A 72089-nucleotide genomic window follows, 5' to 3' on the forward strand; every position below is an offset into this window, starting at 1 on the left:
CCTCCATCCGCTCCTCCCATTCTGTCCTTCTCTCCCACTGCACTCCCTCCCTCCCACGCCGTCTTCTCTCTCTCGTGGACTCCCACCGTGACCTCCCTCTGCTCCAGAGTTGGCAGCCCCCGCCCAGTCCCGTCCTGTCCCAGAGCAGCAGCCCCAACTGTCCCATCGCTCACTCTCTCACCAGCCACCAGCCGCCTCCGACAGGCAAAGATGGCTCCCATTCCCTCAGCCACACCTTCACCATATCCTAAGCAGCCGAAGCCCTGATAGCTTACTAGATAACTAACTGACTGACTAACTGACTAACTAACAGGGAAGGTTATCCTTGCAGTGGGAGAGGCTGAAGCTCCAGCCCTGGTGTCTCCCCCATGCACACTCACAGCTCACCCTCACAACCTCATCGGCATTCGCGCACACATGTGTAGCCACTGGAGTGTACACGTGCGCACCTCCGCAATTAAATGTGCGGCCAACGACATGTTCATGTATTGCCACTGACTTGTCCGAGTGACTGCTCACACGCCTCCCCACCTGGGAGCATGTGGTGCACACACGCTGTTGAGCATTCGCGCTGATGTCACCGTTGTGGTTTTGCGCAGCAAAGGGATAAAGGAAGAGACATTTACAGTAAACGCTGCTGCAACATCAGCGGAATAATTCGTGCATTTGATATACCGCCTCGTCCTTTCTTAGAGTCGTCGGAAAGCTCTTCACACAATAGATTGAAGAGTAAATTAACTGCACTTTTTTAAGCGAATTATTGTTGCAAGACATTTGCTCTATGTTCCTCATCATGCAATCCCTTTTTTAAATGTCTATGACTTGTTACAGAAGAGTCTGTCGCTGGGTTCCTTACGATTGCTTTCAAAGATTGTAGAAAATGTTTTGCTTTTCGCCCTGCTTGGCGCAGATGACATACAGTCACTACACTTTACTATATAATCTGTGAAGCGCATTGAGACGATTGATGATGCTTCACAGCAATGTATCAAACGTTAGGATTATTACTAATGAAATTACCATCATTGAAATCTAACCATCTGATAAAACACAGTTAAAGTTAAGAATACTTCCATTTATTACAGCGCTTGATCACGTCTTCGAGACGTCTCAAACGCTTCCCAGAATATACAGGGAAGTGAACTGACTGTATATTTTGTGGAAGAACTGCAACATCCAATTGCTCTCAGCTGTAACTCCCCACAAACAGTTGTGCATTGAGCGATCATGGATTGTTTTAATAGATAATTATCAACATAAAGTGATCCGCCAAGCGACTGACAACGGGATTCGTACTCAGTGCTCGGCATCTAGTGGAGTAAGGAAACATGCCTTAGGTATTGACCTGCTGGGAGTGAAAGCCGGGTCCTCTTGTTTTGCTTGCAAAGGTGAGCATTCCAACATTGCACTACGGGACTGATATGATCTCAGCCATCTCACATCTTTGTGGAGCCTGTGGGCGACAGGGAGGCGGATGGAGCCAGTCGAGCGGAGGCAGTGTGCAGTAATGTAGGGAGAGAGCAGATTACAGGGGTACAGGGCATGAAGGCATTTAACTAGAAGTTTGAGGACCTTTAAATTGATCCGCTCTGTGACAGGGAGCCGATCGAGTTTAACAAGGACTGGGATAATGGGGTTTTAGAGTTTTTTGCTCCCGCCTTAAAGTCACACTATGCCCACAACTATGACTTTCGCCGTAATTTGTTCCAGTGATTAAACCCCCTCTCTGTTGTCTGGCCTAAAATTGCCGTTCACATCCCCCAATCTCCTCCTGTGCTGCTCTCGGTGCAATGACACCATTCTCTTTACACGTGTTCGATGCGTTTAACAAACGATAAGACACCAGGAAAAGGATCCTCTGAGCTGCTTTTTGTCTCAAATCTCTGGACCAATTGTCGCTCAGTTTGTTCCTCTAACGCTTGTCATTCTCCTCTGTTCAAGTCGCTCATATATGTCATGGCAACCAGAACCGAGACAGAAAGCATGTCTCCAAAACACAGCCCTTCCCTTCCCAGAGCTCATGCATCGGCACAGATAATCATTGAAGGAGAAACAGAGAGATAGAGACACTCACTTCTCTTGGAATAGCGCCAGGAGATTTTTACAGTCCTCTCGAGCAGGCAGACCGGACCTCGGTTTTAGGTCTCATCCGAAGCACCACACTTTGAACCATACAGCACCAGCCCCAGCAGTGCATCGGAGGATCAGCTCAGACTGTGTGATTGCGAGGCCATTGGCAATGAGACTGGGCTGTGGACAGATGTGTGATTCTGGCTGTGGGCCTCTCCTCTCTGCGCTTTCAGTCGGATTTTTTTCTGATACAATAATAATGTCATCGCAAACCTGAGGAACCGGTTTGGGAGGCAACTGAGCCTTTGCCACGTCCACATATAGTCTGAGAAGCCAAACAGGTTAGTGTTTGGGCTGAACATGGCTTCGGGACTCCAGGCTGAGAGCTGGACCGAGGAGCTAAACTGTGCCATTTGTTTGGATTTCTTCACTGATCCTGTTAGTCTGGGCTGTGGCCACAACTTCTGTCGCTCCTGCATCACCCGGAGCTGGGAAAAGCAGGAGAACAGATCATGTCCGGAATGTCGCCAAGTTACTGCTGAGAGGAAACTCCAGGTTAATTGGGCTCTGGCCAAAATGGTGGCGAAAGCTCGTGAATTCACGCTGGACCCGACACGGACGGCAGTTAAACGTCAGTGTGAGAAACACCGGGAGGACCTGAAGCTGTTCTGTGAAACTGACAAGAAATTGCTGTGTTTGATTTGCAGAGATGCGAAAGAACACAGAGGCCACAGCTTCCTTCCCATTGACGAAGCTGCTGAAATCTACAAGGTACCGATAAACTCACGAGGGATTCATTCTGTTTCCACGTCATGTTTTCAGGTCAAACACTTTTATTTTGTGCGTTTATTGCAGGATCAAGTGAAATCCTCCTTAGCTTCTCTCACACAGAGGAAGGAAAAGGCTCTACAAGCTGAAGCCAAACAGAGAGAAAAGATTTCACAAGTTAAGGTAATTTGTGTCGGGGCTGATGTCTGGGCTATCAGTTTGTCTCTGGTTACTGTGTGTACACCCTGTGATGTCTCAGTGTCTCTGGTTACTGTGTGTACACTTGTGATATCTCAGTGTCTTTGGTTACGGTGTGTAATGGTTGGATGTCTGACATTTGCAGGAACAAGTGAAAAGTATGCAGACCCACGTCACGGATGAGTTTGCTAAAATGCACCAGAATCTGACTGACAGAGAACAGCAAGTGATGCGAGATCTCAGACAACGAGAGGAGGAGATTTTAAATCAAATGGAGAGAAAGCTGCGAAAGGTTCAGTGTAAATTAAATTCTGTTGAACAAGAACTCTCTGAGTTACAGACACAGATGGGAAAAGATTCCCTCACCTTCCTTCAGGTAAAGAGATAACATTATAATGTATTTCAGTCACATTTACACACAATCTGGAGCACACAATCTAATTCTGATTGACTAAGACATCAGAGATTGAATTGGGATGTGAGAGACTCTGTACACATGTAATTTGTTGTTGTTGGTGATGCTTCAGTGTGAGATGACGTCTTCCTGTGTTTGATTTCATTAGGAAGAAGCTGCTGGCAACAGAAGGTATGCAGTGATCTTCATATTCCAGAATTAAACCCACAAATCAAACACAAGGTGCAGTTTCGCTATATAATGAGATCGTTTATTATTTCAGAGTCAATAACGTGGGGTTTGATCTGTCAGTGTGTGAGGCTGAGCTGCCGGTGGGGATATACAAAGGGCCTATACAGTACACAGCCTGGAGACAGATGATACACGGCATCAGCCCAGGTAAATGTCTCCCATTCTCACCCTGAAGCCCTGTCAATTGCATTATATTCGCTGACACATTCCCCCACACTCTCCCTCAGACACACACACCCCCAGTACACACACACACACACACCCTCACGCTCACACACAGCACTCAATCACACACAACGGTCTCACAAACACAACTGACACACACACAACCCGAATACACAACACCCTCAGTCACGCAACTCACACACTTCCAACCCTCACACATGTCACAGACACAACCCTCACACACTCGCCTCGTTCACAACTCACAAACGCACACACACAACATACCTCAGACACATAGGTCACACACACCACTCACAAACACCAAACACACTAAGCTTCACACAGACACCTCTCACACACATACACCCCTCAAACTCTCACACCCCTCAAGGACTCATCTCTTACACAGAACTGACTCACACTCATCACACACATATCAACCAGGCACAGAACTCGTACAGAGCCCTCACACACACAAATCGCAAAAACTTCTCAAACAATATTAATAATAATAATTGCTTTTGATTTTGCGTTTTTCACATTTTCTCGGCGTCTCAAAGCGCTTTACAGAATAAACTGTTCAGTGAATTGACAGTATATTTTGTGGGTGAAACTCCGCAGCCAATTGCGCAGAGCAGCGTCCCAGAAACAAACCCACAAACAATCTTGGATTGAAGTTAGCAAATTTTTATTGTTTTAACAAGACCATTTGTACTTGGCCACAGGCAGCTCAGCCTCACACAATGACAGATGAAACCCCATAACGATACCTCACACGCACCACTCAAGTAAACACCTCTCACATACACACTGCGTACATTACACACTTCTTTCACACACCTCTTGCACACGCATCACTCACACACACCTCGTACAGACGGCCCTCACACACGCACCTCTCACATGCACCAATTATACACATAACCCCCAAACACACCTCACATGCACCTTTCTCACACAAACATCTCACTCACACTGTCCTCCCACACACACATCACACAGATAACTCACACAAACACCCGTCAAACACACACCACATGCACTTATTACATACACATCTATCACATGCAGACTCTCAAACACACGTTGCACACAAGCTCCGAACACATACCACTCACACACACCAGACAGGCACAAACATCTCACAAACACACATCTCACACACACTTTTCAGACACGCACCACACACACACATCACACGCACACCTCTCACACACATCGCACACACCCCACAAAATCACGCCTCACATACACACTCCTCTCAAACACACCTCTCACTCACGACTCACATACTCTCCTCACACAAATACTCTTAAACAGACAACACTCACAACATCCTTCGCACACTGGTCACATACATGCCCCACCAACAAACACTTCACACACACCTGATACACACAACCCTTACACACACCCCTCACGCACTCCGCTGACACACAGGCTCCTCACACACATACTCCCCTCACCCACATACATTCAGACGTGAATCTCCCCCGCCCACCCCACCACACACACACACACTAGCACAGACAGTGACCCACTGTGCTGGTTGTGTTCCCAGATGTAGAGGTGTTCATATACATTATGAGCTCCGCAACGTCCCCTCATTCCACTCAGTGATATTTCTCTCTCTCAGCTCCGGCCTCTCTGACACTGGATCCTGACACAGCCCATCGTAAGCTCATCCTGTCTGAGGACCTGACCAGCGTGAGACACGGAGACACACGTCAGCAGCTCTCTGACTCCCCGAAGAGGTTTGATCCCTGTGTCTGTATCCTGGGGTCTGAGGGCTTCACATCAGGGAGACATTACTGGGAGGTGCAGGTGGCCAACAAGTCACAGTGGGATGTGGGATTGGCCCGAGAGTCTGTCAACAGGAAAATAATAAACACACTGTCACCAGAGAACGGATTCTGGGCTGTGATACTGAGAAACGGGGATGAATATGAAGCTTGTACCTCACCTGCCACCCGCCTGCCCCTCAGAGAGAGACCCGGGAAGCTGGGAGTGTTCCTGGACTATGAGGGAGGACATGTGACATTTTACAACGCTGATAACATGTCTCACCTCCACACTTTCACCCAGACTTTCAATGAGAAACTTTATCCTTACTTCAGTCCTTGTTTGAACTACGGCGGCCAAAATTCTGAGCCTCTGAGGATCTGCCGGGTGACAGATTAATGAGGAGGAAACCCTTAGCCATGACCTGGTGTCTCTCTCTTTCTTTCTCTCTCTCTCTCTCTCTCTCTCACTGAGAAACTTTATCCTTTCTTCTGTCCCTGATTAAATGACAGTGGCAAAAACTGTGATCCTCTGAGGATCTGACGGTGACAGATTCTTGAGGAGGAATCCCTCAGCCATGACCTGTGTTTGGCTGTGATGGCCACAAGGCTGAACCTTTTATAATCTGTGTCCTTATACAATGAAGCTTATAGTTTATGTTACACCTTTCACATTGGGACCGCGGCTCAATCCTTTCTCGGAATCGACTGTGAAGCGCCTGTTGTGTTTGTGAGCGAATAAAGAGCTAACTTGCACAGAGAAAATTCTAAAGTAAGTCACATGTGACACAATGAACATCAGCCTGGAGCTTTCAGATCCTGATCTCGACAATAATAATCCACACATTGTGCACAGCTCCTCATCACTTCTGCCAGACGTCTCAAAGCCTATCCCAGGCTTTCTAAATCTGCGTTAATCCCAACGATACTCATGGGGTTTATCATTGACTTTCTGGTTAAATAATAACGCGCTCTCTTTGTACAACACGGGAAACGGTTTTAAAAGCCCCCATTTCCGCGGTGTTTCAAGTGCAATAGTTCAATAAATCCCGATATTTGCGTTAATCACAATGATATAAATATGGTTTTGCGTTAACTTTGGGTTTTGATTTTAATCCCACAGCCGGGGATTAACACGGGAAACGGGTGTAAATTCCCCTCAGATCATCGGGGTTTAAAGTGCATCAGTGCAAAATATTCCTAATTCTGCATTAATCCCAAACCGCTTTTTGCATTAACTCTCTCCCTCTCTCTCACACTAACTCTCACTTTCTCTCTCTCTCTCTGTCAATCAGCCGCTGGAGGCTTTGCTACAAACAGGAGACAAATAGGGGCGGGGCCAGGGTTAGGGGCGTGGCCTGAGCTGGGGGCGTGGCCGGAGCTGGGGCGGGGCCGGAGCTGGGGGCGGGGCCGGAGCTGGGGGCGGGGCTGGGTTCGGTCACGGGGCCAGAGCAGGATTTTGATCTGTTGACCATATTTGGGTTTTAAAGGGAGGCCGTCACTGTCTTAAAGGGGAGACGAGGTTTAATGGGGTTATAGCCCTTTTTATAATAATAATAGTAATCCTTGTATTTGACCCGAGAATCATCACGTCTTCGGAACGTCTCAAAGCGCTTCACAGTATATACCGTATACTATCTCTGTAACAGGTCCTGTAGTTTAGGGATTAGAGCCCTCGCCTCGCAAGCCAGCGACAGGGGGTCAATCCCCAATTGGGGGCGAAACCTTGTGCAAGTTTCCTCTCCACGCACAGACACACCAAGACACGCGCACACGGGCACACACAAAGATACACCACGATACACATACCGTCATAGACACTCATACACAGACGCACAAACACACAGACACATAGACACAGAGGGACACACAGACATGCACAGACACACAAACACACACACACACACACATACACAGCCCGGGACGGGCAGAGATCGCATTGTCGACCCGAGTGTCCATCAAACAAGATTGACTTGATTCCCACATTGTTTGCCAAGCTCCAGATCAGCTCGAGAGAGACCCTGTTCACTCCCGTAACGGAGTAGAAGGGATTGTTTTTACTAAACAGGCGCTTTGAGGCGCCTGTGAGACTCTCACAGCGCAATATCGAATGACAAGATTATTACTGTTATTATTATGTTTGATGAGAATACTGTGGGTAGTTACAAAGCGCAGCACTGCCCTCTGGTGGCAGTGAAGTTGTGCTGCAGGGTTTTTCGAGGGGCAGGAAGAGGATTTCACTCTGTAACAATAATAATGATAAAAATAATAATAATTCTTGCATTTCATCCAGTGCCTTTTCACATCTTCTAGACGTCTCAAAGCGCTTTACAGAATATGCTGTCAAGTGATTTGACTGTACATATGTGGATGAAGCGCGGCAGCCAATTGCGTACAGCAGCGACCCACTATATGGATTGAGTGATCAAATTCTCTTTTTTTTCTTGATGGATCATTATTTAGCATTTATACACCCAACCGCTCCCATTGTCTCTCCTGTATACACACAGCCACTCCCAATGTCTCTCCTTTATACACACAGCCACTCCCAGTGTCTCTCCTGTATACACACAGCCACTCCCAATGTCTCTCCTGTATGCACACAGACTCTCTGTGGGCCTTTTCTGTATAAACATCCTCTTCCATTGCCTCCGGTTGTATACACACAACCTCTCCCAGGGTCTCTCCTGTGGACACCCGACCTCTCCCAGTGTTCCTCCTTCATACACAGCCTCTTCCAGTGTTTCCCAATGTATACACCAGCCTCTCCCAGTGTTACTCCTGCATAAACGCAGCAACTCCCAGCGTTTCTCCTTTACACACAACGTGATAGAGAAACTTTACACCTTCACACCTACCTCTCCCGCTGTCTCTGTTGTATACACACAGCCTCTCCCAGTGTTTCTCTTGTACACGTCGCCTCTTCCCGTGTCTTCCACTGTATAAACCAACCTCTTCCACTGACTCCCCTGTATATACACAGCCACTGCCAGTATCCTGCCTGTATACACACAGCTCTCCCAATCTTTCTCCTGTACAAACAGCCTCTTCCAATATCTCCCACACACACACAGCCTGTCCGGTATCTCTCCTGTACACACACAGTATAAAAATATAAGCAACTCACTATTTCACTAACTGACTATCTCACTCACTAACTCACTCACTCACAGACTCACACGCTTAAAGGAAAGCGAAATAATTCAGCAAAGTCTTTTGCAAACTGAATCAACCGTAAGTTGTGACTAACACATTGAATCAGCCTTAGACAGGTATTACCTGATTTCTATCACATGTGTTGTAGAAAATCTCTTATTTCCAAGGGAAGAAAAGACGGATTTGGAATCAAACAAACTTATATTGCCAATAATTTCATTTCTATTTGCAGAATAAAAATATTCATCATTAGAATATGAATCACTATCAAAAAACTGCATAAAAAATTATATAAAACTGCAGACAGTATTTTGATTTAAAGCGAGTCCGTCCTCTTCTTAAAGGGGAGACGTGTTTTTTGGGCGATTAAAAAGTCTTATTGTAACAACAACAATAATATTTGTCTTTGTCCCAGCGCCTTATCACGACTTTGAGACTTCTCAATGCGCTTCACAGGACAGTGTAGTGACTGAGATTTTGCAGGATTCAATGCAAAGTTGTCTTTGTAAAGTGTCATGTAGCTCAGGGGGTTAGATACACAACCACACACAGTCACACACGTATACACACAGAGAGAGAGAGACACGCACACACACACACACAGGCACAAACATACACACACAGACAGCGATACACACGAGCATCAACGCAGACAGATACAGAGACAGACAGATGACAGACACAGGCACAGGCACACAGACACAGAAACGCAGACACAAACACACACAGAAACAAACAGACACACACAGAAACACACGACACACACACAAACACTGTCACAGTAATACACACACTGACACACACACACACACAGGCACAGAAAGACACACACAGACAGGCACACGCACGCACACACACACACACACACACACACACAAACACACGCACACACACAGCCCGGGACAGGCAGAGATCACAGTGTCCACCCGAGTGACTATCACTCAGGAATGGTTCCATTCCACATTTGTTGCCGAGCTCCAGATCAGCTCCAGGAAGACACTGGTCACCTCCCCTCAAGGAGGAGAAGGGAGTTGACTAAACAAGCGCTTTGAGGCGTCTGCAAGACGTGAACAGCGCAATATCAAATGCCGAATTATTATAAATAGTTTAATTACTCAGAACATTGTGAGCAGTTACACACTACAACACCACCCTCTTTATTTGTAATTTGAACCCAGACTAAATCACAGCAAATGATTATTTCCCTCAAATCCACAACAGCCACCAGGAGAGATGCAGAAGCAATGAATTGCTGTCTGTGTCTGACCGCTCTCTGGCGTTAGATGGTGATAACCAGACCCAGGGACTGAGCAACACAATTAATGTCATGGGATTCAGTGCGAAACTGTTTATTGACATAAGCACACGAAAATGATTGAAAATGGATTCGTCAATTATAAGCCAACACTGAGGAGAAGCTCCGAGCCCCAACCCTCCGTGAAGGAGGAGAAATAAACGCAGTTTGTTTGTTTGTTTGTTGATGAGAAACTGCGAACTAACTCGGAATCTCTGTCTGTTTTGCGGCCTTGGACGTCCAGCCGACATGATAGACTTTTACACCACGTCATGTTGTTTCTCTCTCTCTCTCTCTAACACTTTCTCTCAGAATTTTACACTCTCTCTCTGCCTCTCACATTCATTATCTAACTCTCTCTGTGTCTACACTCATACTCTCTCTTTCTCTCTCTCTCACTCTCTCCATTGTAGAGAGGCAGAGTGAATGTGGGTGAGAGACAGTAAAGGAATGAGTCACTCTGTGTGTTCATGGACCTAACGTTTCAGGAGGTTGTCATCCCACAGCGCTCAGAGAGAGTATCTGTACATGTGGTAGGAAGAGGGGACGGGCAGTGCAGAATTCACATGAATGTGTGGCATTATCACACATGTCCGGTCAGGGAGAGGACAAGTCTGTGGAGAGGAGCCAATGGCAAACGGATGCTCAGTGGGACACCGAGAAGAGTTTCAATGAAACTGTCATTGGGGACAAATCTTCAAAGGAATAGACAGATGTTTCTCTCGTGGTCACAGAAGATGAGGATGCAGCCAATGCTACAGTATCGGATAAGAGGGCAAATAAATTATCTATGTCAAGAATAAAGCGAGAGGAATTACTACAAATCAATCGGCGCACAGGGTAGATAATATACCCAGACCGGACGGGATGAATCCTAGTTTACCGAAGAAAATAAGTGGGGAAACATCGGAGGCTCCGGGAAAAATCTCTCAATTCTCTTTGGACACCAGTGTGCTGCCAGCAGTCGGAAGTGATTCGAGTGTTAGTCTCCTGTACAAAAAGTCGCAGGTTAAACCCGGAACTGTAGGCCAGTCAGTCTCACTTCAGTCGTGGGGAAAACTCTGGAGAGTGCAATCTGGGAAAAAATACATTCCCATAAAGGAAATTTGGTTTAATACAGAAGAGCCAATAGGGTCTAACAAACCGGACAAAGTTTTTTTATGAAGTAACGGATAGGGTGGAGTAAGGTTCCACGGTTGGTGTTGCTACGCATTTACAAAAGGCGTATTAGATAGTACCATATAAGACACGTGTGAGCAAAATAGAAGCCCACGATTTAAAAGGTACAGTGGCAGCATGGAAACAGAATTGTCTCGGATACTGAAAGCAGAGTGTAGAGGTGAACGGTTATTATCGTTCCTAATATGAGGACTTGCAGATATGCAAACAATGCTGCAGGTGCAATCTATCGAGTGATATGCACACATGTGCCATTGCCAGTTCACTTGTGTACACTCTGGTTCTACCTATAAAACCCAGTACACTGGCAGCTTTTACATAGACATTTCGACACCCATTGGTTGAAAGGATATACTAGGTGGCACTGTTAGTATGGAGGGAAGTATGCAGTGGTGTTCCCCATTTGTCTGTATCAGGACCACTGCTGATTTTGATCGATATATATTAAATATTCAATATATTAACAAAACGGGCAGCGCCTTCCTTGGTGCAGAATAGGAACGGAACATGGAGGCTGCTAGTAACTTAGACATTGAAAGTGCCACCTCGTATAACCTTCCCATCAATGCGTGTCGAAATGTCCATGTAAAAGCTGCCAGAGTACAGGGCTTTTTAGGTAGAAGCATGGTGTGCACAAGTTAACTGGCAATGGCACATGTATGCATATCATTCGACAGATTGCACCTGCAGCATTGTTTGCATATCTGCAATTTCTCACATTAGGAACTATAATAATGTGTCGGAATGGAAACAGAGGAGATGTACCAGAATGATACCAGGGAAGTGCGCCTTTTGAGTAAATGGTTCATTTTAGTTATCTGATGTTTGGTGACCATCTGACTGAAGAAAGTGCAAATCTCTGAGCTGTCCAGAGCAGCCGAAATGCACTGAATGATTGAGCTCGGCTGGAGCAAAAACTTCAAAGCTGGTCAATAAAGGCAGCATCTGGCAAAGAATTTAGCAACTGTCCTTCTAGCCAAACCCGAGAAGATTTGACGTTGCATCACTGGGCACACAATAGGAGGCAAAGGATGGACAGAATGTGTACACACAGCGCAACGTGTGCTGATGATCTCAGCTGTTAGACGGATAGGTGAGCAACAAAAATGATTCAATGAATGGAGGGCCTGGACGATGAGGTGTGGATAAGTACATTGGCCATGTTCACACCGCAAAAGATATGTTTGGGAGTCGATTGCTGCCTTTAGAAATCTAAATGGTGAAATTCAGAATAAGTTTACACAACTATTATTTCAGTCAGCGAATAGTTAATCTGTGGAAAATGCACCCGAGGGAGTCAGAGGCTTGAAGCAGCGAGTGTTGGTTTTTTGAAACACGGATCTCATATTTTCTCTTATGAAACAACATTGTGTGATTTAGCAAACAGAGAGATTGCATAACAGGTGCATTCACTCTGTGATAGTTTGGGACAATATTGGTTTCACTCTCATTGTGTAAGACAAATCTTTGTGGTGGTTGTTGGGCCAAGACAAGACCAGCCTTTTCGTTATACCCAACCCACGACCCTGGTAACGAAAACAGTCTGATAACAGTGACCTCAGCAGCCATTCATGCCCTCTTCTGCAGGGGGGCAACTTCCAGAGACAACAGTCTTCCCGAGAAAAAATACGTTTTCACTTAGAAATATATGGTTCAATAAAAAACAGCCAACACGGTCTAAGTTTTTNATGGTGTAACGAAGAGGGTGGAGGAGGCTTATACAGATCGTGCAGTTTATATGGAATTTCAAAAGGCTTATAGTAAAGTGCTATAAAAGACACTTGTTACAGAACAGAAGCCCAAGATTTTAAAGGGACGGTGGCAGCATGGAAAGAGAATTGTCTCGGATAACGAAAGCAGAGAGTGGTGGAGAAAGGTTGTTTTTCTCTGTAGAGGGAATTCTGCAATGCTTTCCCCAGTGATGTGTATTGGGACCACTGCTGTTTTTGATCCGTGTATATATGAAATTTCTATTGTAGTAACACAACGTTAGCGAATAGTATTTCTATGGAAAATGCACCCTAGGGAGTCAGACGCTTGAAGCAGGGAGTATTGACACTTTGAATTACGGATCACATAGTTTTCTGTTATGAAATAACATTACGTGATTCAGCACACAGTGAGATTGCGCAGCAGGTTCATCCACTGTCTCACAGTTTGGGACAATGTTGGTTTCACTCTCACTGGGTAAAAACAATTCGTTTTGGTGGATATTGTGCGAGGACAAGACCAACGCTTTCTTTATATCCAACCCACGGGCCTAGTAATGAAACCCGTCTTATAATATTGACCTCAGCCACCATTCATGCTCTCTGATCAGAACCCACAACCACAGTCATTTACTCAACATGTAACTGGCCTGACTCAGACACAGGCTCACCCTGACCACTACACGTGTTAGATTTCATTCCAGCTTTCTGTTTTTCAACACGTCACCTTAACGCTGGCTCAGGCCCCATGAGATCATGCCAACCTCCCCCAAGGAATCCAGTCAGCAGTTCGTAGCAGAAGAGGAACATTGGTATTTCGCAATCATTTGTGCAAATATCTTATTCCCAGTGGAGACAGTTCTGGGATATAAAGACTGGCAGCTTTGAGTGTCCAGCACTGACAGCCTATCCGCTGGTGATACACAATGTTGAAGGCTATAGCCTTCATTCCGTGGCAGTATCTGCCAACACTTTTTCGGATAATGATAGTTTATTATCCTATTCTTGCAGCTATTGGTATTGCAGGTAATTAGTTAGATACAAATTTTACTTGTATCCCGATGTACCACAAGTTTGCGCATGGCACACACATCTACTTCTACTTCTCCAGCTGTGACTTCTGTTCCGCTGATGTCTTTTTTGATGTCTCTATAAAGATAAGATATTGTCGTTTGCTGAACCCTCTCCACTCTCGCTGTGAGACTGATAGTGTGTCTCTTCTTCTTTGAGGGTCTGCTCGTTACTACGTGTGTTACAATGGTGACCGTAGGTACAGTCCTAAAAGAATATCTTTCGGTCTGATCTGACGGTCGCTCAAAAGGGTGTGAGTTGGAGACATTGAGCCTCCAGAGTTTCAGGACACATTGGCTGTAAGAATGTCTGGCGGTGAGGAAGGATTGATCAGATGAGCGAGCCAATTCTGTCAGTAGGTTGAGAGACAGAGGTATGCCAGGGCAGGGAATGGTTTGCAATAATTTGAGTATCTTGGTGTCAATGTGTTTTCTGGAAAGGAGGCAGGAAATCCTGGCGATGACTGGAGTGATGGAAGTGCGGAGATTGTGTGTGAGTGCACATGTTTTCAATGAGTTGGTATGTTGTGAATGGAGGGAGTTGGGGTGACCTGTGTAAAAAATAGATAATCTGGAAATTTTCGATGTCTTACTATAAATAGCGCGATTGAGCCCTCTGTTTCTTATACGTTATTGCGAATTATACTGTTCGTGAGGCGAATTCTTTTCACATTTATACAGTGGAATTTTTAACGCCATCTTCAATTAGTAGAGGTGAATTTACGTTCGTATATGTTAAGTATGTTCTCATCTGCAGGAACACATGTTGATACTAAATATGGTCCACATCTTCAAATTTATATTCAATGGTTATACTTGACAATGTCCTGTCAGAATGTAACATGATTGTAACCAGAGAAGAGCAAAAAATATTTGAGGATACAAACTTTATTTGGTGTATACATGGCCAGGAAATTTGGAGAGAACTCATTCTATTTTCTGGTAGTGTCACAGGAGATCTTTCATGTCCAACAGAACAGGCGACAGACAGGGAATTTGGTTGAACTTCTTACATGTTACTCGGTTTTCTTTCGTCTGTAGTTCATTCGTTAAATCATATCTGTAGCTCATTGGTTACCGAAATCGCCTGTTAAGCGAGATACCTGTGTTTGATCATTTCAATATTCCTTATTAATGCTTTGAATTTTTTTTTTAAAAAGGGCCCATCAATCCATGAGTATTGATGGTAAACTGCTGCGTGAATGAACTTTGAGCAAAATACCATCAACTTACGCAGCGCACAGGTAAATATGTTTGTTTGCTGTTCCATTTTCTCACAGCGAATCTGTTGGCCATTGTGGTCCTGTCCCGGGGAAAGTGTGGGCTCTCAAAATGTATCACCCTCTACATGGTGGCCATGGCAGTGGCCGATCTCCTGTTCGCCATCAACGAAGTGGTTTTGAACCACATACATGCTCTTTACTTCAATCACACATTTCTGGACATCATTCCCGTGTGTTCACTCAGATTGGTGCTGATGTCGGCGGTGACACATATGTCAGTCTGGTTCACAGTGGCTTTCAGCTTTGATCGCCTGGTCGCCATCTGTTGTGTGAAACTGAAATCAAGTTATTGCACCGAGAGAACAGCAGCCGTGGTTGAAGGAATGATTTCTTCTCTGAGCTGTTTCATCAGCATTCCCTGGTACTTTATGTTTGAGCCCAGAGAGATAGTGAACAAAATGCCTTGGTTTTGCAATGTCAAAACGGTTTACTACACCACTCCCACATGGATTGTATTTCACTGGTTTGACACAATAATAACACCGTTTGTTCCATTCTTTCTGATTTTGATGATGAACGTGGTGACAGTCAGTCACATTTTAGCGGCCAACGGAATCCGCAGAAAACTCCTGCACCAGAAACGTAATAGTGGCAATGATGCAGAGATGGAGAACCGAAGAAGATCCATCATCTTACTCTTCGCCATGTCAGGCAGCTTCATCCTTTTGTGGCTGACGTATGTTTTAAATTTCATATTTTTGCGAACCTTAGACAATTATTTATACCGAAGTCACAGAGACCCAGTCTTTGTGGTGCAACAAGTGACAGACATGCTTAAGGTTTTGAGTTGCTGCACAAATACCGTCATTTATGCTTTAGCACAATCTAAGTTCAGAGATGATATCAAATGTCTGGTGATCTATCCGTTTAAACACATATTTTATCTATTTAAATAAAGGTAAATGTGTGTCACACGGTTAATTTTTAAAACGTTGACAACGAATCATAATTTAACGAGGCAATTGATAGCCTGGCATTTATTTCAAGCTGTCCGCAGCAATAATAATAATCTATGCGATATTTATGAAGCATTACCACGCCTTCCGAAAGTGTTTCACAGAAGATAATGTCATGTAGGTTCCAATTAACGGAAGAACGGGGTTCCTTGGCCTGTACGCCTACTCATTGCTCCATGAAAGTAAGTCCAGACTCTTTGGTATTATTACTATTATTATTTTATTCCAGATTCCATTAAATCTATGCTCATCCAAAGTCATCAAGCAGCAATCACGGTTTGCAGTTTAACCAGAATTTTTTTAAACATAAACTTATCACAAGCTCAAACTTGAATAAAAAATAAATAAATAGATTATTCAAATAGATGTTGGTTAGACGAGTTGAATTAACGACGAAAGCCATATGTTAAGAAGGTTAGAAATGTAACAGAAAAAGAGGGCGAGAGATGTGGATCAGTGGGAAGGAGCCATAGATGTGCCGTTTATGTAGGGCTATTGGGTGAGCAGAGGATCGAGGTGGCTTCTAAAATACAAGAATTCAATCATGTATCGGTCTTTGGTTAGTTTTAAAGGGAATAAAATCAAGTGTTCTCTTCAGGTTGGTATTTTTTAGTCATTGACAGAGGCTTCGAGATTCATGGCAAATTATGTGGCAAATAAACACTGGAATTTTATCCTGTAACATATTTGTACCTGTTGCTGAATTGTACACAGTTTACGTTCTGTATTTTGTTATTTGATGAGTTACCTTATCAGCTAATAAACAATTCGCCTAACTTGAGCAAAGCAATTGTGTCATATTGTATTCTCTTGTTGTTCTAAAGATTGGCAGTTCAATTCGAGTCTGTAAGTATGTTGACCCCAGCGATGCTGGAGTTTGTTATTGCTGTTATCAGCCGCGAGGCAATCACTGTCTGGAGGAGTTGGCGGTGGCTAAGGATGTGATTGATTAGAGAAATGCTCGCCTTCCTGACCCACTGCAGCAATGGCCGGTATTATTCCACTCTGCACGCTGAGGCCTCCCAATCGCCGGCTCCTCCTGCTGCCACATGAGTAGGTTCAACAGGGAGGGAGCGGAAGGTAGAAGGTTGGAAATGGTATCTAGCCGAAAAAATTCACCACCGGGACACATGCGGCCCGCGTGCCGTCATCTGGGCACCGCTGTTGTAAAGTATCGAGACACTGCAAGTGATTGTGGCAGTCAATTTGCATTTAAGTGAACGTCCAGTTTTTATTGATGGTGTTGTCAGCCAGGACACCAGGAGAATCTCACTTCCATTTTTTCATCAATTTCTTTGTACGGAATATTGTCAAAAAATATATATATACAGACTTACCCACAAACAAACACACAAACTCCGAATCACACACACAACAGCACAGAAACACAGAATTACAAACACAAAGAGATAAACACTCACAAACACACCCAGATATGTAAAGAGGGAATGAAACACACAGGCACATACGCAAACAGAAACACACCCACATATTCACTCACAGAACACTCACACACGCACAGACACAAACACAATCGAAAACAACAACAAGAGAAACTTCAAATTGTTCAGCGCCGTCCACGTCTAGGTTTGTCCCAGTTACATACGCACAGACAGAGAGAGACACACACACAAATATACATTGGAAAGTTTGGTAAAAGTCATATCAAGCGGCTGCAAGAATGCTGGAAGGCAAACGAGATGAATTTCCGTCATCTCTAACTCAGGCAATTCCTATTTTCTTATGTTCTTATAATCGTATCCCTGACAGCTGTGAAATAAAGTCAAACGCCGTTAATATCTAATGGTTCCTGCTCATTAAACTGTCAGCCGGAACATTCGCCACGGATCAGAGTTGATCCCGCTATCATTTGAACAGGGACTGAACTCAGGATAAACTTCTCTGTGCGAGTGTGCTTGAAAGCCTACGGATGAGACATATTATCAGTGTTGCAGAATGCCACCTCTCCCCACTCAGTCTCTAGGTGGACTACCAGGACCAGGACTTCTCTCTCAGGCGGGTACGAGGTGAGGTCAGAGCTTCATATTCATCCCCAGTTCTCAGCCACAATCCAAGATTGAATCTTGTTCTGAACTGTCACACAACGGGACAGGTATGAGCCCTGAAGTTCTTCATTTGATCGTCAGCGAGACACATTGGTGCTCAGGTAGCAAAATGATCCTATCTGGACTTCTTAAAAAAACTGAAAGCCATCATATCCATTTAATTTTTCACAATGCGATACAATAATATTACAAATTATTGAAAGAAATTTGTGCCATTTGATTACAAATTTACACTCATATACCGCGTATCAATTTGGGAGGTCAAGTCAAATGCTCATCGTACTCATCAAGTTGGGGGGGGTCAGAGCTGAATGGGGTAATTTGGGGAAAGGTGATCCCTGGTGAGCGCAAAGATAGAGGACTTGAGACAGACTTGCATAAGTTAAACCAGGTTGTCAGACAAACCTACTGCGGAATGGAGATACGGAGTGTGTCCAGAATGGCAGAAAGCCCCATGGTGTGTGTCATGTGAGGTATTTCATGCAGACTGGTAATGTTGGAGGTTAGAGAGTGCTTTCTTATTTGTGGTGCCCTGTAGCTGAGTGGTGAGAGCAAATAATAATCCCTCCAAAGTAAAACAATATTAACTTGGTCACCATCAATCCACGACTGTTGGTAGAACAATTCTGTACGCAATTGGCTTCCCCTATTTGCCCACAGATATAGAGTTAATTCACTTTACAGTTTAATCTGTGAAGCGCTTTGAGACGTCGAAAAGACGTGAAAAGCGATATATCAAATGCAAGGATTATTATTTTTATGATTTTTATTATCTGGATGTGACAGAAGTAGGGTGGTAGTGAAAATTTGATCCTTATGGACAGCGGCATGGACAGCCAATGGAGGACAGTTAGACAGTGGTTTACTGGCTGGTCGTGTATTTTGTCCACAGCGGAATCCAGCGGACACGACTTGCGGTTCGAGTGCTCAATTCAGCACCAATCTACGCAAACACTATATCAGTCAGCGAATAGCGAACTTGTGTAACAGGCTCACGATGGAGACGGTTGAATCAGGAAGTATTGATTCTTTGAAACACAGATTAAATTGTTTTATTTGAGGAAATAACACTATCTGATACAGCAAACAGGAGTTCGGGATATATGTGCAGGCACCGCATGTAGGTAGAAGTCGAACTGGATGGATCTTTATCATTTTCCATTCAGCATTTCGGATATTATTCTGATCTAAAAACATATGAGTTACCGAGATCTTGATGTGTGGCCGGTTGTGCAGGGCAGAGTTTTCGAAGCTCACAATCAGAACGTTAGTGCTGTCAAGCCGACGTTTTGTACCCAACAAATACATCTTGCAATTATACAGCGCCTCTCACATAGGGTGGTATGTCAAAGCGGAGGACAGTGGTGGTGCACCGCAATGTGAGAGGCAACTATCAGGGCGTCTGATCTCCAGCTTCCTGGTTCCCCAACGTAACTCTTTGTGGGGAGAATGCACTCCACAGAACAGCAAAACAGAAGCAGAAGACATAAGATGCAGGCAGATAATGAGAAGCACATAAATAATAAAGTGATAATAATCGGTAGCTAATTCATCGTACAAATAGACGAGCAGAATGATGGAAAGCCGAAGTCAAAGAGAGAAAGTACTTTTCTGCGTGCAGCTTTCATATCTGTTCCAATGTACAGCAACTTCGACAAGGCAAGATGCGCTGCTCTACCTTTTGATTGGCCAATAGAAAAGTGAGACGCATTTTTTCAGCGGCATCCGCTTTAAATGTCCGCCTGCAAAAAACTTTGCACTCGATTATAAACAACCAGAACATATATTCGAATACGAGAGGACCAAGGGCAAATCTCCAAGGAACGCTGCACGACGCTTTGTGGTGGCTGAAGAGAAGCCATTCGTGGAGACAAAGAGGAGATGGTCTGAAAGTTAGGATGATAACCAAGAACAGAAACATGAAGTTTCAGGTAAGGGGAGAGGAGGTGAGAGTCCAGGTCCACTGTTGCCCTCGAAGACTGCCTTTCAGACATCAAGCCCAGGGTGAGAGATAACTTTCTCCAGTTGAATGTCAACAAAACCGAGGCCCTGGTGCTTGGCTCCCTTCAGCGCCTCCATAACTCGGGCAGCGACAGCATTACATTTCCTGGGTGGACTCTACATCTCAGTAATCAACATGTGGAGTGCTGTAGCTCAGTGGTTAGAGCACTCGCTTTCCAAGGGAGAGACCTGAGTTGAATTCCAGGCAGGGCGAAACCTTGGGCAAGTTTCCTTACTCCACACAGAGCCTAATAATAATCCCTCCAAAACTAAAAACAATAATTAAATTGGTCATTTTCAATCTACGACTGTTTGTTGTTCATTGCTGTGCGCAAATGGCTGCCGCGTTCGCCCACAAATATACAGTCAATTCACTTTACAGTGTGTTCTGTGAAGCGCTTTGGGACGTCCTCCCTACGTGAAAAGCGCTATATCAAATGCAAGGATTATTATTATTATTATTATTATTATTATGTATCGTGTTCGACACTCAAAATTAAATCATCCTGGAAATACGCACCATGACTTGCTTCGCCGTTCCCCACCTACGCACCGTTGCACGTTGCCACAACTCTCTATCACAGCAGGTGGCCGAGATCCACGCAAACTTGATCCACTAAAATTTAAACTAAAAAAGTTGTTCGTGTGAATCGAAGGACATGGTGGAAAGAAGTTGTTTGCATTTATTGTTGTTAGAATTTGGATGCTCATGGAGACAAGTTTCTTTACTTTTAATTCCTGTTCTTGTCACAATCACAGTCCTGGACATACGGAATCTTTTACCCCAATTTCACACTGCTATTGGCAGATATCTTTGGATCTTTGTGCTTTCGGCGATTGGTATTACTGGACCCTGAACAGCAATCGTCCAAACGGCTTAGAATCGGTTTTGGTTACTGTGCATATATATCGAAGTTAGGTTTTCTGAAGTTGAATAGAAAAAAACGGAAGTTACATAGCTTTCGTGTCTCAGAGACCAAAAGGCACAAGGAAAGCCTATACATTCTTTAAGAATTCTGCTTTCTAGAAACGACTTCTCGGTCTCATTCTCCAGAATTCCCATGTCCCTCCCCAGACCGGGTAGCTCCCAACCCCAGTTCCGGTCGATGCAGCAAACATAATCCATCAGATACAGGCTCATCACATCTGTTTTAACACTTACGTTAACATATTATGTCAAGGACAATATGTGCTCTAAAAAATTCGTAGTATTTTTAAAAGCAGTTATTCCTAACAGTTCAAAAGTGGAGGAGCCACAGTTATACCAACAATTAAAAGTGGGCCCATCACATAAAAGTTACTAGTTATTTGTATAGCGAATGTAGCTACCAAGCGAGAATTTAGCCTTGTTCAAAAGCATGTTTACTATTCACGTTCTTTACCTCCTATCCCTCCAAAACCAAAAACAAAAATAAAATTGGTCAGTTTCTATCTACGACTGTTTGAGGGACATTGTTGTGCGCAAATGGCTGCCGCGTTCGTCCACGAATATACAGTCAATTCACTTTAGAGTGTGTTCTTTGAAGCGCTTTGGGACGTCCTCCCGACGTGAAAAGTGCTGTATCAAATGAAATATTTACTATTATTATTATCCCCACATTTAATCACTCGTGAATATGACGCCCCGTTATTCAGAGGGGATGCATGTTATAAAGAGACCAGGTCTGTTATAAAGAGACCAAGAATGTGATACAGAGACAAGGCCTGTTATACAGAGACCAGGCCTTTTGTACAGAGAACAGGCCTGTTACACATAGTCAAGGCCTGTTATACAGAGACATGTCCTGTTATACAGAGATCAAGACTGTTGTAAAAGACGAGGCCTGTTATACAGTGACAAGGTCAGTTGTACAGATACCAGGCCTGTTATGCAGAGAAAACACTTGTTATACAGAGATCATGGAGCCCGGAGAGTTCAGTCGGTATTGCATCAGACTTTTATTGTGATCAATTTAACGGCAATCTGAGGTTCCAGGGTTCATGCTCCTGTTTGAGCGTTAGTTTTGTTACTTTTTTGTGGGGGGATGGTGGTGGGGTACGGTGGTGGGAGTTGGAAATAAGTGCATACAAATGTTAACTCATTTTGGCAATGTCAAATAGATGACATTAAGTATGAGATTAATATCGTATTTGTTATACAAAACTATTTCAGTTTCTCCTTTCCAAGTTAAATAAGAGCCTGGTGACATCATGCACTGAGCTAACGTTAAGCTTCCTTATGTGTCTCTGCCCACCTCCTGCCCTCAGCTAATACTGACCTGTTCTGAAGTCGTGCTCCATGTGGGGACCCACGATATTGGGAAGAAGAGGGCTAAGATACTCCAGGGCGAGTATCAAAGCTGGGGAACAAACTCAAGGCCAGAACATCCAAGGTGGTGAACTCTGGGTTAATCCCGGTGCCTCAGGCAACGGGGCACCATAATGAAAGGATCAGACGTATCAACGACAGGCTGGAAAAATGGTCCAGAAAAGAAGGTTTCCGTTTCGTGGACAATTGGGACCGCTGGGGGAGGTGGGATTATTACCTTGCGGATGGGTGGCATTTAAGCAAGGCAGGGGTTAGCTTTCTGGCCAAGAGATTATCGACTGCTTGGGGGGCTAACTTAAACTAGTGGCGAAGGGGGATGGGTATCCCAGGATAAACTATAGATTAGGCAATAGAGGAAAAAGACAAGTGGGAAATATGGAGCAGGTACATGTGGACAATTTCCTCAAATGCATGTACCTAAATACACGTAGCTGAGGGAATAAGGTTGATGAGCAGTAGGTTCAACTACCCGAGGGGGTTAAGATGTGGTAGCAGTAACTGAGACATGGCTCAAGCCAGGACAGGAATATGAGATAAATATTCCAAGGTATAACGTGTTCAGGAAGGATAGAGAAGGAAGAAAGGGTGAAGCGGCTCCAATATTAGTTAAGGATACAGTTGGAGCAAGAAAGGGACGGAACTCTGGAGGGCGCGGCAAAGTAATCGATCTTGTTAGAGGTCAGAAATAGGAAAGGTGTGGTTACACTGATAGGGGTTTACTAAAGACCACCAGCTAGCGGGATGGAGGTAGAAGAGCAGATCTGCAACCAGATCACGGACAGATGTAGCGTGAAGAGAGTTGTCATAAATGGGGATTTCAATTATCCCAATATAGAACAGAAAAATAGCAGCGTTAAGGGCAAGGCAGGAGAAAGATTCAATCAACTGTGTACAGTTAAATTTTCTTGAGCAGTATGTCTCCAGTCTTACAAAGAAGGAAGCATTGCTGGATTTTGTCTGAGGGAATGAAGTCGGTCAGGTTGAATTCGTTTCGGTAGGGGAGCATCTAACTAAAAGTGACCACAATATTACTAGATTTAGATTACTCATGAACAAGGACAATGTGCAGTCAAGGGTGAAAATGCTTGACAGGAAAAGAGCTAATTTTGATGGGCTACAACAGCAACAACACGATTTCATCTATTGAGCGCCTATCACGTCGGGCGGGATTCCCAAGGCGCTGGACAGTTGGGTCAGGATTCCAGCAGGGGTGAAATGGTCAGGGTGAGGGGAGGGAAGGGAGCGAGAGAGGAGGGGTCAATGGTCAGAGTGAGCGGAGGGAAGGGAGTGGGCGAGGAGGGGGTAGAGAGGGGAGTTGAAGGCAAGGTCAAAGAGAAAAGTCTTGAGACCGGTATTGAAAGAGGAAAGGGAAGAAACAAGGCGAAGGCACAGGGGGATAGCGTTCCAGAGCCGAGGCGCTGAGAGGCGGAAGGCCCGCCCATCGATGGTAGGGCGGTTGGGGCGGTGGATGTGGAGCAGAACGGAGCCAGAGGAACGGAGGGTACGGGCAGGGAGATAGGGGGATAATAAGTCGGAGAGGTAGGAGGAAGCAAGGCCGTGAATGGCCTTGTAAGTGAGGATGAGGATCTTGAAATCGATCCTCTGGTGGATGGGGAGCCAATGGAGGCGTGCGAGGGTGGGAGTGATGTGGTCGTTAAGCCTGAGTTGGTCGTTACTGCGGCACAGTACACGAGCTGCAGAGATCTGAATGACCTGCAGCTTGTGGAGGGAGGGCCGGGAAGGCCGGCGAGGAGAGAGTTCCGATAGTCCAGCTTTGAGGTGATAAAGGCGTGGAACAGAGTTTCAGCAGCGTGAGGGGTGAGGTAGTGCCGTAGTGTGGTGATGTTTCGGAGGTGATGGAAGGCTTTGCCAGTTGTGGCTCGGATATGAGGGAGAAAGGACAGCTCAGGGTCGAACAGAACCCCGAGGTTCCTGATGGCTTTGAGAGGTGGAGAGTGCGGCCTTGGATGTTGATGCTGTCAGCGCCTGAGGTGCGGAGGCCCTGACACGAGCCAATCAGGAGGGCCTCAGTTTTTACGCAAGTTGAGCTGAAGAAGTTAGGTTTAGGATTAGGCTTATGTTTACGGTTAGGGATAGCGTTAGAGTTAGGCTTAGGGTTACTCACACAGACCCTCACAGAGATCCTCACACATACCCTCATACACCACACATACACAGCTTCACAAAACCTCACACACTCTTGCAACTACACCCTCACACACTCTCACACACACCCTAACACACACCACTTACACACCCCTCACACACACTCTCACACAACCGCTCACACAATCCTCACACAGACACTCACACACACCATCACCCACACTCACATGCACCCCTGACGCACACACACTCTCACACACACCCTCACACATACCATCACACAGACCACCACACACCCTCATACGCACCCTAACACACCAACCTCACACACACCCTCACACGCACTCTCACACAATTCCTCACACCAGCCCTCACACAAACCCACATACACACCCACACACGCACTCGCATACACCCTCACATACATTCCTGACAAACACATCCTCACACACACAGTCACACAAACACACACACACAAAGGCTCACACCCTCACACACAACCTCACAAACTCCCTCACGCACATACACTCACACACACTCTCAGACACACACCCTCAAACATTCTCTCACACAGCCCCTCTCACATCCCTTTAAGCACACACACAGTGAGATGTAACATTGGCCAGAGAGTCTGTCAACAGGAAAGGAGAAATCAGACGGTCGCCACAGGATGGATACTGGGTTGTGTGACTCAGATACAGGAATAAATATAAAGCTGGTACCTCACCCCCTACCCGCCTGTCCCTGAGAGAGACACCTGGGCAGGTGGGAATATACCTGGACTATGAGGGGGAACAGGTGCCATATTACAAAGCTGATAACATGTCTCATCACCAAACTTTCACCCAGACTTTCACTGAGAAACTTTATCCTTTTTTCAATCCCTGTGGGAATGACGGCGGCAAAAACTGTGATCCTCTGAGGATCTGCCAGGTGACAGGTTTGTGAGGAGGAGACCCTCAGCCATGACCTGTGTTTGGCTGTGGTGGCCACCAGGCTGAAACTTTTATAATCTGTGTCGCTATAAAATAAAGCTTGTTGTTTATATTACACTTTTCACACTGGGCCCACGTCTCAAACCTTTCTCGGGATCGACTGTGAAGCGACGGTTGTGTTTGTTACTAAATGTGGAGTCAACTTGCACAGAAGAAAGTCTACATTGAGTCACATTTCACACCGTAAACATCAGGCTGGCGCTTTCAGCTCCTGATCTCGACAATAATAATACTTGCATTGCACACAGCTCCTCATCACGTCTGACAGACGTCTCAAAGCCCTTCCCAGGCTTCCTAGATCTGCATTTACAGGACGTGGAGTCCTGTAGCTCAGAGGTTAGAGCACTCGCTTTGCAAGCGAGAGACCTGAGTTCAATTCCCGGCAGAGGGCGAAACCTTGGGCAAGTTTCCTTACTCCACACAGAGCCTAATATTAATCCCTCCAAAAAACAAAACAATAATAAATTGGTCATTTTCAATCTACGACTGTTTGTTGGACATTGCTCTGCGCAAATGGCTGCCGCGTTCGCCCACAAATATACAGTCAATTCACTTTACAGTGTGTTCTGTAAAGCGCTTTGGGACGTCCTCCCAACGTGAAAAGCGCTATATCAATTGCAAGGATTATTGTTATTATTATTATCCTTGTGTTTGACCCAGCGCCGTAATCACACATTCGAGTCGTCCGAACGCGCTTCACAGAATAGTGTAGTGAATGCGTTTTTTCCAGGAGTGACTGTAAAGTGTCTGTGTAAATACTCCTGTAGCTCAGGGGATAGACATACAGACATACATACAACACACAGACCTACAAACACGCTGACACACACGCTCATGCGCGCATAGCGACACACACCGACAGAACACAGAGAGACACACACATACATAGACAGACAGAGACAGACACACACAACCACACACACACCAAGGACACTAACGCAGACATATACACGCGCAGGCACATACACACACACACACACACACGCACACAGAAAGAGACGCAGACACACATATACAGACACACAGACAGTCACACATAGAGAGAAACACCCAGAAAGAAACATACAGACACGCAGAGACACACAGAACGACACGCCCACAGAGCGAGACGCACAGACACACACACACACACACGAGGAAGACACATGCACACACACATACACACACAAATACACAGCTGTGTACACGCCTGTTCAGCAGTTAAAGTGTCACCACACGTATTGGAGCAGCTTTCAATTCAGCATTGCTTTATAATTATTCGATAATATTAAGACTGTTCGTTCATCTGCTCAGAATCCAGGACAGCAGACTTACTAGTCATATTGTAACACGATACCAACACTTATATCCCTGTCATCTCATATCATTTGGAATAAAACGCTGTTTGTGCACTTCACTCTGTAAATTTTGGCAAACGTTTAAAATCTTGCAAGTGTAGCAAACAGCCAGTGACTTGTCAAACTGCATTCAGTTGATTTTCCAAGAAGTACCGCTCCCTATTTTCAGAGAGAACTATCAGGAATGTGTCAGATGGAATGTGTTTCGGCCTGAACTTACCCTTCAATCACGTATGAGCGTCTCTCACATACCTTCATATAACCAGCCATAGTCACATTACCCACAGCTTGATGCTGGTTGTCTGGGAGAAGAATATGAAGTGCCTACTGTTTGGTGACCAGGAGACAACATGTTGAAGGAGCTGGTGGTTTCCAGTCACTGCGGAAAAAGCCAAACTGGGGAGCAGCTCAGTACATCCTCGTGGTCAATGGTGAGCAAACATCTGCTGAACCTTCTCTTCTTTCCCTTCTCCACCTGATGCTCTTCAAAGCTTTGCTCAATGCGGTGTCTGTTGTGGTGGACTATTCCTCGTGTGTGGATGGACTATGTGCGACGCCTCATCTTAGCGTCGTGGCGTTGTTTAGGTTTGTGGTTGTCGCTCTCGGCTCTCAAACGAGAGAACCCGGGTCTCATTCATGGCAGGGCGAATCATAGGGCAAGCTTTCTTTTCCACACGGCCTGTTTACTGAGCAATAAGTAAGAACCTGGTTGTCAGCCAACTGGCTGCCCGCATTCCACGGATAATAATCCCTTCAATATAATGATAAAAATAATTTGTTCACTGTGCCCGCATCTTTTCGCCCACAACACATATAGTCAGTTGACTGTACAGTATATCGTGTAATGTTTTCTGAGACTTCTTGAGAACATTAAATGTGCTATATCATTTACGAGGATTATTGTTATAACATTATTGGTATACGTACACTATTTCGCAGCATCAATTTTGTATGGAGATGAATTGAGATGGATAAAACGAGTTGGATCCTGTATGGTCCACACTCCATTTTCCGAGAGAGAGAGATTAGGGCAAGAGCGCAAAATGATTCCTCCTCCACAGACCAGCAGCGATGAGGCCAGCCGCCTCTCCTCCACCACCGGAGGGTTCATAGGCTGAACAGATAATTGTCAATGTGTCCAGCTCTCAGGGAAGTGAGGAGGCCACAAAACGCACCAACTTTCTGGGTCACTTGACACATGTAAGCGGTTGTTTTGTTTCGTTATGTTATCTCTGCAGCAAAGGTGAATATTGTAAGCCCAGTCATGACGGGTTCTGTGTGTTTGTGAATTGCGACCCATCCCACCCCTCAGGGCCTCAGGTTCCAGCTTTAATCATAGAATCATGGAACACTAAAGCACAGACGGAGGGCATACGGCAAACCTTGTGGTGGGGGTTAAGTGGGATCCCCTTGGAGCTGAATTGGCTCCAAGATAACATGCATGGCAAAGCAAAGTCGGAATAGAGCCAAATTTATGTGGCGGTCTCTCGTCCGCTTCCTGAGCCAAGCAGCTCCACTGTGTACCAGGGCTCAGCTGATGTCAGCACAGCGCAGCCGTATATGCCCTCCAGTACTCTTGTTCCAACCCGTCCCACTAACCCACACTTTCTCCATTTATTCGCACTTCACCAATTTTACGCCAACTATCTTCACCCGTCTGCTCTTAGCCCAAATCGTCCAGCACCCAACTCCTCTCGCTCGCTGTAATCATAAATAGTACCACGCGATCTTTTCCAAATAGTCTCACTATCCCGCTCTGACCCCAAATGGTCCCAATTACCCCGCTCTTACACCACATAATCACGATCCTCCAATTCTTAGCACAACAAGCCCCACTCTACCGCTCTTACCCCAATTAGTCTCACTCCCCTGTTCTTTCCCCAACGAGTTCCGCTATCCCACGATAACCAGAATTCATCCCACTCCCCTGCTGTTACGCGAAATAGTCACAATAACTTAGTTTTAACCCCAACTTGTCCAAATCCTCCGCTGTTACCCCAGAAAGCCCAAATCCCCTGCGCTTATCTCAACTTGTCACAAACGCCTGTAATTAACTCAAACAAGATCACACGCCATTCTTTCAGAAACTAGACCCAATCATCCATTTCTACCCCATCTATTCCCATTTCCGCATTTTTATTCCAACTCGTCCCTATCCCCAATCCTAACCTCACTTGACCCACTTCCCTGCTCTGACCCAACTAAACCCACTCGCCCATTCTTACAACAAGCAGTCCCACTGCTCCACTTTTACCCTAATTAGCCACACTCCCCCGGTTTTCCGCCAACTGGTGCCAATCACCCGCTACTACCCCAACTACCACAAATCCCTTACTATTACAACATAAAGTCTGAATCCGCCACTATTAGCCCACCTCAGCCAACGCCCCCGCTCTGACCACAACGGCTCGGACTCAGCCTGCTGTTACCGCAACTCTACATAGCCTTATCCAAACTTGTTCCATTCCCCTGGTCTAAGGAGGGTTACCGAAGACCGAAGAGGAGAATCTTGCGATGTGTCTTGAAGGAGACAAGGCAGCGCACGAGTTAAAAGATTGTGAGATGGTGTTCCAAAAGTTGAGGGCAGAAAATAAAGAAGAAATTTTTGTTTTTTTGATTTTCGGTAGATTATTCTAAACCTCAGCAGCTCTGCCAGTAAATTAAACACACAGTGACTTGTCAGACGGGTTGGATTGGATAATTGACAAGCAACACACCCTTTGGTGAGAGTCAAATTTCAGGAGCAGTTCAGATCATAAACAACCTGAGAGCTGCAGCCAGTCGGTCCAGCAGGAGGGAACCAGCAGCTTGTAATAAAAACAGAACAGTAGAAATGAGAATTAAAATGCCAAAGACTAATGTAGAAGGTTTAACATGAAGGTGCGGTTTATCTAAAGTTCTTTATGAGGCCGCGTTGAATACTTATATCATTTTGAGAGCCCCGCATCGCCTGGAGACCAGGATTTGCTCATGTGCCAAGTACAGTTCAGCAGGTAATGTCTTAACCCATCAATTTTATATGTGATTCAGGTTTGTTGGATGAATTGTGTTCAGCGAACTTTATATCCGGACGACCAGGTGTTTGCTCATGTACCGAGCATCAGTCAGTAGCAGAAGTGTTGAAAGATTGATGTTGGAATGCAAGTCCCGACAAACAAACTTTATTGAATACTTATGAACATTTTTGCTGAAACTCTTTCAATTCTATTGACGTCTTAAAATCCCTTTGAGGAAATTTAAAAACTCAAAAAACAATAATAAATTGGTCATTTTCAATCTACGACTGTTTGTGGGACATTGCTGTGCGCAATTGGCTGCCGCGTTCGCCCACAAATATACAGTCAATTCACTTTACAGTGTGTTCTGTGAAGCGCTTTGGGACGTCCTCCCGACGTGAAAAGCGCTATATCAAATGCAAGGATTATTATTATTATTATTATTATTCCCTGCTCCATGTTCCCCAACCGAACTGTCCCGCAATCGGCAGTCAGGATTTCAGACCATGACTGTCGGAAACTCCGTAGCAGTCTCCTTCTGTCTCACATAGAGCTGGAAAAACGGTTCTGACGAATGTTAATGGACACGAAACGTTGACTAATTTTCTTACTCATTAGAAGATGCCTGACCTGCTGAGGTTTTCCAGCTCTTTGTGTTTTAGATTCGCATTCCGGCATCTGCCGTATTTTATCTTTTGTTTTCTTCCGTCTCATCTCTATAAAGGTCCGTCTCAATTCCTTCAACGTTGAACTTGGCTTTTTGCAACATTTCTCTCCCAAACTCCTCTGTTCTCACCTTCAGCTGGGTGTCCAACCACGGTTATCAAGTGCCCTCCCAAAATGACAGGCACTGTATGAATTCTGTGCAGGGCAGTTTAAGAAGCCTTGGAGAGCGGGAAGAGAAGACTTATGAGAATTAGACCAGTGTCGAGGGATAACAATTATTAATAGAGACGAGAGAAGCTGGGATTGTTTTCTTTGGAACACAGAATGTTAAATGGCGATTTAGTAGAAACATTCAAAAATTATGGGGATTTATGATAGAATAGACAGGGAGAAATTGTTTCCACTGGCAGGTGGGTCACTCCAGAGCCAATAATCCTGAGCACTAGAGAATCAGTCATTTGGAAACATTGTGATTTCCCAAGTTGCCAACCCAGAAGTAAATTGACAGTCTTGGCCTGAGTCTTCTCAAGGCCCCACTGTCTTCAGTGTTAATCCACCAGAGAAACTGGCATCTCATACATAGAGATGTTACTCCTGATGTGGACACTGGCTTCAACCTGCACCTATCACAACAGCATACAGTGTGGGTTTAACACCGACATACCTGTTGTTCACAGTGGATCGGGCACCTGGCAAACAGTCAACGCAGAAACGAAGCTTGCAAATACCTCCTGGGCATCGTGACCAGCGTGATTGGCCGGGCACAGAGAACACTGTGGGAAACCTTGGTGAAAATGCAGGAAAACAAAGCCAAGATTCTAAAGATACTGAGAGAGATCCCGGAAAAGAGTATGTGTCCATACTAGCCTGTGACGAGGAGCAAACCGACATCAATATAGAACACCAAACATACACTCACTTTCAGATAGGACAACAAACACAAACTGGCAGCTACATAGTACAGCAAACACACACTGACATCAATATAGTAATCAAAAACACACTGACATCCATATACTGCATCATACAGACACTGACATCTATATAGTACAGCAAACACACACTTACATCTATATGTTAAATCGAACACATACCACATATTTATTGTGCATCAAGTACACGGACATCTATGCTGTATGTATTGTTGCCCTATCAAAAGCACTGAAATCGAAATTGTCTATTTAATTTTGTGTCAAGCAAAGATTGACGGAGCAAATCTCTATTCCAGGTATCAGTCTGCTTGCTATGGCGCAGTGGAGTGGAAAGGTGGAGCCATTGTCAGATAGCCTGAGAGGTATGACACAGATTGATGTGAAGATTTGTATTGATATCTTGTTGTCCAACGGACAAATGTGGATAAACTGATATTATGGTGCCAGTGAGCAACAGAGCCATGTTGTGTGGAGTCTAGGCCGTAGGGTTTTGAGGATAGAGGAATGTTTCCGGGCTACAACATGTTTTGATTGTGTTTCACACGAAAGATTCCACGTCACAGTCTGATGTTTGCCACATTAATAAATCTGCAAAGTTTCTGAATTATAATTGTATAATTCTGCGAATGTTTCCGGTTATATTGCTAATTGTCAGCGCGGTGTTCTACATCATCTTTGGTTGTAATATTTTGGGATTAGATCGCTAACATTTACATAACATTCACATTCAAGATATTCAAAATCACCACAAAGGAACCCTTCGCTCCCAGAATAAGCAGCTGTCAGTACACAAACTGCGAGGCCGGGAGAAAAGCAAGACATTTCTACTGTCTGACCGCTACACGGTATTAATAGTCACTTCATCTCCCCGTGATCGGAGGCTGGTGGAGAATGAACTGGTGTCGACAGGCAGAGACCATGAGGAGTGGCAAGAGAAGAATGTCAGGAAGGAACTGGAGACAATACAACCGGATCAGCTGTTCGGAAGTAGTTTTGGGAGAAACCGATGTGGGACCACCATCCTGAGTGGAATCGCAGGGATTGGGAAAACCACCATAGTGCAGAACATTCTGTGTGGCTGGGCCACAGGGAAGATCTATCCCCAGTTCCACTTTGTCTTTCATTTCAAATTCCGTGATCTGAACGTTATAAAAGGGGAAACAAGCCTGAAAACCATGGTTCTGGAATCATATCCTTATCTTCACGATGTTCTGGACATCATCTGGGAGAAGCCGGAACATTTGCTATTTGTGTTTGATGGTTTGGATGAGTTCAAATGCAAGATTGAGTTCAAGGACAAGATTGGGTGCAGAGAGAGAAGGAGAAACCAAGCCCCGAGGGTCAGCTGCCCGGGACCTCAAGGCCTCTGTCCCGTGGCTGAAATTGTCCGATGTTTGGTGCAGCAGGAAGTACTGAAAGGCTGTTCAGTGCTCATCACAAGCCGGCCAACTGCCCTAGAGTCTTTAGATCACATCCACACCAATCTCTGGGCTGAAATAATGGGATTCTTCGCTGATGGAAGGGAAGAATACATCAGTCGCTTCTTTCCACTTAAGAAGATTGCAGCTGAAGTGCTGAGATATGTGAAGGAGAATGACCTCCTGTACACCATGTGTTTCAACCCTTCCTACTGCTGGATCCTCTGTTGCACATTGGAGCCAATCTTCAAAAATCCAGAGTGCAAACAGCCGCCCCCCAAAACTATCACCCAGCTGTACTCCAATTACATCTACAACATCCTGAAGAACCATCCACGAGCTGGTGAGAGCCCTCGGGAGTCGATGCTGAGAGCCGGGGAGATGGCCTATGAGGGGATCTGTAACAGGACCATTGTGTTCGATGATGACCATTTCCATCGCCATCTGCTTGAACCCTCAAACTTCATCTCAGGGTTCATGATGGAGATTCTGGAGAAGGATGATGGTGGGAGAGGAGTTGTGTACACATTCCCTCACCTCACCGTCCAAGAATTTGTGGCTGCTCTCGCCCAGTATCTGACTCCCGTCCGTAGGAACCTGCTGGAGATGCTTGACCAGGTTCACACAATGAACGATGGGCGCTTTGAGATCTTCCAGCGGTTTGTTGTGGGTCTCTCCTGGCCTCACACAACTCGGCAGCTGGAGGAGATCCTCGGGTCGTTACCTCACGCCTCAGTCTGTGAAGCCATCACCTGGCTGAAGGTGAACGTGGAGGCGGCGATTAAAGAGTCAGGGAGTGAAGATGGTAAAAGGAAGCTGCTGAATATGATGTACTATCTCTTTGAGTCTCAGAACTACAGACTGGCCCAGGTCACACTTGGAGCTGTGGAGACACTGGACTTTAGTAGGATCAGGTTGAACCCTCTGGACTGTGCTGTGCTGTCGCATGTGTTACAGCTCTGTTGCACTGTAGAAACCCTCGATCTCGAAAGCTGTAACATCGGAGCTGAAGGGATCCATCGTCTGGGGCCCGCACTGCGCATGTGCCGACAGCTCAGGTTTGCCCTTATTGGTGGTTACGTTCAGAAATCTGGAGAATGTCGGCCAGTTATTGAGTGGTGTGAGCGATGGTTCAATGTCACGTTTTCGAGACGTCTCAAAGCGCTTCGCAGGTTACTTTGTATAAGTGTAGTGACGGTTTATTTTGTGGGCAACAATCGACAGCCAATGGCGCACAACTATTTCCCCAAAAAGAGAGATAGAGTGNAAAAAATATTAAATTGTTTTTGTCAATCGACTCACAATCGGGTTCCTATACACTGCCAGGTAAACAGAGGCGTGTGAGTGGAGGGAGGAAACTTGCCTCAGGCTTTGGCGAGATGTAGGTTATAATATTGTCTCTTTAGGTTATAATTCCTAATCAGAATATGTCTGTAAATGAGCCTCGATATTAAAGCCATGACTTGTGAGCACTGGCCGAGACCTGATTGGTGATGCTCAGAGACACCAACTGCTGTGACCTGAGACATCTCTGTGGCTCTCCCTATCCCAGTCGTTCAATCCCTGTCCACTATTCGCCCCGCAGTCTGATCTGAATCCACACGCAACACAATAGCCCCACACAGCCTTCGCTCAACCTACAGCTTACGTCACTATATTGACTTAATCATATCTTATGTTGTAACAAGAATCAAAGGGTTTATGTTACTTCACTGACGCATTTACTCTCTCACAGATCAGTCCTGCAGTGACAGAGATACAATACTTATCTTCAGAAAGAGATACTGAGGGAGACTGAGAGAGAGAGAGAGAGTGGTCGTTAGTGGGAGAGAGAGATTGAGAGCGAGAGAGAGACACAGATAATAATAATCCTAATAATAATAATTCTTGCATTTGATACAGCGCTTTCCACGTCAGGAGGTCGTCCCAAGGTGTTTCACAGAACAGACTCTAAAGTGAATTGACTGTATATTTGTGGGCGAACGCGGTAGCCAATTGCGCACAGCAGTGTCCCACAAACAAATGATTGAAAATGACCAACTTATTANTTTTTTTTGGAGGGATTATTATTATTAGGCATGTGGAGTAAGGAAACTTGCCCAAGGTTTCGCCCTGCCGGCAAACGAACTCAAGTCTCTACTTGCAAAGCGAATGATCTAACCACTGAGCTACAGCATTCCACTGAAGAAAAAGACAAAGAGAGACTGCATGAGAGAAACATAGCGAGAGTTTGTACGCTTGTGTGTGCGAGCGACAGGTGGAGAGATGCTCTTGGAGAAAGAGACTGACAGAGTGACTGGGAGGTAGAGAGAGACTGACAGATAGACTGAAAGTTTGAGAGTGAGAGCGAGAGACAGAGAAAGAGTGGTGGAGAGCTAGTAAGAGTGAGAAAGAAAAAGAGAGACGAAGAGAGAATGAGAGAGTGGGGTCTGGGGGATGGGGATGGGTGGAGTACCGATGGTGGGGATGAGTGAGAGTCTGCGTGTGTATGTGAGTGTGTGTAGGTAAGAGTGTGTGACTGATAGAGGAAGAGACTGAGAAAGAAATGAAAGCGAGACAGTGAGTGAGTGAGGGAAAGTTAGAGAGAGAGAGAGAGCGAGAGAGAATGGCGGAGAGAATGTGAGACAGAAATACAGAGAGATTGAGAATGAAAGACTGAGAGAGAAAGAGACAGAGCAAGATACGGAAAGGGAGATGGGTGAGAGGCAGGGAAAAAGACCGAGAGATAGACAGAGAAAGAGAGGGAGAGAGTGACGGAAAGCGAAATGCAAAGAGTAACGGAGAGAGTAACGGAGAGAGTCATGGACAGAGAGACACAGATTGAGAGACAGCGACTGAGAGATTAAGATAAAGAAAGTCTGGGAGAAAGATAGAGATTTACTGAGATACTGAGAGAGAGACGTAGAACATGAGAGAGAGCGAGAGCCAGAGAGAGAGAAAGAGAGAGGGAAATAGACTGAAAACGTGTGAGAAATAAACAATGAGACAGAGAGGAACGAAGTGTCATCCTGAGAGAAACTGAGACATAAACTCACAGGGAGAGAATTAGAGAGACTGAGAAAAAGAGAGAATGAGGGAAAGAGAGACTGAGTGTGTGAGAGAGAAAGAGAGACGGAGACTGATAGAGAGACAGAGAGAGAGAAAGAGGGGGTGGGGTTGAGAAAGAGGGAGGACGGGGGGTTTACCAACGTTACCAACCTGTCGGGTCTCGGCGGGTCCTGAACTGTTCCATGTTCCAGGCCCTTTCCGCTCCATCATCAGCGGCCGTATCTTAAGCCTCTGTGCCCCCACCCTCTGGAACTCCATCAAGGAGACCCTCAGCCTCGCCCACTCCGTAAACAACTTCAAAGGCCGTCTCAAAATCTTCCACTACAGTTGCCCTCCCACACCAATCACCTGCTCTCCAACCGTTTCTGATCCCAACCCCAGCTCGGAGGCAAAGCCCAATTTATTCAGCCTTGGGACGTCCTCCTGATATGAAAGACGCAAAAATTGCCGTTTGCAAATAATTTCACACAGCGAGTTGCTGGGATCTGGAATCATTGCCTGACGGAAGCCGATTGAATAACAATTTTAAAGAGCGATGCAGATAATAATAATAATAATAATAATAATCATTACATTTGATATCAATTCACTTTACAGTATTTTCTGTGAAGCGCTTTGTGATTTCTAGAAGATGTGAAAAGCGTTATATCTAATCATAATTCACAGATAATTATTTGAGGTATACAAGTTTGCAGGGCAATGACGGTAGAGAAAGTGGGGGATTGGGGATGATCAGGGCTATGGGGAGAGAGAGAGCGAGCGGGGTCGTGGGATTGATATGGGTTATGGGGTGAGAGAGAGGAAGAGAGAGAGAGAGGGGGGGGCGTGGAATTGATCAGGGCTATGGGGAGAGAGAGAGTGGTCGTGTGGGGAATGGGGTTGATCAGGGCGATGGGGAGAGAGCGCGGGGGAGTGGGGTTGATCAGGGCTTCGGGGTGTGAGAGACAGCGGGGGAGAGGCGTTGATCGGGGCTGTGAGGTGAAAGTGAGCGAGGGACTGGGGTTTATCAGGGCTATGGGAAAGAGCGCTGGGGGGTGGGGTTGATCCGGGCTCGGGGGGAGACAGAGAGGCAGGGAATGATGGTGATTTGGAAACTGTTTTCATCGAGCTGCCGCAGACATGATGGGCGGAATGGCCTCCTTCTGTGCTGTGTAGTTCCATGACTCTGTGAATGTGAGTGTTTGTAGCTTCGGGTGCGTCTGACCCTGGTCCCCTCCCCTTGGGACTTGTTCCCCACGTGAAAGGCGACTGTATATAGATGTCAGTTTGTATTGTGTTGTTACACTATATTCACTGTGTTTCTGTCTCTGAGTCCAGGCTGGAGGGCAACAATCTGGGAGATTCAGGAGTGAAGCGACTGTGTGAGTCTCTGAGGAACCCGGAATGTCAAATAACGAGAGTGGAGTAAGTAACAGACTGTGAAATTGGAGTCAGGCAATGTCTCCGAACACAGATTATTACATTCCGAGAAGGAGGGGACAGTATTAATGCTGAGATCCTAAGTCCTACAAGGACTACCTGAGGGGCAGGATGTGGAGAGAAAATCAGTGAGATCAGAGGTGGCTCCCGCTCAGCTCCTGCTAACCATGTGAGACACAGTGTTTACAGGTTGGGGGCGGGATTGGTGGGGGGTCCTAGCTGGAAACCGATTGATGTTTCCCAGACGGAACTCTCTCCCCCTCTCTCTTTCTCTCTCTGTCTCTCACAGGGGATGTTATGGACGTTTAGCTGGTTATAGCCCACAGTCACTCGACTCCCCAACACACACTCTTGGGTCCCTGAGCTACGATGTTTGCCAACGTCCCCCCAAATGCTCCAACTCTGTACCACACTCAGGGCTATTTTCACGTGTCGATGGCAAACATGTCGCACTGTCCCTTTCCCCCTGTCACACAATGCCTATTGCATTCCCAGTGTCTCTAATAGTACGCAATGTTAGGTTTGCTCTGATCCCTATATCCGTCTGTGTCTCCGATCTGCAGCTATTAGAATACATAATAATAATAATAATGATAAACTTGGTGTTTGACACAGCGTCTGATCACGTCATCGAGACGTCTGAATGCGCTTCACGGAACCTACTGTAAAGCAAAATGACTGTGTCATTTGTGCGTGAAATGCAGCAGCCAATTGCGCACAGCAGCGCCCCACAAACAGTCGTAGAATCATGGACCAATTGTTTCATATTTTCAAGGGAATTCTATCCCCGGAAAAGCGATCGGCCAATTGACTAACGTCCAGGTTGGTATTTACTGCTGTGTAAACAGCGGCTTGTGGAGCGGCAAGGAACCCAATGTTTTGCCCGGAATCAAACCCGGGTGTCTCACTGGCGACTGAGTTCTATAACCACTGAGATAAGCGATGATCACAGAGTTTACTATGATTACTGTTACTTTCCTGTGTCTCTGATCTCCAGGCTCTGGAATAACAATCTGACAGCTGAGTGTACCGAGGATCTCGCCTCCGCTCTCAGTACAAACCAGTCACTGACAGAGCTGAACCTGAACGTTAATGAACTGAGAGATTCAGGAGTGAAGCGACTCTGTGCGGCTCTGAGGAACCCGGAGTGTCAGATTCAGAGTGTGGAGTGAGTAACAGACTCTATGAGAATACAATAACCCGAGGCTGAATTTCCCCGATATCTCAGGGTGTTATTGACAGTGGCTGATCAGTTGGTGCTGAATATTGTGTCAGGAATCGTAGTAATAGTGTGAGGCCATCAGCCATCCCAGTGATCACCAACTAAACATGGATTGACAATGAATCTGCACCGTGTGGTGGGAACAGCAGCTGTGGTGACGTGTGGCCAGGAGCAGCTCCTCCCCAGCTCACTCCAGCCAGGAAAATCAGCCCCGTTTATCCCATCCCAAAGCTCCTGTCCCATACATGTCATTCCCTCACTCCCTCACTCCTTCCCTCCCCCTAACTCCCTCCGCCACTACCTCCTTCTCCCCCTCCCTCTCTCCACACACTGCTACCCTCCCACCTAATTTCCTCCCTCCCATACTCCCTTCCTCCCTATTTCTCGTGGAGTCCTGCAGCACAGTGGTTAGAGCAGGGTTGGATTATAACCAGCGAAACCTCCACAGTTTGTCATTGAGAGCAATGTCTGGCTTCTGTCTCCTTGTCCATCTGGACCTGCCCCAGTGTTTGTCAGGCTCTGGCTTCCATTGAGGCCTGGAGTGGCCCAGACTCACTTATCCATACTGTGTTCCTCTGATCCCTGTTGTCCCTGTGTCTCTGATCTCCAGGCTGTATAATACACAGTAGTAAACACTGTGTTCCCTCTGCTCCCTGTTGTCTCTGTGTCTCTGAACTCCAGGCTGTATAATACACAGTAATAAACAGTGTGTTCCCTCTGATCCCTGTTTTCTCTGTGTCTCTGCTCTCCAGGCTGTATAATACACAATAATAAACACTCGTGTTCCCTCTGATCCCTCTAGTCTCTGTGTCTCTGATCTCCAGGCTGCATAATACACAGTAATAAACATTGTGTTCCCTCTGATCCCCGTTGTCTCTGTGCCTCTGATGTCCAGGCTGTATAATACACAGTAATAAACACTTTGTTCCCTCTGATCCCTCTTGTCTCTGTGTCTCTGATCTCCAGGCTGTATAATACACAGTAATAAACACTGTGTTCCCTCTGATCCCTGTTGTCTCTGTGTCTCTGATCTCCAGTCTCTATAATACACAGTAATAAACAATGTGTTTCCTCTGATCCCTGTCATGTCTCTGTGTCTCTGATCTCCAGTCTGTATAATACACAGTAATAAACACTGTGTTCCCTCTGATCCCTGTCATGTCTCTGTGTCTCTGATCTCCAGGCTGGAGAGTAACAGACTGACCGATGGCTGCACTGATGACCTGGTCTCCGCTCTCAGTACAAGCCGCTCACTGAGGAAACTGGACCTCGGGTCTAACTCCTTCACAGACGGCTCTGTCCCCGCTCTCCGCGGCCTCATACAGACCTGCACCAGTCTGGAGGAGATCGGGTGAGTGTTTATGTCAGTCTTTAATGTGATAAACACACATAGAAAGGGCTGGGTATCGGAATGGGGACAGTTTGCGGGGTTTGCTTATATATTGAACTGCGACATGAACAGTTTACAGTTTGTATTATTATCCATTGGATTTGTTTGCTGTGTTTCAGGCTGAGGGGGAACGGGTTCAGCTCAGACGGAAAGATTCAGCTGGAGTCACTGCGGGAAATGAGAGCGGTCCTGACAGTGAGAGTGTGACACTGACTGAGGCAGTGACTGTCCACACAGACTGTGTCATATGTATTATATTCTGGACACTGTAGTGATTGATTATTAAACATGTCAATCCTGATTCCTCTCCCAGCCCTGCTCTGGGGACCGTTATTATCACATCAACCCTGACACACAGACGCCCTCCCACATTTTTCTTCCTTCCTTCCTTCCTTTTTGTCTTTCCTTCTCTCTCACACTCTCTCTCACCCGCAAAACACACAGTCACTACACTTCGCAATTTATTCACTTTCGCAGTCTCTTTCTCGCTTTCTCTGTCTCTCTCTCTCTCTCTCTCTCTCTCTCTCATAGTCTCTCTCCCACCTATAAAAACAGTCACTCTACTTTGTAATACATTCTGTCTCTCAGTCTCTCTCTCAGTCTCACTCTGTCTCTCTGTATATCTCGCTTTCACACTCTCTGTCTCTCTCACTGTCTCACAGACACACACAGACACAACCGCATAGAAACGCGTAGACATACTCGCAGAAACAAACACATACCCATAGACAGAGACAATCACACACAGAGACACTCTGTGTCTCTCTCTGTATCTCATTGCCTCTGTGGCTCACTCAGTATCTCTCTGTCTGTCTGTCTGTCTGTCTGTGGCTATGCAAGTCTATGTGTCTGTCTCTGTGTCACTCTCAGTGTCTCTGTACCTGTCTGTGTCTCTACGTCCCCACAACCTCAGGGTTCAAAGTGCATCAATGTAAATTCTCCACAATTCTGCATTAATATGAAATATCTTCATATGTTTCTGTATTAACTTTGTTTTATAGCAATCAGCCCCATCTCTGCGTAACACGCGGGAAAAGGGTTTGCAAAGTTCTAACGTTCCTGGGATTTGAAGAGAAACAGTTTATTAAACCCTAATCTATAAAGATATGAAGCGGTTTATGAACTCACCAGAACCTCGGGATTTTAAGTGCATCAGTGCAAAACATTCCTGATCCTCGATTCACACCAAATATATCCATGCGTTTTTACATTAACTTTGAATTATAACAATAAGCCACTCTCTGGATAAAACAACGGAAACGGGTATGCAGAGTCCTCACATTCCATTGGTCAATGAGCAACAGGTAAATAAAATGCAATGTTTGCATTCATATCAAATGTATGAATGTGTTTTTGCAATAGCTTTGTGTTTCGATTTTAACCCCAAAAACGGGAAAACCACATGGAGCGGGTTATAGAATCCCCAGATCCCCGGGGTTCAAAGCGCAATCGTGCAAAGTATTCCTAATTCTGCATTAATATTAACCAAATAAACTGATTAATATCCACGCCTCGCAAGCCACAGTCCCTGTAGCTCAATGGTTAATCGCCTCGCCTCGCACTCCACAGTCCCTGTAGCTCAATGGTTAATCACCTCGCCTCGCACTCCACAGTCCCTGTAGCTCAGGGTTTAGAACCCTCGCCCCCCACCCCACAACCCTGTAGCTCAGGGTTTAGACCCCTCGACCCGCACCCCACAGCCCCTGTCGCTCACGGGTTTGACCCCTCGCCTCGCACCCCACAGCCCCTGTAGCTCAGGGGTTAGACCCTCGCCCCACCCACAGCCCTGTAGCTCAGGGTTAGACCCTCGCCCCCCACCCCACAGCCCCTGTAGCTCAGGGTTTAGACCCTCGTCTCCCACCCCACAGACCCTGTATCTCAGGAGTTAGAACCCTCGCCTCACACCCCACAGCTCCTGTATCTCAGGGTTTAGACCCATCGCCTCGCACCTCACAGCCCCTGTAGCTCAGGGTTTAGACCCCTCCCCTCACACCCCACAGCTCCTGTAGCTCACAAAAACAGACATACAAATATAGACACAGTTACACAGACTCACACAGTGACACACACACACAAACACACACACATTCAGACACGCACCGAAACACACGTATACATACACATAGACATACACACAGAGAGACACACGCGCGCCTGATAATAATCGCTCCAGAAAAAAAATAATAAATTGGTCATTTTCACCCCACGTCTGTTTGGGGGACGCTGCTGAGCGAAATTGGCTTTCACCCACAAATACACAGAGGGCGCTGTATAACTCCGAGGCGTCGCCGTCGCCGTCGAGATCTTGACCGGTCCGTTGGGGGCACGTGACGCCCGGTCAACATCGACGGTCTCGAACCCCGACAGTCGCGGCTTTATTGGGAATCGCTGAGATTTGGAGCCGAACTCCTCGCGAACGCGGAAACGTCCCGAGGCGACGACGAAGGATTTTTCCTCGCGAAGCGATCGCGCGATTAAACCCCGAGTCACCGGGCAATTAATTCTGGTTTGGAAGTGGCTCAGACCCTAACCCTCCATCAGATGTAATCCACCCCCACAGCCCACACACCAGCAATAACCACCCCCTCCCCAAACGCTCCCACCACAAACCCCCAATCACCTCCCACACCCCCCACCCCCACCCACCCCCCTCCTCCCCCCAAACAAACACGCAATCGGAAGGGGGGTACATGTTTATTGACGTTGGGATCAATGATAATGTGGGAAAATTATTTGCTCACATTTCACAACCTTCTTCGTGACACAGATTCAAAGCCGCTAAACCTGGAGCAAAGCCGCCGCAGAATTTATTAAAACGCTCTTTTGTGTTTGACTTTCAATCCCAAATTGTGCTTAAATAACAATAATAACAGCAATAATATTAATAAGAATAAAAATAACATTAACAATTATAATAATAAAAAAGTATCAATTACCATAATAGTATGAATAATACTATAGAAACTACAACAACTATAATAATTATACTAATATTAACAAAAACAATAACAATAAGCATAATAATAACGATAATAACAATAACAATTATAATAACACTAACCACAATAATAATAAAAACAGTAATAACAATAATAACGTCCAGAAAAACAACTATTTAAATAACAATGATAACACTAATAACAATAATAATATATTCATAATAACCGTAATAATGACAATACTAATATTAGTGTAATAGTAATCTCTGCATTTGATATAGAGCTTTTCACGTTTTCTAGACGTCTCAAAGCGCTTCACAGAATAGATTGTAAAGTGAATTGACTGTATATTTATGGGCGAAACGCTGCAGCCAATTGCGCACAGCAATGCCCGCACAAGCATTCGTGGGCTGAAGTGTCCTATTTATTCCTTTATTTTCTTGAGGGATCATTATTAGGCGAGTGGAGTCAGGAAACTTGTCCAAGGTTAAACATAATAATAATCAATTTATAATAATAATAATGACAGGAGATACTGTTCACCTCCCCTAAAGGAGGAGAAGGGATTTGACTAAACAAGCGCATTGAGGCGTCTGCAAGACGTGAACAGCGAAATATCAAATGACGAATTATTATCAATATTATAATTACTCAGAATATTGTGGGCAGTTAAACAGTACAGCTCCACCCTCTGGTACTGTGGTATTATTACTGCAGGTTTTTATTTGTAATTTATAATAATAATAATAATCCTTGCATTTGATATAGCGCTTTTCACGTCGAGAGGACGTCCCAAAGCGCTTCACAGAATATACTGTAAAGTGAATTGACTGTATATTTGAGGGCGAACGCGGCAGCCAATTGCGCACAGCAATGTCCCACAAACAGTCGTAGATAGAAAATGACCAATTTATTATTGTTTTTGGTTTTGGAGGGAGTATTATTAGGCGTGTGGAGTAAGGAAACTTGCCCAAGGTTTCGCCCTGCCTGGATTTGAACTCAGGTCTCTCGCTTGCAAAGCGAGTGCTCTAACCACTGAGCTACAGGACTCCACAAATTTGAACCGAGTCTAAATAACACCAAATGATTATTTTCCTCAAATCCACAACAACAACAATAACAACAAGATTCCATTTATAGAGCGCCCTTCACGTCAGGAGGACGTCCCAAGGCGCTGTACAGTTGGCTCCGGAACCGAGCTAGGGGGAAATGGTCAGGGTGAGGTGAGGGCAGGGAGGGAGCGAGGAATGGGGAAATGGTCAGGGTGAGGGGAGGGAAGGGAGGGAGTGAGGAGGGGATCGAGAGAGGGGAGCCGTAGGCTCGGTTAAAGGCAATGTCTTGAGAGGGGCGTTGAAGGAGGAAAGGGAGGAAGCGGCGAAAGCACTGGGGGATAGAGTTCCAAAGCCTAGGGGCTGAGAGGCTGAAGTCCCGACCACCGATGGTAGGGCGGTTGAAGGGGGATGTGGAGCAGACCGGAGCCAGAGAAACGGAGGGTACTGGCAGGTAGGTAGGGGGATAATAGGTCGGAGAGGTAGGAGGGTGCGAGGCCTTGAATGGCCTTGTTGGTGAGGATAAGGATCTTGAATTCGATCCTCAGGGGAATGGGGAGCCAGTGGAGGCGAGCGAGGGGGTGATTGATATTGTCGTGAAGCATGGTGCGGGACAGTCCATGAGCTACAGAGTTCTGATTGACCTGTAGCTTGTGGAGGGAGGTGCCGGGAAGGCCGGCGAGGAGAGATGGAGCAGCAATGAATTGCTGTCTGAGACTGACTGCTCTCCAGCATTAAATGGTGATAACCAGACCCAGGGATCGAGCAACACAAATAATGTCATGGGATTCAGTTTAGGTAATATAATATTACAAAATAATTGTCCGTGTATTTGACATAGCGCTTTTCACGTTTTCTCGATGTCTCAAAGAGTTTCACAGAATGAGTTGTGCACAAGTGGTCGAAACGCGGCAGCGTCTTGACATTGACACATGAAGGGGAATCAAAATGGATCGGTCAATTGGAAGACAACACCGAGGGGAAGCTCCGAGTCGTGACACTCGTAAAGGGTGCGGGTGTGGGGTGGGGTGTAGATGGTGGCGGCCATCTTGGTAAAGGCGATGAAAGCCGACCATTGACGTCATGCGTGTGACACTGTGAGTCAGGCGTCGGCCATCTTGGTAAAGGCAACCGCAAGCAGGGAGTGACGTCATGTGACTGAAGTAGGGACACATTCTCGAGCCGGCGAGCGGCGGGAACGGGCGGGAAACCCGTGTAAACCGGGCGGGAGTCGCGAGCAGCGAAGACAGAGGGTGTCGTTGTCTAAAGGCCGCGGACGGGCACCGGCCGGACGAGATATGGTCAAGTCTCCGCCTGGTCACCTGGGGTCAAGGCCACGGGACGTTGACCGCGCAGCGACGGCCAAGAGAGGCCTCAGGCCCCGCGGCGACGTTTCATATTCCGTCACGAAAGGCCGAGTCTCGCCCTGTCGGACGTCACTTCCGGGCGCCATTTTGAAAGCCGCCCGGGCCGAGTGAGCAGAGTGACGTTACTTCCTGGCGCCAGTTTCAAACCCGCCAGTGTGGGGCTAGTCCCCGCCATTATCCTTCTGCTGCCTTGTCCCCCCTCCCCTCCCGCTCTCTGGCAGCTCAGCGATGAATGCCGGTGCAGTTCAGCAGGTGTAGTGACTGGATTTGGGGCTGAATCCTCCTCCCTCCTGCACTGGCTCCGGTTGTGTTAGAGCGGTTTAGGCAGGGAGAGTGCGGTGGGGTTTGAATGATCGCTTGGGTTGGCTGAGGGGTAGATGGGGGCTAAGAGCGTGATGTGAGGTTTGTGGCTGAGTGGGAGACAGATTGATAGACAAGTAGCAGGTGCAGTGACGGGGTTTTGGTATGAACCCCCTTTTGTTGTGTAAGAGGTTGGAGGGGATTGCGAGTGTGTGGTGGCAGGAGGCGGTTGGCGGGGAGACTGAGGCTGATGGGGTTTCGAGAGAGACAGACGGACAGACAGAAAAGCAGCAGTTTTATTGACTGGCGTTGGGGCTGAACTTCCTTTTATTGTGTTATAGGTGGTTGGGGGGCGTGAGAGAGGGGGATTAGAGTGTGGCGGTTGGGGATAGGGAGCGGAGCGGGTGTTTTCTGTGGAGATTTAATTTCTCGGAGTTTGGGGAGAGACAGAAGGACAAACATCAGATGCAGTGACTGGCTTTGGGGCTGAATCAGGAGATCAGCAGCTCAGAGAGAAAACGCCAGGAGTTCGTGTCAAGCCGGACTCCAGCCCCATTTTCACCAGGAGACAGAGGTCAGTACCAATGGTTAGGTCAGGGCACCAGCACCGTGTGAGCCTGTGTCTGTGTCCCTCAGTGTGTGTGTGTGTGTGTCTGCGAACCAAAGCGAGGAATTGCAGTGCAGCAGCTGTGCTTGTGTTGTTGGTCTTCAAGCCTTTCCTATCTGCCTGGACTTGGGGGCGTCATAAATTTCCTCCCATTCAGTGTGTGAACATTGGAAATATTGGGGAACCAGGAAGCTGGAGATCAGACGCCCTGATAGTTGCCTCTCACATTGCGGTGCACCACCACTGTCCTCCGCTTTGACATACCACCCTATGTGAGAGGCGCTGTATAATTGCAAGATGTATTTGTTGGGTACAAAACGTCGGCTTGACAGCACTAACGTTCTGATTGTGAGCTTCGAAAACTCTGCCCTGCACAACCGGCCACACATCAAGATCTCGGTAACTCATATGTTTTTAGATCAGAATAATATCCGAAATGCTGAATGGAAAATGATAAAGATCCATCCAGTTCGACTTCTACCTACATGCGGTGCCTGCACATATATCCCGAACTCCTGTTTGCTGTATCAGATAGTGTTATTTCCTCAAATAAAACAATTTAATCTGTGTTTCAAAGAATCAATACTTCCTGATTCAACCGTCTCCATCGTGAGCCTGTTACACAAGTTCGCTATTCGCTGACTGACATAGTGTTTGCGTAGATTGGTGCTGAATTGAGCACTCGAACCGCAAGTCGTGTCCGCTGGATTCCGCTGTGGACAAAATACACGACCAGCCAGTAAACCACTGTCTAACTGTCCTCCATTGGCTGTCCATGCCGCTGTTCATAAGGATCAAATTTTCACTACCACCATACTTCTGTCACATCCAGATAATAAAAATCATAAAAATAATAATCCTTGCATTTGATATATCGCTTTTCACGTCTTTTCGACGTCTCAAAGTGCTTCACAGATTAAACTGTAAAGTGAATTAACTCTATATTTGTGGGCAAATAGGGGAAGCCAATTGCGTACAGAATTTTTCTACCAACAGTCGTGGATTGATGGTGACCAAGTTAATATTGTTTTACTTTGGAGGGATTATTATGTGGCGTGGGAGTAATGAAACTTACCGAAGATTTCGCCCTGCCTGGAACTAAACCCAGGTGTCTCCCTAGTAAGGAGATTGCTCTCACCACTCAGCTACAGGGCACCACAAATAAGAAAGCACTCTCTAACCTCCAACATTACCAGTCTGCATGAAATACCTCACATGACACACACCATGGGGCTTTCTGCCATTCTGGACACACTCCGTATCTCCATTCCGCAGTAGTTTTGTCTGACACCCTGGTTTAACTTATCCAAGTCTGTCTCAAGACCTCTATCTTTGCCCTCACCAGGGATCATCTTTCCCCAAATTACCCCATTCAGCTCTGACCCCCCCCCCCCCCAACTTGATGCGTACGGTGAGCATTTGCCTTGACCTCCCAAATTGATACGCGGTATATGAGTGTAAATTTGGAATCAAATGGCACAAATTTCTTTCAAGGATTTGTAATATTATTGTTTCGCATTGTGAAAAATTAAATGGATATGATGGCTTTCAGTTTTTTTAAGAAGTCCCGATAGGATCATCTTGCTACCTGAGCACCAATGTGTCTCGCTGACGATCAAATGAAGAACTTCAGGGCTCATATCTGTCCCGTTGTGTGACAGTTCAGAACAAGATTCAATCTTGGATTGTGGCTGAGAACTGGCGATGAATATGATGCTCTGAGCTCACCTCGTACCCGCCTGAGAGAGAAGTCCTGGTCCTGGTAGTCCACCTAGAGACTGAGTGGGGAGAGGTGGCATTCTGCAACACTGATAATATGTCTCATGGGTACACTTACAAGCACACTTGCACAGAGAAGTTTATCCTGAGTTCAGTCCCTGTTCAAATGATATCGGGATAAACTCTGATCCGCGGCGAATGTTCCCGCTGACAGTTTAATGAGCAGGAACCATTAGATATTAACGGCGTTTGACTTCATTTTACAGCTGTCTTGGATAGGATTATAAGAACATAAGAAAATAGGAATTGCCTGAGTTAGAGATGACGGAAATTCATCTCGTTTGCCTTCCAGCATTCTTGCAGTCGCTTGGCTTGATTTGTCCCAAACTTTCCAATGTATCTTAGTGTGTGTGTCCCTCTCTGTCTGTGCGTATGTAACTGGGACAACACCTGGGATGGAGGGCGCTATACAAACTGAAGTTTTTCTTGTTGTTCTTTGCGACTGTGTTCGTGTCTGTGCGCGTCTGGGTGTTCTGTGAGTGTGTATGTGTGTGTCTCTGTTTGCAGCTGTGCGTTTCATTCCCTCTTTACATATCTGAGTGTGTTGGTGAGTGTTTATCTGTCTGTGTTTGTAATTCTTTGTTTCTGTGCTGTTGTGGGTGTGAGTCGGTGTTTGTGTGTGTGTGTTTGTGGGGAAGTCTGTATATATATATTTGTTTGACAATATTGTGCACAATGATATGTATCAAAAATGGAAGTGATTTTCTCCTTGTGTCCTGGCTGACAACACCATCAATAAAAATCGGACACATATCTCACTGCAATTTGACATCCACAGTCACTTCACTGTGAGAATTCACTGTCTCGATACTCAACAAAAGTGGTGTCCGAATGGCGGCACGCGGGCCGCATGTGTCCCGGTGGTGAATTGTTTTGGCTTGATACCATTTCCAACCTTCTTCCTACCGTTCCCTCACTGTCGAACCGACTTGTGTGGCAGAAGCAGAACCCGGTGGTTGGGATCCCTTAGTGCGGAGAGTGGAATAATACCGGCCATTGCTGCAGTGGGTCAGGAAGGCGAGCATTTCTCTAATCAATCACATACTTAGTGACCGCCAACTCGTCCATCAGCAGATAGTGATTGCGCGGCTGATAACAGCGATACCAAACACCAGCATTGCTGGTGTCAACATACTTACACACACGAATTGAATAACCAAACTTTAGAGTAACAACAGAATACAATATGACACAATTGCTTTGTTCAAATAAGGTGAATTATTTATTAGCTGATAAGGTAACTCAGCAAATAACGAAAGGCGGAACGGAAACTGTATGCAATTCAACTACTTGTACAATTATTTTACAGAACAAATTTTCAGTATTTATTTGCCACATAATTTGTCACAACTCTAGAAGCGTCTGTAAATGACTAATAAATGCCGTCCTAAAGAGAACGGTCGATTTTCTTCCCTTTAAAATTAACCAAAGACCAATACACGATTAAATTCCTTGATTTTAGAAGAAAACTCGATCCTCTCCTCACCCAGTAGCCCTACATAAACGTACAAGCAGTCGTTCCTTCCCAACTGAGCCGCGTCAACCTCCTCTCTCTTTCGCATTTCTTATCTTCTTAATATATGACACTGGCCGTTACCTCAACTTGCCTATCAACAATTATTTGAATAATCTATTCATTTATTTTTTGTTCACGTTTATGCTCGTGAATGGTTTATGTTTAAAACGATTTTCTGGTTGAACAGCTACACGCATTTGCTCCTTACTGGTTTTGGCTGAGCGTGTTTTGAAAGGAATCTGGAATAAAATAATAACAATAACAATAATAATATCAAAGTTTCTGGAGGCACTGTCACGGAGCAACAAGGAGGCTAACAGACAATGAAGCCTCATTCGTTCGTTAGTTGGAACCTACTTGACAGTATATTCTGTGAAACCATTTCAGATGGCGCGGTAATGCTCTATATCGATTACAAGTATTATTTTGATTGCAGCGCACCTCTTGAAATAAAATCCAGACTATCAGTTGCCACATCCAATTATGATTCTTTGTCAACGTTTCAAACATTACACCAAGCGGCACTATTTCCTTTATTTAAACAGTTTAAATATGTGCTTAAACGGAAAGATCACTAGATATTTGACATCCTCTCTGAACTTAGATTGTGTTAAAGCATAAATGACGGTGTTTGTGCAGCAACTCAAAACCTTAAGTATGTCTGTCACATGATGAACAACAAACACTGGGTCTCTGTAACTGAGGTAGAAATAATTTTCTACGGTTCGTAAAAGTATAAAATGTAAAACATACATGAGCCACAACAGGATGAAGCTGCCTGATATGGCGAAAAGTAGGATGATAGATCTCCTTCGGTTCTCCATCTCTGCATCATTGCCACTTTCACTTTTCTGGTGCAGGAGGTTTCTGCGGACTCTGTTGGCAGCTAAAATGTGTCTGACTGTCACCACGTTCATCAGCAAAATTAGAACAAATGGAACAAAAGGTGATATTATAGTGTAAAACCAGTGAAAAACAATCCATGTGGGAGAGGTGTAGTAAGCTGCTTTGAAATTGCAATACCAAGGCATTTTGTTCAGTATTTCTCTGGGCTCAACTATAATGTACCAGGGAAGGGCAAAAATACAGCTGAGAGAAGAAATCAATCCTACAACGACGGCTGCTGTTCTCTCGGTGCAATAACTTGCTTTCAGTTTTACCCAACAGATGGCGACCAAGCGATCAAAGGTGAAAGCCACTGTGAACCAGACTGACATGTGTGTTACCGCAGAAATCAGTACCAATCTGAGTGAGCACACGGGTGTGATGTCCAGAAATGAGTGCGGGAAATAAAGAGAATGTATGTGATTCATAACCACTTCATTGATGGCGAACAGGAGATCGGCCACTGCCATGGCCACCAGGTAGAGGGTGATACATTTTGAGAGCCCACACTTTCCCCGGGACAGGACCACAATGGCCAACAGATTCGCTGTGAGAAAAAGGAATAGCACACAAAAATATTTACCTGTGCTCTGCGTAGGTTGATGGTACTTGCACAAAATGCATTCACGCAGCAGTTTCCCATCAATACTCATGGATTGATGGGTCCATTTNAAAAAAAATGCAATGAATTTTTACGGAATTTTAAAATGATCAACAGAGGTATCTCGCTTGTTAGGCGACTGTGCTCACCACTGAGATACAGTTATGATTCAACCAATGAACTGCACAAGAAAGAAACCCGAATCTTATGTGAGATGTTGAACCTCATTCCCTGTCTATCGCCTGTTCAGTTAGACATGAAAGATCTCCTGTTTCAATACCAGAAAATAGAATGAAATTTCTAAAAATATCCTGGACATGATTACACCATCTAAAGTTGATAGTTTCAAACACTCGTTATTGCTCTGCAGTTAGAATTATGTCACCATCTGACAGGAATTGGTCAAGTAATTCCATTGAATATAATCTGGAAGTTGTGGATCATAATTATCATAAATGCGTGTTCCCTCAGATGAGAAAGTCAATCTGAATGTCACTCCACATAATTAAGACGACGTTCAACATTCCACTGTATTATTATTATCAAATGATTGCTCATCACGCACAACATAGATTACAATAAAATCAAAATAAGGGAAGGGCTCAATCGTGTTATTGATGGTCCGACACCGATAACTTCGTGAATCCCCAATGCTTTTCTCCCTCATCTCCCCATCTCCTTCATTCACAGCATCCAACTCATTCGAAACAATTCCAACCCTGTCCCCACACCCACAGTCACCTTACTTCCAGGACAACAGTCTTCGCCAGGCTTCTCTGCCTACATTCCAGAAAACACATTGATATCAAGATACTCAAAACATCTGCAAACCATTCCCTGCCATGGCATCTCTCTGTCCCTCAACCTACTCACAGACCTGGCACGTCCTGCCTCTGACTCGCTCATCAGCTCACGCCTCCTCCACCGCCAGACTCTCTTACAGCCAATATGTCCTGAAACACTGGAACCGCAATGTCTCCCTCTCACAGCCTTTTGAGCGACCATCAGATCAGACATAAAGGGATTGTTCTTGGATTGTGCCTACGGTCACCATTGTTACACGCGTGGTAGCGAGCAGACACTCAAAGAAGAAGGGACACACTTTCAGTCACACAGCGGGAGCAGAGCTGGTGCGGCCAACGACAATATCTTATCTCTATAGTAGTCACCGCTGCAGGACGAGAAGTAAATGTCTGTGCCATACACAAACTTGTGGGGCATCGGGATACAAGTAAAATGTGTATTTAACTAATTACCTGCAATACCAATAGCTGCAAGAATAGGATAATAAACTATCAGTATCCGAAAAAGTGTTGGCAGATACTGCCACGGAAAGAAGGCTATAGCCCTCAACATTGTGTATCACCAGCGGATAGGCTGTCAGTGCTGGACACTCAAAGCTGCCAGTCTTTATTAACCTGAACTGTCTCCACTGGGAATAGGCTAGTTGTACAAATGATTGTGAAACACCAATGTTTCTCTTCTGGCACGAACTGCTGACTGGATTCCGTGGTGGAGGTAAGCAGAATCTCATGGTGGCTGAGCCAGCTTTAAGGTGACGAGCTCAACAACAGAATGCTGGAATGAAATCTAACACGTGTATTGATCAGGGTGTGTCTGTGTCTGAGTCAGGCCACTTACATGTTTCATTTAACGACTGTGGTTGTGCGTTGTGGTCAGAGGTCAAGAGTGGCGGCTGAGGTCAATGGTCGGAACCGAGGTCCGTTGTGAGGCTCATGGTGTAGGGAAATTGAGAGGTTTTGTTTTGTCCTGGTCCAACATCCACCACAATTATTTGTTCTTATCCAGTGAGGGTGAAAACCATATTGCCCAAAATAATGAAATTGTGGTAATCTGACATGCACGTATTGCCCCATCTATCTGGTGTGCTATATTCCATATGTTTTGTTTCATAAGAGAAAACTCTCTGATCTGTGTTCGAAAGAAACAACACTTCCTGCTTCAAGCGTCTCCCAATGGAGCATTTTTCACAGGTTCACTAGTCGCTAACTGAAATAGTGTTTGCGTAGATTTATTCTGAATTCCGCAACTTTAGCTTATTAAAAACAGCCATCGTGTGGCAGCCCAATCATCTCTTTTGCGATATGAACATGTCCAATACACTTAAGCCACTCCTCGTCGTCCAATCAGTCCATTCGTTCAGTCATTTTCGTTGCCCACCTGTATATCTAATAGCCAAAGTTCATTAGCACAACTTCTGCTGGGGGTATACATTCCGCCTATCCTTTGGCTCCTTTTGCGTAACCATCAACTCAACGTCTAATTGTCATGGGGTTTTCCGCAGGCACAGAAGCTGGATTCTTGCCAGCTGCGGCCATCACTGCCAACAATTAATGTTCTTAATGGTTCATACAGAGCCGATCTCAATCACACAAAGTGTGATTGAGATCGGCTCTGGGCTGCTAAGACGTTTGCACGATCGTCACACAAGGGGTCAACAAACACAAGGTGACCCCAATTACACATTCGCTAATCTGACCAATATCGCTGAAGCATTTCTGTACATCTCCTCTGCATCCATTCCAAAACAATGTTATCTTTCCTCACACAAGGAGATGCTAATATGAAAATAATGCTGCAGGTGCAATCTATCGAATGATATGCACAAATGTGCCATTGCCAGTTGACTTTTGAACACTATGTGTCCATCTATAAAACCCAGTACACTGGAAGCTTTTAGATTGACATTTCGACACCCATTGATGGGAAGGGTATAGCAGATCACACTTTCCGTTGCTTAGTTACTGTCAGGCTCCAAGTCCCGTTCCTGCTATGCTCGTAGCAAGGCACTGCCCGTTTTGTTAATATAATGAATATTTATCATATATGTCTCAAAAACATCAGTTGTCCCAATACAGACCAAAGGGACCCACCACTGCAGACTGCCCTCCTTACAGAAAAAACTACCGTTGACCAGCACACTCTTCTTTCTGTATCCGAGACAATTCTATTTCCATGCTGCCACCGTCCCTTTAATACCGTGGGCTCCTATTTTGCTTACAATTGTCTTATATGGCACTTTCTCATTCGCCTTTTCAAAATGCGTGTTAACAACACCTACTGCAGAACTTTCATTCACCCTCACCGTTGCTTCACAAAAAAAAATATCCGGTTTGTTATCCCGTGTTGGCTGTCCTTTATTAAACCATATTTTTCAGAGTGAGAATGTGTTTTTTCCCTACAAGATTACAATCTATAGACGTTGCCACACTATGAAGTGCGTCTGAATGGCCTGGAGTTACCGGGTCTCTATCGTTCTGCCACTTTTTCCACAGGGACTAACACTTGCATTACTTCCGTACTCTGGCAGCACACCTGTATTCAAAGAGAATTAAGAGATTTAGTCCAGTGCCTCCGTTATTTCCACCCTTACTTCCTCCAATAAACGAGGATTCATCTCGTCAGGTGCGGGTGGCTTATTTCCCTGAGCACGGAGTGATTTGTTGTAACTTTTCTCGATTTATTCCTGACCTATACAATGTCTCTGCTCTGTTATCTGATACTGTGGCCGTGGCTGCATCCTAATCTTCTGTGACCACAGGAGAAACATATACCTATTCCTTTAAAAAGGTTGTGCCCCAATGACAATTTCAGTGAAACACTTCACTTTACAGTGTGTTCTGTGAAGCGCTGTGGGACGTGAAAAGCGCTATACCAAATGCAAGGTTTATTATTATTATTTGCCAAATATCCCAAAATTCAATCCAGAAACCAACCACAAGGTGCAGTTTGACTTTATAATGTTAGCGTCGTTTATTTCAGGGTCAGTGACGAGGTGTTTGATCTGTCAGTGTGTGAGGCTGAGTTGCCTGTGGGGATATACAAAAGGCCTATACAGTACACCACCTGGAGACAGGTGCTACACGACATCAGCCCAGGTAAATGTCTCCCACTCTCACCCTGAAGCCTTCTCAATAGCATTATATTCGCAGACACCCCACCCCCACACTCTCCCTCAGAGACACACATCTCCAGCACAAACACAAGACCCTCACACTCACACACACCCCTCCACCCCTATATCACTCTTCACACTCTGTCCTTCTCTCCCAGCGCCATGGACTTCCTTACTTCTGACGTTGACAACATCTGCTGGCAACTTCGTCACTCTGACCTCTTCGCCTACCAGTCCCCCATTATGTCTCCCTCACCCAACCCACCCTGACCTCCTTCCACAACAACAACAAGATTCCACTTATAGAGCGCCATTCACTTCGGTTCCACGACCCCTATCCTACAATCATTTGCCCCCAGCACCCCTTCCTCCCTCTCATCCATCACTACCGCAATGAAACACAACACCTGTTACCTCGACACCCTCCCCACCCAACTGCTGATCATTCAGCTCAACCTCTTCTCCCCACTTTGGGCAAATAATATTAAGCACCCACTCTCGTCAGGATCAGTCCCACTCGCCCTCAAAACCGCGGTCACCACCGCCCTCCTGAAATATATACCCTCGATCCCTCGAACCTCGACCACTACCGCGCTATCTGTGACCAGTGCTCCCTCTGCATTCCCGTCCTCCGCTCATTCTCCACCAACTCTCCTCCCATCATCCACCTCAGTGGAACGGCATTCGTTTCGCACAAATCCTACCATACAAACCGCCAGCACTGCTGCAAATGGCTTTTCTTGGTGCTTAATCCTTGGCCCCTTCTCCTCCTCATCAATAAGCTCCCTCTCGGTGCTGTCGTCCGCAAACACGGGCTGATCGATGTGGTGGACACTCAACTCTACTTGTCCACCTCCAGCTGTGACCACCCCCCACCCCCGTCACCGGTTTGCTGTCAGATTGTCTGACGGACATCAGCAGATGGATGAGCACAAATTTCCTGCAGATAAACCTCAGTAAGACGGAAGCCATAATCTTTGGCTCCCGCCGCCGTCTTCTGTCCCACGATTCCGAATTCCTCAACCTACCCGACCTGTCCTTAAAGCTCTCTGAACCCGAGCGCAACCTTGTCGTCAGGTTCGATCCGCAGTTATCTTTCCATTCCTTGTCTCCACCCCTCCCCAATCTCTCTATCTTCCTCTTTCCCCACAGCAGTAGACGCTGTCTTTTGTCTATTGGGTCCGATCTACTCTGCGTCCCCCGAATCCTCCGCTCCGACATCGGCCGCCGTGCCTCAGCAGTTGCGACCCGAAATTTTTGAACTCCCTCCCTCAACACCTTGGCCTCGCTCCCTTATTCCCCCACTTGAGGACGCACCTGAAGACTTTCCTTTTCGACTGCGCCTACATTCACCTTCCCACTCCCCACGGCTCAGCCTCGGGCTCCGTCCTCGTTAACCACAGAGAAGATGCCAGAGTTGGAGGGCGCCATATAACAGCAAGTTATTGCAATTGTAGTTGTTGTTGATCTGAGGGTTGCCAGCTTGGTAAAGGTCCCTGCGTGGGAGGGATTGAGGGAGGCGGCGGTCATCTTGGTCAAGGAGAAGGGAGCTGGTCAGTGTATGTGGGAGGCATTGCATATAAATAAAGTTTTATAAAGTGAGGAGTGTGTTCCCTGAGACGCTTAGGCGGGAGGAGGAGCCTCTGAGCTCCAGATAACGTGGATTTTACCACCTTATCTCTTTTATCTCCTCTCTCATTGTTCTTATTACTCTCCCTTCCGTTTCTCTCTCTCCTTCTATTCCGTTTCTCTGCAATCCTTTGCCTCTCACTCCCCTTCTCTCTCTCTCTCTCTCTTACTAGTTCTCTCTTTCTCTCTTTATCTCTCTCTCTCTCCCATTCTTGGTCTCCCCCACTCTCTCTATTCCCCTTCTCTCCTCTTTATCCTCTTGATAACGTGATGTGGCGCTATACGAAATGGCAGGATTATTACATAATATGTTAACAAACTGGCATTTAAACAATTGATTAGGACAAACGTGTCATCAATTTGACACGAAAAGTGTCTGTGTCTCTCTTTGTATCTGTGTCCGTGTCTCTCTGTGTGTCTTTACCTGAGTTTGTGTCTCTCTATGCGTCTGTAACTGCGTTTGTGTCTCTCTTTGTTTCTCTGCCTGTGTCTGTCTCTCTCGGTGTGGCTGTTCCTGTGTATGTGTCTCTCAATATCTGTTCCTCTGTGTGTCTCTGTTTGGTATATATCTGTGTCAGTTTCTCTTTGTGTCTCTGTATGTCTGTACCTGTGCTTATGTCTCTATATCTATACCTCTGTGTGTGTCTCTGTGTATCTGTACTTTTGTTTGTGAATCTCTGTGAGTCTGTATCTATGTTTATCTATGTGTTTCTACCTGTACCTGTTTCTCTCCATGTGTCTGTACACGTGTTTGTGTCTCTGTGCGTGCCTGTACATGAGTGTGTGTGTGTCTCTGTGTGTCTGTACCAATGTGTGTTTCTCTCTTTCTCTCTGCCTGTGTCTGTCTCTCTATCTCTCTCTCTCTCCGGGGCTGGTCGGCCCTTCCAGGTCGTGCCGATGAGTCAAGCCGAGCTATGGTGCCATCAGCATTGCGAGCCCTGGGACACTGTGGACAATCCTGGCTCAAGAACTAGGAGAGGAATCCATCACAGAGGCCTCGCTCCATTCCTACATTCCTTGCCAAGCTGCAGGTCAAGTCCATTCAGAACCTGTTCAACTGCCCTCAAGGAGGATAAGGGGTTTTACTAATACTACTGTCGGATGTTACACAGGAGAGTAGAGTGCTGCAGCAGGTTTATATTTCTTTATTTCAACACACGGTAACTACAGTAATAATAATAATAATCCTTGCATTTGACACAGCGCTTTTCACATCGGGAAGACGTCCCAAAGCGCTTCACAGAACACACTGTAAAGTGGACTGTCTATATTTGTGGGCGAAAGCGGCAGCCAATTCCGCACAGCAATGTCACTTAAACAGTAGTTGATTGTAAATGACCAATTTATTATTGTTTTGGCACTATAAGTAATGATATTCATACAATACACAACAGCCATCTGGAGAGATCTTCCAACATATGATTTATCTGTTGACAATATTCTTGAGTATTGGTCAAAGGTTTCTTTGATAACAGTGTAGGGAGAGCAATAAAAGTTAATAATTATTACAATCGAACTGGTCCTTCTCGGTCTTGCAACACATTTACAAGCTGTTATTGGAAATACGGTGTGGTCTGATATATCATTGCTGTGGCAGTGTCTCTCAGCTCGTCCTTATTTATTATGTACCAGCAATAGGAGATGCTGTTCTGTGGAGTTGCCCGGTTTATGCCAAACATGTCACCTTGGGACCAGTTCAGCTTCAAGCAGAACCCGCTTACCTCGCACCCTCATTGGGCAAAGGCACATTCAAAGACAAATTGCTTGTTACAGTCGAGAGGGAGGGAGGAAAGTGAAGGATTAGAAGATAAGAATACAGGAGCTGGGAGCAAACTGAGCTTCTCCGTGTCCCCCACCCGGTACAGCCCACCACCGACAATTGAAACTTCATCGTCTCTACCCCCACTATCTGCAAATCTATCACACAATCACTTCACATCGTTCGTTTCCTTGACTACTTCAAGACCTAGCTCAATACACTCCTCTTCGAACAAACTTGCTTTCGGCCAACTTCCTAACCCTACGCTCACTGCCCTCAATCCCTCCTGATCCCACCATCAGTTCGTGTCCAAATCCCGGACTGTTCAGTGGCTTGGAACGTCCTCCTGACATGAAAGGCACCGGTTCTATGTATTTTTTTGTGTCAACAGCATTGCAAAATAAACTGCCTGAGTCAGTAATGGTCTCTCTTCTCCGTATTATTTGCATTGATATGGCTGGAGAGGGGATGGGTTTTGGGGGTAGCTTGCTGTCGGTGACATAACTTTCCTGCACTGAGAGCCTCTGGTTAAACCCTCACCTTCTCTGCAATATCTTCATTCCCACAAGCAAAGCTGCACATGACTGACGCTCAGGTTAGTGGTTGCCAGGCATGGAAGGGTGGAGGAGGACCTGAGGTAGGGATGGGGCCAAACTAGGAGATCTTTAAATGTTGACAAGTATCCTGAAGAGGCCCAGCTGGGGATGGTGGTCAGTTGAACTGAGCTGGGTTGTGATGACTGGTTGACGCTGGTCTGGAGAGTCAAACAAATGCAACACATTTACAAGCTGTTTAGTGACTTACTAGAAACCAGTTGTGGTCTGTTTTCACGCCTGTTTTGTCAGAGTTTCTCAGCCCGTCCAGATTTATTGTGTATCAAGAATAGGATAAGCTGTTCTGTAGAGCTGCCTGGTTTATGCCAAACATGTCACCTTGGGACCAGTTAAGCNTTTTTTTGTAGGAAGCAAGTGACAGAGAGTTAGAAAGTGTGGTGTGGGGGTTGGGAGGGTGTGGGACTGGTGAAGGGAAAAGAGACAATTGAAGGATAGAACTGCGAGTGTAAATCAAAATTATCATTTTGTTAAAATATTTTTGTGGATCCTGCTTTATTGCGGAAGGAGTAGGATGTGTGTCGCGTGGCGGCAGGGCAGATATTCTGGGGGAAGGGGATATTGTGTGGGGGAATGGGAGATTGTGTGGGGCGAGGGGAGATTGTGAGGTGAGTGAGGAAATTGTGTGGGGTGATGGAAGATTGTGTGTGGGGATGGGGGAGATTCTCTGAGGGGAAATTGCATGGGGGGAGGAGAGAGATTGTGTGGGGGGAGGGGCGAGATTGTGTGACGGGAGTTTGTGGGCTGAGTGGAGAGATTGTGAGGTGAGAGGGGTAATAAACAGGGATCGTTGAGGTAGATGTGGGAATGGGGAAATCTTCTAAAAGTTTTGATTAATCAGAAGTTATTAATCAGGATAGAAATGCCCAGGAGGCCCCTACTTGACAGGGAATGTCCTAGTGTTTAGGAGAGGGATCAGGATTATTGCTGTCTGTTTCTATTCCTTGTTCCATGTTCACTGGGATTCTAATCTACTCCCTCTTGCTCCTCGCCGACATTGGAACTCGTCTTTGGTGAACTTTGGTCCATTTCAACAGCAAACATTTCTTTGGTCAATATCCTGGGCGTTACTCACAATCCTGGCTCCAGACGTGAAGCCATGTGAATCAGATTGAAATGAACTCTGTCACAGGGCGGGACACACACAGCACAGATACACTGAGACTGAAGCAGTTTGGAACAGAAAGACTCCGGGTGATGAGAGCGTCTGGACATCACGTCCAGCGTCTGAAAGAGGAGCTAAACTGCGCCATTTGTCTGGAATTCTTTAAGGATCCTGTTTGCCTCGATTGTGGCCACATATTTTGTCGCTACTGTATCACCCGGAGCTGGGAAAAGCAGGGGAAACCTGCTGTGCGGAATATTGCCAAGTTATTGCTCAGAAGAACCCCACGATAAATCGGTCCTTGGCCAAAATGGTGGACAAAGCTCGAGAATTCAGTCTGAACGCGACACAGACAGCGGTTAAACGTCAGTGTGAGAAACACCCGGAGGAACTGAAGCTGTTCTGTGAAACTGACAAGAAATTGATCTGTTCCATTTGCGGAGATGTGAAAAAACACCGAGGTCACAGCTTCCTGCCCATTGACGAAGCTGCTGAAATCTACAAGGTAATGATGCCCTCACGAGGGATTCATTCTATTGCCCCGTCATGTATTCACCTCAATCTTTCCTTCTTTGCGTTTATTCCAGGATCAAGTGAAATCCTCCTTAGCTTCTCTCACACAGAGGAAGGAAACTGCTCTACAAACCGAAGCTAAACAGAGAGAAAATATTTCAAAAGTTAAGGTGAGTTGTGTCGGGGCTGAAGGCTGGGTTGTCAATTTGTATCTGGTCACGGTATGTACACTGTGTGATGTCTCTGTATCTCTGGTTACCGTGGTACACTGTGATATCTCATGTGTCTGTACTGTGTGTATACGGTGTGATGTCTCAGTGTAACTGGTTACTGCGCGTACACGGTATGATGTCTCAGTGTCTCTGGTTACTGTGTGTACACGTTGTGATGTCTCAGTGTCTCTGGTTACTGTGTGTACACGGTGTGATGTCCCAGGGTCTCTGGTTCCTGTGTGTAATGGTTGGATGTTCTCCATTTGCAGGAACAGGTGAACCATCTACAGACACACGTCACGGCTGAGTTTGCTAAGATGCACCAGAGCCTGACTGACAGAGAGCAGCGAGTGATGCAAGATCTCAGACAGCGAGAGCAGGAGATTTTAAAACGAATGGAGACAAATCTGCGAGAGATTCAGGGCAAATTAGATTCTGTTCAACAAGAAATCTCCGACTTACAGACGCAGATGGGAAAAGACACTCTCACCTTCCTGCAGGTAAAGAGATGACATTATATTGTAGTTCTGCATTACAATGTATTGTGGAACTGTAGGCCAGTTAGTCTCACATCAGCGATAGGATAAAATTTAGAATCGTTGATTAAGCATGTGGGAGTGCGATATTTAGGGGAACACAATATAAATTCGCAGATGACACAAAACTAAGAGGAAGTGTCAAAACAGAGGAGAATATTAAAAAAATGCAGCGAGACATAGATCGGTTAGGTGATAGGGAAGGTAGATGAAGTATAACGTAGGGAAGTGCGAAGTCATCCACCTCGGTAGCAAAATCAGTAGAGCAGCTTATTTTTCAGATCGGGTGAGATTGGAAAGTGTTAGTGTCCTGAGGGACTTGGGTTTTCCTTGTATATCAATCACAGACAGTTAGTCTGCAGGTGCTGAAAGCAATTAGGAAGGCGAACGCTATGTCAGCGTTCGTTATGAAAGGATTAGAGGATAAGAGTAGTGAAGTCTTGCTGCAACACTATAGGGGCTGGTGAGAGCACACCTGGAATACTGTGACCAGCTTTGTTCTCCTCATTTAAGAAAGGACGTACTTCCCTTGGAGTGGGTGCAGCGTAGATTTATTAGGTTAGCGCCAGGGATGAAGGAGATGAGTTACGAGGATAGGCTGACCAATTTGGGCCCATATTCTCTGGAATATAGAAGAACCAGAAGGGTTCTTATAGAAAACTGTAAGATCATCAAAGGGCATGATAGAGTAGATAGTGGGAGATTGTTTCCCTTTTTGGCGAAACTAAATCCAGGGATCACAAACTTTAAATCAGAGGCCATCTCTTTCGCACTAAGTTGAGGAAGAGTTTCATCACTCAAAGTGTGGTGAATGTACCTAAGTCACTACCCCAAAGGGCTGTTGACGCTCAGTCCTAGAACTTATTCAAGACTGTGATATATAGATTTCATATTACTAAAGGGATTAAAGGATATGGGGATACGGCAGGTTCAGGTTACTAGCTGGAGTTAGATTAGAAGATCAGCCATGATTGAATAGCGGGGCAGGCTGGAAGGGTCGAATGGCCTACTCCTGCTCCTACACATTATATTTTGTTATGTTATGTTAGTTCAGTCACAGTTACACACAGTTTGTAGCAGACAACATAATTGTGATTGCAAAAGAGATCATTGATTAAAACTGGGATGTGAGAGACTCTGTGCACATGAAATTTGTTGTTGCTCTAGTTGTCTCAGCGTGAGCTGACATCTATATATGTTTGATTTCATTAGGAGGAAGCTGCTGGCAACAGAAGGTATGAAATTATCTTTACCTTGTCTTTTATCGTGCAGTACTTTACCTTGTCTTTTATCGTGCAGTGGTTAGAGCAATCGCTTTACAAGTGAGAGACCTGAGTTCAATTACAGGCAGGGCGAAACCTTGGGCAAGTTTCCTTACTCCACACGCCTAATAATAATCCTCCAAAAAAAAAAAAATGGTCATTTTCAATCTACGATTGTTTGTGGGACATTGCTGTGCGCAATTGGCTGCCGCGTTCGCCCACAAATATACAGTCAATTCACTTTACAGTGTGTTCTGTGAAGCGCTGTGGGACATGGAAAGCGCTATATCAAGTGCAAGGATTTTTATTATTATTTGCCAAATATCCCAAAATTCAATCCAGAAACCAACCACAAGGTGCAGTTTCACTTTGTAATGTGACCATCGTTTATTTCAGGGTCAGTGACGAGGGATTTGATCTGTCAGTGTGTGAGGCTGAGCTGCCTGTGGGGATATACAATGGGCCTCTACAGTACACAACATGGAGATTGATGATACACGGCATCAGCCCAGGTAAATGTCTTCCATTCACACCCTGAAGCCGTGTCAACAGCATTATATTCGCCGAAACTTAACCACACTCTCCCTCAGACACAGACACACACACACAGCACAAACACAACACCCTCACACTCACACACAAACCTCTCACACTCACAACCCTTTCAAAAACACAAACAACAAACACACAACATTCACTAACACAACCCTCACTCACGCAACTCACACACATCCAACCCAGACACATGTCGCAGACACAACCCTCACACACTCGCCTCGCTCACAACTCACACATGCACACACACAGCAAATCTCAGGTACACAGCTCACACACACCACTTACACACACACCTCACAAACACACCCTCACACATACTTCTCTCACACACATACACCCCTCACACCCCTCAAACACTCACTTCTTACACACACCTAACTCATCACACACACATCTGTGACACACAACTCATACTGTCAACCACGCACACAACTCATCAGACTCCTCAAACACACACCTCACACAAACCTCTCACACAACAATAGTAATAATTCTTGCGTTTCATATTGCGCTTTTCACTTCTTCTCGGCGTCTCAAAGCGCTTCTCAGAATATACTGTAAAGTGAATTGACTGTATATTTTATGGATGAAACGCGGCAGCCAACTGCTCAGAGCAGCGTCCACAAACGGTCCCACAAACAATCGTGGATTGAAGTAACCAATTATTTTTGTTTTAACAAGGCAATTTGTACTTGGCCACAGGCAACTCAGCCTCGCACGATGACATATCAAACCACTCAATCACACAACACAAGCACCCCTCAAGTACACACCTCACACATACACACTGCTTACATTGCACACCTCTCTCAGACACCTCACTCACATACACCTCTTACAAACGCCCCTCACACGCGCAACTTTCAAATACACCAATTATACACATAACCCTCAAAAATACATCACACGCACACCTCTCTCGCACAAACGCTACTCTCATACACTCCAATCACACCGCCTAAAACACACACCTCGCATGCACCTATTGCACACATATCTATCATCCACAGACCCTCAAACACATCTTTCACACAAGCAACTCACACATACCAGTCACCCACAAGCCTCACCCACCACCACCACAAACATGCATCTGTGAAACACCACTCACATACACTCCACACACAAACATTCACACACTCGCCACACACACTCCTCTCAACAAGACCTCTCACACACCCCTCACATACTCTCCTCACACACATACCCTTACACAGACTGTGACCCTCTGAGCTCGATTGTGTTCCCAGGTGTAGAGGTGTGGAAACACAGTCTGAGCTCCCAGACGTCCCCTCACTCCACCTTGTGCTGTTACTCTCTCTCAGCTCCAGCTTCTCTGACTCTGGATCCTGAAACAGCCCATCCCGACCTCATCCTGTCTGAGGACCTGACCAGCGTGAGAACCGGAGACACATGGCAGAAGATCTCTGAATCCCCGAAGATGTTCAGTAAATATTTCAGTGTCCTGGGGTCTGAGGGCTTCACATCAGGGAGACATTACTGGGAGGTGCTGGTGGCCCACAAGACTGAGTGGACAATGGGATTGGCCAGAGAGTCCGTCAAAAGGAAAGGAAATATCACAGCGTCACCAGACGATGGATTCTGGGCTTTGTGTCTGAATAACGGAAATGAATACAAAGCTCTGACCTCAACTCCCACTCGCCTGCCGTTGAGAGAGAGACCCGGGAAGCTGGGAGTTTACCTGGACTATGAGGGGGGACAGGTGATATTTTACAACGCTGAGAACATGTCTCATCTCCACACTTTCACCCAGACTTTCACTGAGAAACTTTTTCCTTTCTTCAGTCCCGGTTTGAATTATGCCGACAAAAACTGTGATCCACTGAGGATCTGTCGGGTGACAGATTAATGAGGAGGAAATCCTCAGCCATGACCTGTGTTTGGCTATGATGGGCACCAGCTGAACCTTTTATAATCTGTGTCGTTACCCAATAATTATTACACCTTGCACACTGGACCCAAGGCAGATGCCTTTCTCGGGATCCATTGTCTCTCGCTCTCTCTGTCTCACTCTCCCTCTCTTTTTCTCTGTCTGTCTCTCTCTTTCTCTCTCTGTCTCTCACACACGCGCACACACTCTCAATCTCCCACTGTCGCTTTCTCTCTCTCTCTCTCGCCCTCCTTCTCTCACACACATATCCCTCTCAATACAGAAACCACACCACTGTAACAACAAGAACAACTATGACAACAACAATAATAATAATTATTATAATATCAGCAACAATAAAAATAAAAACTGCAGGTGCTACTTTTCACTTCACATCAAGGCGGAGAAGGGATTTGACTAAACAAGCGCTTTGAGGCGTTTTAAAGACGTGAACAGCGCAATATCAAATGCCAGGATTATTATTATTATTAATTGTGAGAACATTGTGGGCATCTACACACTGCAGCACCGCCTTATGGTGAAAGTAACGTGGTAGTGCAGATTTTTATTTCTAATATAAACCCAGAGTAAATCACAACAAATGAATATTTTCCTCAAATCCACAACAGCCACGAGGAGAGATGGAGAAGCAGTGAATTGCTGCCTATGTCTGACCGCTCTCCAGCATTAGATGGTGATAACCGGAAACAGGGACTGAGCAACAAAATTAGTGTCATGGGATTCAATGCGAAACAGTTTATTGACATAAACACATGGAAAGGAATGAAAATGGATTCGTCAATTATAAGCCAACACTGCGGAGAAACTCTGAGTCCCGATCCTCCGTGAAGGAGGAGAATAAATACAGTTTCTTATTGTTGAAAAACTGCGGACAAACTCCGAATTTCTGTCTGTCCAACGGCCGGGGATGTCCTGCCGACATGAGAGGCCTCTACTCCAGGTCGTGTTGTTGCTGTCTCTCTCAAACTCTCTCTCTCTCTCTCTCTCTTTCAAATTCTCTATATCTCTTTCACTCACACTCGCTCTCTCACAATCTCTCCCTCTCTCTGAAATTCTCTCTATCACTCACTCTCTCACACACACACCCTCTCACATTATTTTTCTCACACTCTTTAACTCTCTCTCACTCTCTGACTTGCTCTCGCTCTCTCTCTCTCTCTTTGTGTCCCTCGCACACACACGCAAACACTTGCTTTCCATTGTAGCCAGAAAGAGTGAGTGAGAGAGAGACAGTAAAGGAGTGAGTGACCCTGTGAGTTAATGAAGGGCATTGGCGGTCATCTTGGTAAAGGGGGCCGGTATGTGTGCGTGTTGGGGTGTGTGGGGGGGTGGTGTGTTGTTGGGGGCGGTTGTCAGGTGGTGGTGGCCATCTTGGTAAAGGGGGCCGGAGTGTGTGTGTGTTGGGGTGTGTGGGGGGGTGGTGTGGTGGTGGGGGCGGCTGTCAGGTGGTGGTGGCCATCTTTATAAAGGGGGCCGGAGTGTGTGTGTGTTAGGGTGTGTGGGGGTGTGGTGTGTTGCTGGGAGCGGGGTTAAGCTGGTGGTGACTATCTTGGTGAAGGCGGCCGTTGTGTGTGTGTTTTTTGGGAGGTGTGGTGGCGGGTTGTGTGGTGGAGGTGGCGGGGGGTCACGTGCTTGTGGCCATCTTGGTAAAGGGGGCCGGTGTGTGTTTGTGTTGCGGGCGATGGGGGGATGTGGTGTGTTGGTGGGGGCGGGGGTCAGGTGGTGGTGGCCATCTTGGTAAACGGGACCGGTGTGAGTGTGTGTTGGGGGATGGTGGTGTGTTGTTGGGGGCGGGGGTCAGGTGGTGGTGGCCATCTTGTTAAAGGCTATGAGAGCCGGTCAGTGACGTCATGAGTTTGACGAGCGCAGTCTGCCGGCGGCCATCTTGGTAAAGGCGACCGGATATCAGTCAGTGCCGTCATGTGAGAGAAGTCGGAGCTCAAACCGCGAGCCGGTGAGCGGCGGGGACGGTCGGTGATCCCAAGATAACCGAGTTGGAGTGGCGAGCAACGAGGGCCGAGGATTTCGGTGACAGAAGGCGGGCGCCGGAGGCCGCGGGAGGGAAACAACAACAACAACAACTTGCATTTACACAGCGTCCTCCACGCTGGACGGCGTCTCAGAGCATTTCACAGTGACGGATCCCGGGGCCGAGCCAAGGGGCGTGGGGTGGGGAGGGACCAAATGCGAGGTCGAGAATAAAGGTCTCCAGCAGGGCCCTGAAAATGGGAAGAGAGGGTCGAGTCGGAGGCAGTGAGGAAGGGAGTTCCAGAGCCTCGGGGCGAAAAACTCCACCTCGTTCCCCCTCTTTCTGCTCCGCCCACTCTGTCATCGTCTCGGGACGAGAGGGAGGGTGGAAGGGGCCACAGAAGGTCAGGGTGTTCGAGAGAAGGTTAGTGGAAGCGACGGAGGCGGGGTGGCGTTTAGAGGGGCTGACTGAGGGTTTGGGGGGGAGCGAGGGGAGAGGTGGTGGTGCTCAGGATGGAGACAGACGGACAGCCAAACAGCAGCTTTAAAGACTGGATTTGGGGCAGAAATTCCTTTTGCTGTTGTGCAGGGCATTAGGGGGAGAAATGTGGGGTGGGAGTAAGAGACTGTATAGAGGGGGCAAGCGGGGCGTGGGGTAAGGGGCCGTAAGGCGGGAGCGCTGAGGGACTGATGGGGTGTTTGAATGAGACAGACGGAAATTCACACAGCAGCTTTTGTGACCGGGTTGGGGCTGAACCAGGAGATCAGTAGCTCAGAGTGTGATAAGGTCAGTAGATAATTTGAGGGCAGATTCCAGCCCCATCATCACCTAGACACAGAGATCAGCACCAAGTAGTAACAGGGAATCAATGACATTAATCTTTGACCTCAGCACCGTGTCAGACTGAGTCTGTGTGTCTCTGTGTCTGTGTGACTCTATATCTGTGTTTGTGTGTGTCCCTCACGCTGCGTGTCTGTGTGTGCCTCTGTATCTGTGTGTGATTATGGAACTCCATCTGATAATTCTTTCGCCTCCCTTCTTCCTTGACTCATTCAAGGGTTCAAGTCCCTTTTCTTTGACCGTGGCTTTGATCTCACTCCCAACTCTCTGCCTCATCGCAACATCACTCTTACCCCAGGCTCGGGCCCCGACGCCTGACGTAAGATGTCAGGACTCGATGTCGGACAGACAGCTGTCAGGACATCGGGGGTCGTTGAGTTGAGGGCAGAGGATGAAAGATAGTGGTGGGTGCCATCCGCATACATGTGGAAGTTAACCCCATGTCTGCGGATGATGCCACCACATGGTCAGTGCTTTAGAACGTCCTCCCGCATGAAAGGCGCTCTAAATATTTAATTTGTTATTTATCATTCTTTCTCTCTCTGCCTACGTGTGCGTCTCTCTCGGCCTGTGTGTGTTTCTGTATATGTGCATGATTCTCTCTCTCTCTGTGTGGCTCTGTATCTGCACTTGTGTTTATCTTTCTTTGACTGCGTGAGTCTCTAGCTGTTTGTGTGTGTCGCTCTAGTTCTGTGTGTTCTTCTCTCTGCCTGTGTGTCTCTTTATCTCTGTGTATATTTCACTCTATGCCTGTATGTGTCTCGGTATCCCTGCCTGTGTCTGTGTGTCTCTCTCTCTCTGTCTCTGTGTACCCGGTGACTGGTCGGCCCTTCCAAAGTCCTGCCGATGAGCCACGCCGGACTATACTGTCATCAGCAGTGAGTGACTTGGAATACTGCGGACCCTCGTGGATCAGCAACCAGGACTAGAGACTAAGAATTTCACTAAAATTGCTGCGGGATGTTATACAGTTTAGAAAAGGACTACAGCAGATTTATTTTTTGTTTGAACACACGGCAACATACAGGAAATAATGATATTCCTTAAATACATAACAGCCATCAGGGGAAATTTTATAATGTATGATTTACCTGGTGACAATTTTCTTGAGTGTAGGTCAGGTATCTTTGATAACAAGTTAGGGAGAGCAATACAAGTTTATGATTATTTCATTAGAACTGATCCTTTCGATCTTGCATTTATTTTACAAGCTGTTTAATGACTTACTGGAAACAAACTGTATGTCACCTTTTGTGCAAGTGTTTCTCAGCTCCTCCTGATTTGTTGTGTATCAGCAATAGAAGAAGCTGTTCTGTGGAGCTGTCTGCTTTCTGCCAATCATGTCACCTTGTGGCCTGTTCTGCTCCAAGGGGAACCCGCTAACCTCCCACCCTCAGTGGGCGCATTCAAAGACACATTCCTTGAGAAAGTAGAGAAGGAAGGAGGAAAGTGTAGAGATGAAAGATAAGAATAGAGCAGCGCGGAAGCAAATTGTGCTGCTCCATGTCACCCATCAGCGAATGGACCTTCAGCCTTTCTACCCCACCATTTCAATCTCCATCGCACATTCCCTTTGCCTCGCAGTCATGAAGACGCGTCTCATAACTTAATTTTTTGACTAAACGTGCCATCCTCATAGCCCTAACGTCATTGCACTCAACTCTCCGGTTCCCAACACCAGCTGGGGTCCAAAACCCCTGACTGTCCAGTGCCTTAGTCCGTCCACCTGAAATTAATGGTACAATACAATTTGTAGCAACACCAGCATTTCTTAATAAGCAGCCTGTGTCAATAATTGTCTCTCTTCTCATTATTTAGAAGTATAGCTCCATGACATGGCAGGAGATGAGTGATATATGCGTTTGCTTGATGGGGGTGGGGTTGCTTGACGTCAGTAACCGAACATTGGCAAAATTAGGAACCATGGTTACTACATCGCCTTCCCTGGAATATCCTCAATCGCAAAGAAAAATCTCCACATGACTGATCCTCAGGTAGGTTGCTACAAGACTGCTGTAGTTGCAGGAGGTGCCCGTGTAGGATGGGGGCCAGACCCAGTTGAACTAGATATGGCGAAAAAGGATCTTGAAATCGCCCGGATGGGGATGGTGTTCAATAAAGTGGAGCAGCGAGAGGATAACAGGTCGACTGGGCCTGGAGAAGGAAACAACACGGGTTCAGTTCTGCACAGCGCTGTGACCTAGATTTCAAGATCCTCTCACTCATTTTGAAACCGCTTCGTGCGCACACCCAAACCTCTCCTTCCTGCTTACCGCATCGTCCCCAACTCCACTACTCTGGCCAGATGGCTCCGTCCTCCTGTTTGTCTCTCGTACTATCCGTTCCACCATCAGTGATCGTGTTTTCAGCCACCGAGCCGCGCAATTTTAGATTTCTCTTCACCAATGGCATTATCTTGTAATCTCTTTTCCCACCTTCAATTCCCGCCTCGATATTCCGCTTTTCATCATACTTACGATCACAACCTCAGTCCCTATCCTCAAGACTAGCGGTCAGACTCAACCACAATAAAGAGCCCTGTGACACTATCCCGCTTGAAGGACGCTGTGTAAATGCAACTTTTTCTTGTTGAGTTGCTCCATAGGATCAAGATTCAATCGAAAAACAAGATCAGTTCTACCAACAGTTGATACAATTACAGCAACACATAATGATGTGAAAATAGATATTGTTTTTCCATTCCAGTAAATATGTATAAACTTCCCATGCAAACGATTAAATTGTGTGTGTGTGCTTGTGTGTGTGTGTGTATAACTCACTCACTCCAGAGACATGCACCATCACACCTCATACCATATCGTTGGTTGACCCGAGCCTGGGCTTGTGGAAGCTAAAGTATGTGTTGGGTTAACTTTAGAATTTAGTAGACTAAAAAGATCAACTCAAAAATGTTGCACAACAACAACAAGATTCCATTTATTGAGCGCCTTTCACGTCGGGAGGACGTCCTAAGGCACTGTACAGTTGGGTCAGGACCCGAGCATTGGGAGGAAATGGTAAGGGTGAGGGGAGGGAAGGGAGGGAGCGAGGAGGGGGTAGAGAGTCGAGAGGGGAGCTGAGGGCACGGTCAAAGAGAAAGGTCTTGAGACCGGCCTTGAAGGAGGATAGGGAGGAGGCAAGGCGAAGGCACTGGGGGATAGAGTTCCTGAGCCTCGGGGCTGAGAGGCTGAAGGCCAGGCCACCGATAATAGGGCGATTGGGGCGGGGGATGTGGAGAAGTCCGGGGCCAGAGGAACGGAGGGTACGGGTGGATAGGTAGGGGGATAGTAGGTCGGAGAGGTAGGAGGGAGCAAGGCCGTGAATGGCCTTGTAGGTGAGGGTGAGGATCTTGAATTCGATCCTCTGGGGATGGGAGCCAGTGGAGGTGAGCGAGGGTGGAGTGATGTGGTCCGAAGCCTGGTGCGGGACAGTACACGAGCTGCAGAGTTCTGAATGACCTGCAGTGTGGAGGGAGGTGCGGGAAGGCCGGCGAGGAGAGAGTTCCCATAGTCCAGCTTGAGGTGATAAAGGCGTGGACCAGGTTTCAGCAGCGTGAGGGTGAGGTATGCCGTAGTCTGGCGATATTCCGGAGGTGATGGAAGGCAGTTGTGGCGCGGATATGAGGGAGAAAGGACAGCTCAGGGTCGAACAGAACCCCGAGGTTCCTGACTGGCTTTGAGAGGTGGAGAGTGCAGCCTTGGATGCTGATGCTGTCAGCGCCTGAGGTGCGGAGGCGCTGACGTGAGCCAATCAGGAGGCCTCAGTTTTGCGCACGTTGAGCTGGAGAAACTTATCTCTCGTCAAGGACTCGATGTCGGACAGGCAGCTGTCAGGACATCGGGGGTCGTGGAGTTGAGGGTAGAGGAGGAAAGGTAGAGTTGGGTGTCATCCGCATACATGTGGAAGTTAACCCCATGTTGCGGATGATGTCACCAAGGGGAGCATATAGAGGTGAGAGGAGGGGACCGAGGACAGAGCCCTGGGACAGCACGAGAAATGCGGGTGCCGGAGGAAAAACTTTGTGGAGACCAAAGGAAGTTGGGCG

At 46.2% G+C, this 72089-nt stretch overlaps 3 protein-coding genes and 1 long non-coding RNA gene across 4 annotated transcripts; all 4 read left to right on the forward strand.

The window, feature by feature from the left end:
* Window positions 1-2322: 2322 nt before the first annotated feature.
* Window positions 2323-6028, forward strand: LOC103173165 (zinc-binding protein A33-like). The gene is made up of 6 exons (XM_042346130.1): window positions 2323-2841; window positions 2926-3021; window positions 3182-3412; window positions 3600-3622; window positions 3714-3829; window positions 5484-6028. Exons 1-6 carry the CDS (start codon window positions 2431-2433, stop codon window positions 6026-6028), a joined length of 1422 nt encoding a protein of 473 aa, XP_042202064.1. The 5' UTR covers window positions 2323-2430.
* A 5736-nt stretch (window positions 6029-11764) lies between these two features.
* Window positions 11765-40594, forward strand: LOC103191238 (NACHT, LRR and PYD domains-containing protein 12-like). The gene is made up of 12 exons (XM_042346131.1): window positions 11765-11873; window positions 13978-13992; window positions 15317-15995; window positions 27431-27519; window positions 28327-28340; window positions 31428-31599; window positions 31979-32044; window positions 32415-34158; window positions 37466-37552; window positions 38565-38735; window positions 39973-40140; window positions 40299-40594. The coding sequence occupies exons 1-12, from the start codon at window positions 11765-11767 to the stop codon at window positions 40384-40386; spliced, it is 3402 nt and encodes a 1133-aa protein (XP_042202065.1). The 3' UTR covers window positions 40387-40594.
* A 19539-nt stretch (window positions 40595-60133) lies between these two features.
* Window positions 60134-60860, forward strand: LOC121852008. The gene is made up of 2 exons (XR_006086025.1): window positions 60134-60747; window positions 60830-60860. It is a non-coding gene; the product is annotated as an uncharacterized LOC121852008 (long non-coding RNA).
* Window positions 60861-60901: 41 nt separating this feature from the next.
* On the forward strand, window positions 60902-65382 carry LOC103173332 (zinc-binding protein A33-like). Its single transcript, XM_042346128.1, has 5 exons — window positions 60902-60925; window positions 61237-61467; window positions 62716-62738; window positions 63162-63277; window positions 64649-65382. The coding sequence occupies exons 2-5, from the start codon at window positions 61285-61287 to the stop codon at window positions 65191-65193; spliced, it is 867 nt and encodes a 288-aa protein (XP_042202062.1). The 5' UTR covers window positions 60902-60925; window positions 61237-61284; the 3' UTR covers window positions 65194-65382.
* Window positions 65383-72089: the final 6707 nt, after the last annotated feature.

The sequence above is a fragment of the Callorhinchus milii genome, unplaced genomic scaffold (assembly GCF_018977255.1).
Source record: "Callorhinchus milii isolate IMCB2004 unplaced genomic scaffold, IMCB_Cmil_1.0 Scaffold316, whole genome shotgun sequence".
Classification (NCBI taxonomy): domain Eukaryota; kingdom Metazoa; phylum Chordata; class Chondrichthyes; order Chimaeriformes; family Callorhinchidae; genus Callorhinchus; species Callorhinchus milii.

Excerpts from the sequence above, each read along its gene's own strand:
- LOC103173165 (XM_042346130.1), top strand. The coding sequence starts at position 2,431 with ATGGCTTCGGGACTCCAGGCTGAGAGCTGGACCGAGGAGCTAAACTGT. Across the intron at positions 2,842-2,925 it reads AAGCTGCTGAAATCTACAAG|GATCAAGTGAAATCCTCCTT; the intron begins GTACCGATAAAC and ends CGTTTATTGCAG. Across the intron at positions 3,022-3,181 it reads AAAAGATTTCACAAGTTAAG|GAACAAGTGAAAAGTATGCA; the intron begins GTAATTTGTGTC and ends TGACATTTGCAG.
- LOC103191238 (XM_042346131.1), top strand. The coding sequence starts at position 11,765 with ATGGAGGCTGCTAGTAACTTAGACATTGAAAGTGCCACCTCGTATAAC. Across the intron at positions 31,600-31,978 it reads GAGAGAGATCCCGGAAAAGA|GTATCAGTCTGCTTGCTATG; the intron begins GTATGTGTCCAT and ends TCTCTATTCCAG. Across the intron at positions 34,159-37,465 it reads CGCATGTGCCGACAGCTCAG|GCTGGAGGGCAACAATCTGG; the intron begins GTTTGCCCTTAT and ends CTCTGAGTCCAG.
- LOC103173332 (XM_042346128.1), top strand. The coding sequence starts at position 61,285 with ATGCACCAGAGCCTGACTGACAGAGAGCAGCGAGTGATGCAAGATCTC. Across the intron at positions 61,468-62,715 it reads ACACTCTCACCTTCCTGCAG|GAGGAAGCTGCTGGCAACAG; the intron begins GTAAAGAGATGA and ends TGATTTCATTAG. Across the intron at positions 63,278-64,648 it reads GATACACGGCATCAGCCCAG|CTCCAGCTTCTCTGACTCTG; the intron begins GTAAATGTCTTC and ends ACTCTCTCTCAG.